We start from the raw sequence: 72,089 nt of genomic DNA, 5'->3' as shown, positions 1-72,089 counted from the left end.
AATAAAATAAGAAGTTCGTATGAGAAGTATGAGAAACAAATCATAAGTAAAATAGGTTCTCATCTATTGAAGAAGAAAGGATACTCATCATTGTAAAACTGGGATTATCTGTTTTTTTAGTGTGAACATTTTCAAGCGGTAGCCCAAAAATCCTGCAGAGCACAAGAGGTTAATGATTTGATTTGAGAGGGAATAAAAATGTACATTTGTTTATCATACAAAGTGATTGTATCACTTTAAAAGACTTTGAATATAGTGCCATATCGAAAGTCATATCATTTAATTTAACTGTGGTGTTATGTTTTTTTTTGTAAGTTAACCATGTCAGACCAACGTCACTTTTCACTTGCATATGGCAAAAAAAAAACAACTTGTGAAGACATTAAAAAAAAAAAACATCTTTTGTGTTCCACAAAAGAAATAAAGTCATATGGGTTTGGATGACAATTACCAACAAATAATTATAGAAGTTTTGGGTGAACTGTTTCTTTAACAAAGCTCATTGCAAAGCATGATAGGATTGCCTTATCAATTTAGGATACATAAAGAAATTATAAAACAAATACCTTAGAAGGCAGCATAATTTTGTTAATCTATCATTTAAAACAGTCTTCACATCAGGAATGTGCCCATAATGCCCCAACATAATCTAGATAGGCAGCTCACTAGGTTTTGAGACACATGCAAACATGTCATATTCTGCACGGAACAGAAGACACTGGGAATGCTGGAGGACTTATATTTAAACATCTCAGAAATGATGTTAGAACAGCAGAACTCTGTCAAAACAAATGTGAAATACATTGCTCGGCTTTTAAACCTACGATGTTTTGAAGGTAAAATATTTTTTTCTTTTTAATGGTTTTTAATTTGCTGCATGTAAACTTTTAAGTTCCATCAGACCTCTGGTATGTTGTTCACAAAGCAAACAAACTCTGTCAATTTGTTGTTTAGACAGTCTTCAAAAAAATTAATGCAAAAAATTAGACTCTGAGTGCATTATGTATAATTTTAGTTTGAAGCTCAATGGGTCCATTTTTATTGTATAATGTAAATAATCATTGACTTTAAACCCTACTTCCACTCCTAGTCCTACCACAAACCATTCAGTCTGTTGACACGATACGGTCAACAGAAAGTGCAAACACATTTTCCCAGTACTTGCTAGGCCAATGACAACATCATCAGCTGGCTGGCGATTACTGCTGTGGGCACATCATTGATCTCTTAGAAAGCTGGTCCATCCCGTCACTGCTTTCACATAATGGCCAAACTTTTTCCCTGGGCTCTAATCGATTCGCCGTGAGAGCATCCACTAATGTGGACTGGCCATGATGCCGAACCCCCATTAACTTTGATCTGTGCAGAGTGGATCACCTCCTGCATTCAGATTGCATTCATTGACCCAGTGCATTGCTGTGATTTAAACCAACAATCTAAACATACCACAACTCTGTGTTATTACCATTACAGCATTTCCTTAAGGACACAAATCAAAAAGACTGCCCTGGAAACAGATGCATAATTAATTTTTGTTTTGATTTGGCTTCATGAAACTGGATTCTTTAAATAATGTATGCCTTTGCAGTGTCTTTGTTAAAAGGGTTTGCTCAAAGAGCGATATGCGTTCCTTGCTCTCCTAGAGGGAAAGAATGGGAAGAACTGGTTATTGGGCGATCGATTCTCTTCAAACCGCCACTAGCGAGGAGACATTAGTCAGCTTTGGCCACCCGCCAACTAGTCTACATAACTGAGGGTCTGGCATGTTGCATTCAGGTTGAAGGATATTTTTAATCTTGTATATGCAGCCACTGTAAATCGGGGTTATTTTCATAATTAAGAGAAATTGCTGCACCACAAGATCAATAAGGGTTAAAGATATACAACCAGTGGCAATAATGAGGTATCTGAATTTGGACTCTCAGTTAGACCACATTTAGGGGAACACTAGAAACAAAGAATTACAGAATTGCAGTATTTTTACCCAGTCATTTTGTCTTTCAAAAAAGCACTTCAAAAAGACTTCTAAGCAATGAACCAAACCAGCCGGTGAATCACAACATTACAAATTCTGCCAATAAAGTTGAAAATCTGATAAAACGACAAAAGGTTTGTGACTGTGCACTTAAAGGAACTGTTCACCCAAAAATTATCATTCTCTCATCATTTACTCACCCATATGCCATCTCAAACTTGCATGACTTTCTTTGTATGACAATAACAAAGATAATTTTAATGGAGATATGTGGTATTTTAGTCCATATAATTCAAGTCAATGGGGTAAAATTATTATCAATTATTCAAATTATTTTGAATGATTATCAAAATATTTTCGTTTGTGTTCAACAGAAGAAAGAAAGACAAATTAGAAAGTTTGAGATGGCATTAGGGTGAGTAATTGATGAGAGAATTATCATATATGGGTGAATTATTTCTTTAACGTATTTCATGAGGGAATGAACTACAATCCGATGAAGCATGTGATTGAATTAAAACAAGGGAAAAATATAAAGCTATTAATATAAGTATAGCATATTAAAATATATACAAATATATAAGTAGAGTGTAAGGAGACCAAATTGGTAACATAATGGACAGTACATCATGAAAATTAGCTTTTTTTGCCATGATCCTCTGATTAGCTAATATTTTCTATTTAGGGTCATGGGTACGTAGTATAGTTCTATTAAACACCATTTTTTTATGAATGAAGTTGAAAACTGATGGCTTCAACAGAAGCATACCATCGATTAACAACCTCATAGCTCACAGTAGATATGCCTTTAAAGGTTATAAGTTATCAGTGAAAATCAATTAAGAAAATGTATAGGATTTTTACTAGGAACATGACTGTTGCGCTCTATAGAAGCAACATTTGCTATACTAATTGCTACCAGTTTCATCATTTTATCTAAGAAAACATAAAATTTACAGAGTGATGGATTATGAAAGAAAGATAGTCAGCAATGTCAGACAAATTAATTCTGTTTCTATGAATCTCTCTTGAATTTTCCTTCAGTGGCTCAGCTGAGACTTATCTGTAATTAGTTACAAATTGGACGTATCACTCATGCTCAGTTAAGACTCCTACATTTACTTTTATGTTATTGGCAGGAATCATGGTGAAAGCATCTGTCCTAGTTTAAATAATGTTATAAAGCTTTTCTATGGGTTGGAGGTGCAGGTTTCCACAGGTGGCTGAGATAGCTCAGCGATAACCGAGTGTTTGTTGAATTCATCAGCCCTCTGGGAAACGCAGTTCCTCCCAGCTGACATTCTCAAAGAGCCCCAATGTGCAATTATAAACATGCTGAAGCAGAGTTGGTTCATTTAACATTTTCATTATTTCAGGGCTGAGTTGAATTATTTGGAGAGAAATAATGAGTCAACCTAATCAAGGACTTCCGCGTTTAGCTCAACAATAATTACATAGTCAGACCCGCTGCAGAGCTGTATGATTTATGACAGGACATGATGGATATTAATGGATTTCTTAATTGATGCATATGTTTATGAAATTGGCTGGCTGGCACTGACATAACAGGCTGTCAGGTAATGCGAGCCCTCTTCAGAAACTGCCTGGGTGGCTCTGTGGAGACAAAGCTCTTTGGTGGAGTTCTGTCTCTACCAATAAAAAGGAATAAAAGAAGAAAAGAGGGGAGAAACCTAGTCTGAATTGAGGAAACCCACAGTGCTCGTGTAAAAATAATGTATTGCTGTTGCATGGATGCATTTTTTATGTTTTTCTTCTTCTTCTTTATTAAGGATGACTGGAAACAAAGACACCATCATATTAAACTTTAATAAACAAGCCCACATTTTATTTTATTGGAACTAACTGTGAGGAAAGTAGTTTAGTGAGGTTCTTACTCAGTAAGGTTGTGTCACCACTGGGAATGACTGATTTTATTCCATTTCTCTCTTGCAATATTTGCTGATTTCGGACAGAACTGATTTTTATTTATTTATTTTTTTTTTATTTGACCTATAGGTCAAATTAGTTTATTGTTCTTTCAACTCCCTTTCCTCAGTTCATAAGATCTCTATAATAACTAGAATCAGTTAGAGAATCAGAGTTAGAATCAGAGTTAGAATCAGTTAGACAGTGTGCAGTGAACTTTGTTCTTTGTTCTCTTTTCTCTTCTGTTTAGAAAATATTATATATATATATTTCTAAAAAAGAGAGAATGACTGAAAGCCGCAAACGGTGCATGTTCCCCTCTTCTCGCTCTATAGCTGAAGATGACACACATCAGTTTTTGCTGTTTGTTTGGGAGCATGCTGCTCTCGCGTGGCAGCAGGGTGGGTGCGAGCACTGCGATTTGCTTTAACAGGCAGAGTGCGTCGTGCTCGCCTCGCTTGCTTCCGGGAGTCAGCACTCTCGAAAAGAAGATCGTTTGGGGCTCTTGCATGGTTTTGGCTGAGGAGCAAGAGACGGGTTGATCCCTTTCTCTCACTCTCTCCCCAAACCCAGCTGTTTCTTCACATGATCTCGACGCTTCTCGGATCATGAGGTGGATCGCTATTCTCTTCCGCCTCGAGCTTCGTCCGCGATAAAAAATCTACGGAGGAATTGCTCGATGTTGTTATCTCGTGCGGTTGCCAGATTGTTCTGGCCACGCAAAAAGAGACCCCAAACGCTCCAAATTAGGGGATAGATTTTATCTTCCAGTCTAAGAAAGGGAACGCCTCATGGGTTCCTTCCTTCTTTGATAACCTCCATTAAGAGCTTTTTCGCTCATGGAGAACCCCTAAAAAAAAAAAATATATATATATATATATATATATATATATATATATATATATATATTTCTTCCGTGTTCACATACCCTCGACATCATTATATTCGACTATCGTGGGTGCTGAGGCACGGCGGTATTCAGTGATGCCACCGGTCGAAGAGATGCTTATGGGCTATCTCTCGCCGGGCTCGGCATCGTCACTTAGAAGCCCTCTCTCCCTCAAAGCCTTGTAGAACAACCTCCACTTTAGTGGGAAGGGCTTATCAAGCAGCAGGTCAGGCTGGTGCTGCTCTGCACACTATGCTGCTCTGCACACTATGCTGTTCCTCCCAGTTGGGTGTTTTCGCTGTTCCTGCATTTTATTCAGGACTCGAAACACTCGACAACCCCTCAACAGGAAGTGTTAAAATATAATACCCATCTCAGAGATCCTGGCAGGGGAACTTCTGCTGGATATATTATTTTCTGTGGGTCTTATAAGGGCGTCAGGATTTAATTCACTCGCCGCTTTCCGTGTTTCAACGGCATGTTCTCACTACCGTGAACCGGATTTCTTTTTATGTAAAAAAATATATAACTCAATCTCCTGGTTAAAGGGGCCATGGTATGTGTTCCCTTCCAGAGAGAGAGTTAGGTTATTACACTAAATACTTCCCGTTTCCCATGGAGGGTGAGGGGTGGCGTCTGGCTTAGATCTTAAAGCTTGAACTACCCGTGGGTGTTCAAGTCCAAGATGATGCCTGTCAAGACGGTCGTGTCTCAAGCCCTACAACTCGCTTGGCGGGTCACCATCGATCTTATGATGCACTTCTATACTTCATTTAGAAGTTCTGCCACAACATGGAAAGTTCCTGAGGTTCACTTCGGGGCTGAAGTCTTCCAGGGTCAGGTTCTTTCACTTAGCCTAGCCCTTTTACTCGCACATTCACAATGCATGATGTAGCTGGCTCCTTGCGACTCTGGGGCATCTGCATTCTGAATTATGTAGACGACTGGCTGATCCTAGCGCAGTTCCAGGAACTGGCAGTTCAGCACAGGGACATCGTCTTAGCTCATCTGTTTCTCTGGGGTTGAGGCTCAACGCCAAGAAAAGCGTCCTCTCGCCCACTCAGAACACTGTCTATCGGGGCATCGTATGGAGTTCAATCTCAATGCGGGCACAACTGTCTCCCGCTAGGATTGAGTCCGTTTAGATCACCCTGAGCAAAGTCAGGCTAGGTCAAGGTTGCACTGTTATCAGTATCAATGATTTCCAGGTCTCAGGGCACAGTGATCCCTCTGGACCTTCTGCTCATGAGACCGTTTTTGTTGTGGCCAAAAGCCAGGGGATTTCTTCCAAGGGCCAAACCCCTAGGCTAAATAGGGTTACGCGCCTCAGGCTTCGTTCCCTTTCTATGTGGTTCAGACCCCGGTTTTCTGCCTTGGGTCCCACTCTAGGTGCGTCTTGTTGTCGCAGGCTGCTAATGACAGACGCCTCCCTGATGGGCGGGGTAGCAGCCTTAAGTGGTCGTCCAGCTTAAGGGGATAGGAGGGTCGCCAGCTCGGTTGTCACAGTCACTGTCTCGGGTTGATGGCTGTATTTCTGGCCCTGAAATACCTCCTCCTGAGGCTGCCATGTCTTGGTGCGGTGGACAATGCAGCGTAGCCTCTTACATAAATCATCAAGGAGACCCACGTTCTTGTCAGCTGTATTTCTGACACGTTGGGTTCTCCTTAGGGCCCAGGGCAAGCTCCTGTCACTCAGGTCAGTTATATCCCTGGATGCCCGTATATGGGAGCAGATTTACGGTCCAGACAGAAAATACCAACGGGGGAGTTAAGAACTCCACCCTAAGGTAGTAGTTGCCCAGAGTTCGCCAGCAAGGGTTTTTGCCTCTTACTGATAGCACCACGCTGGCCAAACAGGGCTTGGTTCTCGGAGCTAATCTCTTCCCTTGACGGCTCGCCGAACAGGAAGGATCTTCTGTCTCAGGCACAGGGCAATATTTCATCCCTGCCCCAAATTGTGGAATCTTTCATGTTTGGCCCCTAAGGGTACCAACTGAGGGACACAGGGCTCTCTCCTGAGGTTATCGAGACCTTTTTAAATGCCGGGCTTTTTCCACTTGGAACAAGTTTGGGTGAGATCTTAGGGCAGAAGAGGACCTCTTTGCCTCTATGAATAGCGCAATGTCTCCTCTCCTTCTCCCTGAAATCACCCAGCCCCCTTGGGTCTGGACGTTAAAACACATATATGACCCAGAATGCGTCTGTATGCGTTTCTTTCCCCGGTTTCTCTGCTCCCGGGAGTCTTGGCAATGTTCACCAGCAAGGGTCTTGCCTCCTATTAATGGCGCTGCACTGGCTGAACAGGATATGGTTCTCGGAGTTAATATCTCTCCTCGACGGCTCGCCTTGGGCGATTCCGAACAGGTAGGACCTTCTTTCTCAGGCGCAGGGGGCATATTCATCCCCGGCCCGAATTGTGAAACCTTTCATGCTTGGCCCCTGTAGGGTACCAACTGAGGTTCATAGGGCTTTCTCCTGAAGTTATCGAGACCATTGCAAGTGCTAGGGCTCCCTCCCTTGGAACTGATCTGGGTAAATTTTACAGGGCAGAAGAGGACCTCTTCGTTTCCTTCTAATAAGTTCAAATTACAGAACCAGCTAACTGCCAGTTTGCTTCAGTTCTGGATTTTCTGTGGAAAGAACTGTCAGCGGGCACTTGCCTCACCACTGCCAGGTTCTATGTGGCTTCCACTTCGGCTTGCCACGCCTTGGTGGGCGGGGTGCCCTCTAAGAGGCATCCTTGCTAGGACCTCTTCATAGGGTAAGACCCCCCCTTTTTAAAACCTCTAGAGTCAGCGTTTGGTAGACTTCTGACTCTCAAGATGGTTTTTCATATGGCAATTACGTCTCTAAGGAGACTTGGGTACCTACAGGCTCTGTCTCTTTTGCCGGCCTGTTTTGAGTTGCCCCAGGTAGGACCAAGAGCATTCTTTGCACCCTCACCCTGACTACCTGCCCAAGGTGCCTTTCTCGACCCTTGGCCAGTCATTCTCTAAGCCTTCTGCTCCCTGCTGTTTGTAAATGCCGGAGCAGCTAAAGACTACTCAGACTTTGTCCAGTCTGTGCCCTTCAGAATTATGTCCACCGCACTTGCTAGTGGCGTAAAGTCAGGGCAGCAGTTCTTCACTTTGAAGCCGTGACCGGGTTGTCACTTTGGGTGAGGGACCTTACTGCCCGGGCCTACGAGGCATGCGGTCAAGCTTCGCCAGTAGGTTTTAGGGCGCACTCTTCCAGAGGGCTCTCCTCCTCTAAAGCCTTGGCTAGAGGTCTCCCTCTGCAGCAAGTTTGTGGTGTGGCAGGTTGGTCCTCTCCGCGCACATTCACTAAACTTTTATAGTTTGGATGTTCTTGCCACTCTTGGCTCTTACGCCCTTGAGTTGACACCGAACAAGTTTGTGGTGCGGCAGGTTGGCACTCTCCGCACACACTAATCACATTTTATGGTTTAGATGCTTTGCTACTCCAGACTCTTATATCCTTGAGCCGACATCTCAGCCCATGCCTAAACAAGTTTGTGATGCGGCAGGCTGGTCCTCTCATCAGTTTTTATGACAAGTTTGTGTTGCGATAGGGTTCTCTTCGCACACATTCATCGAACTTTATGGGTTAGATGCTTTGCTACTCTGGGCTCTTATGCCCTTGAGTCGACATCTCAACTCATGCCTGAACAAGTTTGTGATGCGGCAGGCTGGTCCTCTCCGCTCACATTCATCAGTTTTTATGACAAGTTTGTGTTGCGATAGGGTTCTCTTCGCACACATTCATCGAACTTTGTGGGTTAGATGCTTTGCTACTCTGGGCTCTTATGCCCTTGAGTCGACATCTCAGCTCATGCCTGAACAGGTTTGTGATGCGGCAGACTGGTCCTCTCTGCACACTTTCATCAAAAAATTAATGGTTTAGATGTTTATGCTACTCCGGGCTCTTATGCCCTTGAGTCGACATCTCAAGCTCATGTCTGAGACCTCTCGCGTTTTTGTGAGTACACTGCACAACCGTAGGGGTCCAGACAGCCCCAAGTGTGGCGGCGTGGGTATTGCGTTCCCCGTAGCGCTTAGCAGCGCAACATCGTAGTGAAGCCTTTTGTAAAGGGAACGTCTCGGGTTACATGTGTAACCCTTGTTCCCTGAAAAAGGCAGAACGAGATGTTGCGCTGCTTTGCCGCACTGGGACGTCCCAGGACTGCTCTTCAAAAAGAAGTATCTGACGACACCTGGTGACGTATCCATTTATAGCCTGGCCTCAGGTGCATCTAATGATTACATCAGCCGGGGCTATAAATTCCGGTCAATGTTCACTGACGTGTTCCACACATTATTCAGCTCGGCTCACAGCTAAAGCTGTTCCCCGTAGCGCTTAGCAGCGCAACATCTCGTTCAGCCTTTTTCAGGGAACAAGGGTTACACATGTAACCCGAGACATTTTTGGGATATTGGTGTGCTTTTTACAACCTGATCTCATGAAAATTATGTGACCATGGCAATATTATTGCAAACTGACATTACACGTGGTTGATTACACGTATCACTGCAGTTTTTAGGTGAAATTTCCACTGTTCCACTGTCTAAAAGTATGTTGTCCCAAACAGATTATATTTTTAAGGTAAAAGTTAATGAGTTTTAAATCAACAAAACATACCTCCCTACCCTACACCTTAAAGGGATAGTACACCCAAAAATGAAAATTCTCTCATCATTTACTCACTCTCATGCCATGCCGCTGGATTCACATGGATTAATTTTATGTTTCCTTTATGTGATTTTTGGTGCTACAAAGGTCTGTTCACTATTCACTTGCATTGTGAGGACCCACAGAGCTGAGATATTGTTCTAAAAATCTTTGTTTGTGTTCTAAGGAAAGAAAGTCATACACATCTTGGATGGCATGAGGGTGAGTAAATTCTGAGATAATTAACATTTTAGGTGAACTATCTGTTTAACCACGTGCGACCCCGTGGCTTACATGCGTGGATGTTGTATTTTGGAAAAGCTATATGCAATGCAGAATTTAAATGTATTTAAACCAACAGAATACTGTTAACAACACTCTAGACTTTCATTTAGGCATTAAACTTCTGGCACACTGAGTCACATGACACAATAACATGATGTAAATTTCCATGAAGTGCTTCTAAGGGCACAGAGCAAACAAAAGTGCTTCTGGTAAGAAGTTTTTTCATTAAAACCTGTTTGGGTGTAAAGAGTAATGCAATTTTCTTTCAACATTAACTTTCAACATTATCATATCTATGGGTCATTTTGCTTAATTTTATAATAAACTTTGTTTTATTTTATTTTGTTATCACTGTAAAATAAGGTTGTATTCATTAACATTAGTAAATGCATTCATACAGTATATGTACTATGCATTTTCACATTGAGAATCAATGGGTTCATCCTAAAGCTGAAAAATTTTGCTGTCAGAGGCTTTATATGGAGTTAGGATGAAAATAAGTTGCATTACGAGGTGTTTTGAGACCAGTGCAGAAAGGCAGCACACTGAAGGTTGTCATTCACTAAGTAGTGAGCAAGGGAGCAAAGGGAAGACCTTTAGTTCTCAATGCAGTTAAGTGCATTCACTACTAAATTCTGACTAAAAGTTCAGTTTCAGGCTGCAGATGATGTTTGGACAACTCAACATATTTGGCAGACATGGGACAATGATAATCAGTATATAGATTCAGAATTTGCCGATGAGCAATTTTATTTTAACATGGTTGGCAGTGATTGGATGATGCTGGCAATTACTTTGAATGAGAATTATTTATTCAGCTTTAGAGAATTTCATCTGTGATGACCGTGATGCCTTAAGAACTTGATGAATCAACACTCCCGGAAACATAATAAACAACTGGACTTTTTATAGCTTGGTATTATTTAAAATGTAACAACATTGTCCCACTCTCCACATATGTGCACATACATTTTTAAGAAAGCTATTTGCTTTTCAATAAAAAAAATTGTTTTGCTTATTTATTAGCTGCAACTATTTTGACATTAAAAGGGAAATGGAAAAAGCACACAGCAGTCACACTGTGTCTCTGTGGCTCGCGTCTCAGGGCGTTAAACCTAAACCTAACCAATAGTGTCATTTAACACATGTGTGAGATGAAAAACACAATTGCTGAAGCAACCACATAGTTTGTTGGTACTTCTATGACACTTTCGCCTCATGTGTCGACTCGCATGCTCTTGGTCATTTGCGTTGCACTTGTAATGGATATCAGTTGAGCTACCATGCATTCAGTCACATTCCAACAAGCTTGTAAATGTACATTATGTAAATGTAAGTAGTTGGTTTTGTAATGCAAATATTAAGATGCATTGTCTTACATGTCATGCCCTATAGTAAATGTGTTTTGATATCATAAGATAGCATTGTGTGAGGAACAGAGTGAAAAGTGATTTTGAACACTTTTTAAATTGTGATTTCTGTGAAAGGGAATAAAAGTCATCCTCCAATGTTTATTTCACCTGGAAACTGCCGTGATATGTCCAACAACCCACGTAAAAATGATTGTGCAAAAATCTATGTACATGTACATGATTCTGATTCCAGGTTCTTTTTTTACTAGTCTGTATGTATGATATGCCTGTGTGGTATTCAATCTCCTGATAGTCAGTCATGCCTAAAAATTTTCAAGTTCAATTCAGCCAGCCGGAAAGGTAAATTGTCATTGAGGTATTGGCGATGGAGTGCTCACAGCATTAGCCGAGGAAGAGAATCTGATTTAATTTCATTGTAATTCTCCTTAATGTAATTCACTACTTCCCTCAGTGAGGTAGAAGATGGGAGGAGTAGTACTGCAGCATTTGATCAAATAACTTCTTTCTAAAACTTGTGTAAAGCAACCGAAATACCAGCAGATGCCTTTAGGAGTTTATCTCCAAGATGTAAGCTTTTAGAATTCCATTTGAAAAGTTCAAGCATATTATCTAGTTTGGGATTCTCTAAAAGCACCTATTCCCTCACAGAAGTCCAGTAAAATCGTACTAGACTATTCAATTATTTACAAGCTATTATTTCACACATCATATCTATTACTGCTCGCAGTACATTGTGCGCCCCTGAGTGACGCCAATTCTGTGTAGTGCAGATATTGCTTACAAGTGATTGGCAATGATGGTATTTAAGGAGATGCATTATCAAGCAGAAAAGGATGGCAGAAGCTGCTCTGTGTGTGGCTCAGGTCTCCCACAGACCAAAACAGAGGGAGAGAGACAGAAAAGGGTGTTATGCTCTGATGGACTCCTCTACATCTGCCCTCTGGGCTTGCGGTTTCTCATTAAATGCAGACAAAGAGTCCATGTTTTTTCTTCCGTCTCCTGATGGGGGCCAGACGGAAAACGTGCTCGCCCCATCTGCGGCCCTGACTTGCAGGCCGGCCCTAAGCAAAGGAAGAGCGGAAGAAATTGAAAAGAAAAACTGCAATAACAGGATCTCATTTTACTCTGTGAGTGTCAGGCATGATGGATAGGATGGAAACACAAACACACACAGAGACACATACAGCAAATGTAGAAGCACTTTAGTTCAGGCTTAAAATCTCATCAGCCACATGGGTGCAGGTTGCTTGTTTGTAAGTGGTGTGACGGGGGTGTCGTTCACACAGAAGAACGTCAGGAAAGTTGTTTTAATAACCATCTTTCACAATTACCACCCCACTGTCTCTTTTTTTCTCCACACCTCTCATTCTCTCACTTTTTATCCCCATTTCTCCATCACTCTTTCAAATGGCTGGATGACAATTAAGGATGTTCATTGTGCTTTGTTTCTAGCTTAACTATTCATTGTTGCAAGGGCTCGGCTCTGTAACTAGGCAGCCCGGCACTTGTATTCACCACGTTGAAATGTAACATTTTATTTTAGAGCCACAGTGTCTTCTCATATCAAAATATCCCCAATAATACTTGTTGTTATTGCCTTGTACAGACAGAGAGCAGGAACTGTAATCTCGCTATTTTTATCACAGGACCACAGAACTATTGTCAGTCTCTGACTTTGTTCTTTGTAGGGATGAGCGCCGCCACGGGCAGTAATCACTCTGACAGTGCTTTAGTCTTGGAGAACCTCTGGATTTGTGATTTGGATACAACAGGATTTAACAGAAATGTATCCGGTATTTCCGTTTCAGTTCTTCAAAAGGCTCAGACGTTTATATTTGACAGACAACTGTGGACTGGCTCGCTTCCTCCTTTTTTTTTTTTTCTCTGATCTGCAAAAACATGAGTGTGTGCCAGACTTTATTCTAAGTAGTATTTGTTAAAAAAGCATATCCTATTGCCTCAACTGACACATCTTAAAGGAATATTCAGTTTAATACAAGTTAAGCTCAATCGACAGCATTTGTGGCATTATGTTGATTACCACAAAAATGTATTTTCTTAAAATTAAAAAAAAAAAAAAAGCTAAATCGAGGTGACAGTGAGGCACTTATAATGGAAGTGAATGGAGCCAATATTTTAACTTTAAAATCCTCACTTTTTCTAAACTATAGCCACAAGACTGCACAAACTGCACTCTTGTTTTTAAGTGAGAGCATGTAGGTTATGTGCTATAATTGGTTGGATGCTTAAAAACATATCATAAACATATTTGATCTTTATTTCATAATTGCTGCTGGAAATTAACTAACTCCACGATAATTTTTTTATTAAAACCGTTATAGGTATTTGCTTTATAGGTACAGTATATGCAAGAGGCAGCAATATGATTGTGCACACACACACACAAATGCTTTTGGTGATCTAAATTTTCATGTAGGTCTGAGAAAAATACATTTGGTTATCGGCGCCAGAAAGCCGGCACTGGCTCAACAAGAAACAGCCGAGCAGAAGCCAAGTCTAATTAAAAATGGGAACGCAGATGTTTTGCCTCTTCTCTTTCCTCTCTCAAACGCATCTCTTCAACATTGAAGGCTTTCATGCTGCTGACAGAGTGAGGTTAAGATAGTTTTATTTGAGATATTCCAGACACATTCAGTGATAAATGGCAATAACTCCTAAATGGCTTAGCAAATACTTTCCAAAATAGTATTACTGTAAAATGTGGAAAGCTAATAATATCCCATAAACATGTTTTCATTATTTTCACTCTATATTATGAGCATTGGCCTGCAAAAGCCGTCGCAATGTGAGTTAGTCCGGGAGGAGTTCCTCTTGGCGTAGCAGTAAGGGACTGTGGAGAAAGTACACTTTCCTTTATTTTATGTAATAGCTAGGAGTGTGAACTACATGTCCAATATTAACATTCTTTTTGTAATAGCTTTTTTTGTTGAAGGACAGAGAGATACGAAACCAGTGTCATTCCATAGAGGAGGACAATGAACAACTTTCACAACCTTTAATTTGACCCCTAGTGGTTGAATAGGGAAATGCAAACTGAAGCTTCATTTTGTAATTGCTTTTTTGTTGAAGGAGACAGAGACATGAAACCAGCGTCATTCAATAGAAGAGGACAGTGGGTAACTTTCACAATCTTTCATTTTACCCCTACTGGTTAAATAGAGAACTGCATGTCCAAAATGTTCTCACCTTTTGTAATAGCTTTTTTTGTTTAAGGAGATAGAGACACAAAACCAGTGTAATTCAAATGGTGGAAAGTGGGGAGTGGGGGTTGCGTTGTTGTCACTGTCCTTTTCTGCATATTGCGGCCCATTTCAGCATATCGTGGTGTCATGTTTCGGCCCTCTTCACCCAGTCGCGGCCCATTCGGCATAACGCTGTGGCCCGTTTCAGCTTATCGCCACCCGTTAGGCCCCGTTTAGCGGGGTTCCTGGTTCTTGGTTCCCCCTGTGGCAAGTCCTCCCCTGTTTGGTCCATCTCCTTTCATCTCTCTCCAAGAACACGACTTCCCCCAAAATTAGTGCAGTCCAGAAGATTTTCTGGAGGGTGCCTGGGATGAACAGTTCAAAGAAGACTTTATGTGCTGCACATGAGTAACTGCCATCCGCGTCGTCCCTGGTTGCAACTTTATTACATTGGAAGTCATTCAATTTCACCATTCTTTGACATACAAATTTCACCTCCTGCAGGCTGCTGTTGAGCTGATTGTAGACGGGCTGGTCCTGGCTGCTGGCAGGTGATGGACTGGTCCGGGATGACTGAAGGTCAATCTCATCCTCTTCTTCCAACTCACTCTTGGACTTAGAATGGACAGGGACATAACACTGGTTTCATGCCTCTATCTCGTTGGACAAATAAGCTATTACAAAAAGAAAGATCTTTTTGGACATGTTGTTCCCTATTCAACCACTGGGGTAAAATCAAAGGTTGTGAATGTATTCCACTGTCCTCTTCTATTGAATGGCACTGGTTTTATGTCTCTATGTCCTTCAACAAAAAAGCTATTACAAAAAGAAGGATAATTTTGGGCATGCAGTTCCCTATTCAATCAGTGTGGATAAAATGAAAGGTTGTGAAAGTTGCTCACTGTCCTCCTCTATTGAATGACCTTGTTTTCCTTCCTCTACGTACTTCAACAAAAAAGCTATAAATTTTTTTTCTTTTAATTTTGGATATGCTGTTCCCTATTAAACCAGTAGGGGTACAATACAATTTTGTGAAAGTAGCCCACTGTCCCCATCTACTGAATGACACTGGATTTGTGCCTCTACCTCCTTCAACAAAAAAGCTATTACAAAAAGAAGGTTAATTTTGGACATGGAGTTCCCTATTCAATCGGTAGGGGTAAAATTAAAGGTTGTGAAAATTGCCCACTGTCATTCTCTATTGAATGACGCTGGTTTTGTGTCTCTTTGTCCTTCAAAAACAAAGCTATTACAAAAATGATAATTTTGGACATGCAGTTCCCTATTCAACCAGAAGGGGTAAAATGAAACTTTGGGAAAGTTGCTCACTGTCCTGCTGCAATGAGTGACACTGGCTTTGTGTCTCTTATCGCCTACAACAACGAAAAAGGTAGTACAAAAAGAAGGTTTATATTGTGCATGCAGTTCACACACCAAGCTATTACAATTAAATTTGCGCTTTCTCCATGATTCCTTACTTACCGCTACACCAAGAAGAACTCTTCCCGGAGTAACTCACATTCAATGGCTTTTGCAGGAAATAATGAAAACAAGCTTGTGGAATATTATTAGCTTTCCACGTTTTACAACAATACTATTTTGGAAAGGATTTGCTAAACCATTTAGGAGTTATATGTGTGTATTGCTGAATGTGTCTGGAATATCAAAAACATAACTTTATTAACCTCGCTAATGAACTTTAGAAGTTCATTAAAGTGATATTACTGGATTTAAACTCTACACATGCACTGTAGGGCAAGATGATTGAATATTTAATGGAGAATATGACAGTTTCAAAGTCTGAACAGCGATCCATGCTAGGGCTTTTCAAACGTATGGAGATCATCACACACTGTAAAGTTGCAAACTGACAGCAAATTTACATAATGGAGCAAGATAACAGTGACGTGTACAGTCGAATTGGTATACATTTTAAAAACCAAATCCAATGATTTAAAAGTGAAATTGTTCAGCCAGACATAGACAACCAGTCAAAGGCTTGGACACACTTGACTAAATGTATTTTTCTCATGATCTAAAAAACCTTTTGGTCTAAAGCAAGGGTGTCGCTAGTCTTCAGTGTCATCCAGGGCTTAGCACACAGGAATAAGAAAAATCCTTCTTTCTCTGACTTAAAATAATGACCACCCTACCTTTCAAATAATAATTATATTAAGGACAAGGTTCAGAACTTTATATAAGCAAACGTCGTGCAGCCCCCCATCAAGATGAAGCCCTGGGCTGCCCATGTCGTCCATGCCGATATCCGCAACTTAGTTACAGTTTTGTTTATAGAGGAAAACCCAATAACAATGCTGAGCAGAACTGTTCGGATCTGTCTGGCTCTTTCTTCCTAATAAATTACATTTCCTACATAACCGCTGCAGTTTCCGGATACCAATAACTCTTTGCTGATTAGCCAAAAGACCAAGGATTTCTTTACTGTAAAGTCCTGTCCTAAAGTACGATTTAACGTCTCCCAAATCCATGTCTTGCATTAATGAAGCTGCTGGCTCGGCGTCCGTTCTATCGTTGCGATAATGACGCTCTGTTTAGCCTAATATTGAGTTTTTTTCTCTAATATTTCTAAATTATTCACACAATATACTACTTTATTCTCACGATACTAAGATTTTATTCTATTCTCAAAATGCTAAGACTTTATTCTAATAATGTTTACTTTATATATCATCTAGAACATTATTCTCAAACTATTACGACTTTAATCTCATGATGCTACAACATTATTCTCAAACTATTACGACTTTAATCTTATGATGCTACAACATTATTCCTGTAAACATATTACTACATTATTATCGAAATCTTAATTATAATTTTTTTTTTATTTAACGTGGCAATAAAATGCCATCGTGGGATCACAGAGTAAAGTTAAAAATAAATGGCATTTTATAAACGCATCTCAAACACCTGCGTTGGGTTTCATGACTGTTATTAAACATGATTCCAGGTTGTTTTTAACAAAGCAACGTTTCAAAGCTTGATAAACGGTAAGACAGTGTTTTTCCCCCCTTTTGCTCTGGTGTTCAGACGTAAGTACAAAAATTTGACAAGTTCAATGCTATTTGATTTTAAGCCATTTAAATTCAAGGCACCACAAAGAGACTATTTAAACGCAGCAGATTAAAGGCCCAAACATACTCTACACAAGAACGTGAACACAGATGCACCTTGCTATGCAAGCTTGATTTCACATGTCATTGCTTTGTAAAATGTGTCAGCGCTCAATTCATAACCCAACACAAGTATGTGCTGCATTTACAGCGTTACCACAAGGGGCGATAGAGCGGATTTTCTCCTTTCAATCATTAACTGTCATGGCAGACTAGGGCAGCAATTTGAGTTGAATCTTTTCTAAAAATATAGACTTTTTTTCCCCAGTCCATTCAAACGATCTTGTTTTTTGCTCCTTGTCTCTCCCCACTCCTCATCTATCGACTCATCTTCCACATCTGGGCTGCATCTCAAAACGTAGGCAGCTGACTTGCTGCCTAATTAGTTAATGGCTTAACTGATAGCTGTTTTGAATGAATGGAACTCTTAAGGAACTGGACTTCGAACAGTTTGAAAAGCACCTTATTTTCATCCTGCTTCCGAAGGCAGCATTTTCCTGGTTTTGGACACGGATCTATAAAATGATGGTTTCAGATGCAGCACTGATTTCATGGTAACGCCTAAAAAAATCTATTGCCCTTTTGTGGACTTAACTCCATGCACATGACATGAAAATGTGAACCAGCATGGGAGGGTGTATATACAGGCAGTCATTTTTGTTTGATTTTAATGATTTTATCATTTTAAGACCTGTGCATTGTGCTATTTATGCTTAAATAGCTGTGCTGCTATTTTGATTTGCATTTGAGGAAATTCCACCGCAATAAACATTCTTTATTCCCATGTACTGACTCTCAACAAAACCCGTATAACCGAACAAGATGACTGGCGCATGCATTAAAATCTGCTTGGGGTGTGGATTGTTAAAAACAAATGAAGATTAGAAATGAGGCTTATAGATTATATATTTAGAAACAAGGCTTGCATAATAAAACCTCAGTGCTTCTGATACCCCTCTGAGAGAAAATAGAAAGCTCCCACACGAGGCATTTGTAATGACTCAGCTGATGAACTTGAGCATGAACAGCACGTAAAAGTCAAAGTGTGAAGTGACAGTTAAAGCAGGTGGGGCTCACTGATTGGGATTTATACACATTTGAAGCCAGAATTGATTTTGTTTATGTGAAAAGCATTAGTTTCTTATTTCCATGAGACTTTGACCTATGTCTTGGAAGTCACTCAACATGCTATCATTATCGCTAGAGGGAAAGGTGATCACAGTTGAATTGATGTAAAAATGTCTGATATGGGATGGTCCTTGTCAGCAATTCAGCTGAATAAGGTTGATTTCAGGGCACATGAACTTTCAGAAGCAACATCATTTTCCATGTGCTCATGTTGAAAATGCAAAGGGCTGAGATTTAGCGCACCAGAAACTTCAAATGTTTTGCTTTATGACAATGCCCTTTGTTTTTATTGATAAAGCTGTAAATCTTCATTATTATTAAATAATTTATAGCCACATGTCCCGGCTCAAAAACAGCTTTAAATACAAAAGCATGGGGTCTAATCAAAAATCTATTCATATAGAGGGGGTCTAATCAAATATGCTGATTCATGTATAGAGCAAAATCTCATCACTCCACTGCCATTTCAGATGCGAGCTCAGCAGTGTTGCTTTCACTCTGAGTAACCCATGCCATCTGCCATGCTCAGTGTTCCCTGCTGAGAGACCATTAATTACCAGATTCACTCTGTGGGACAGTGGGATCTGAAACACTCACTTTAAACACTTAAATGCATGCCAGGAAATCACAAGTTATTTAATCTTTCACTTACATCATTCATTAAGTAGAGACTTTTAAACATACTGTTAATGTGCTAATGTCACATCCTGTAAAATGTGGTTACTGCAGTATCCAGGGTATGACTGTGTAAAAATTAACCATTATTATTTATATTACATTTTTTGGTATGTATAACTTTACAAACATAATGGCTGTCAGACTTTTAAGGCTGAAATGGCTGTTAAACACTTACAGAATAGCCTTAAAAAAGGATGTTCATTTTCACAATACTCAGATTGAGTAAAATACCTTTTCTTATTAACAGCACAAAAAGCACATACCACTTTATTAATTTATATTTTAATATTTTTTGTGCTTAATTGCAACAGGTTATTTAAATAATAATAATATTATTATATATTACTTTTGATCTATTATTTTACATCACTTTTCATTACGAAAATTAATTCTCAAAGTATTAGAGAAATGTTTCACATGATACAACTTTTTCTATTTAATTGATTATTTTAATTACAATGTTAACTTAAATCTTAACCTGTTCTTTTAATAATGATAATAATTGTTTGAATTTGTGAAGCACTTTTTATTGTGAGAAAAAAAAATCTCAAAGTGGTAAACAGCAAAAAAATGACTTGTTACTACTTATTTTTTATATAATTTATTTAAAAATGTCTACTTAAAAATTTCTACTTAAAGATTTATAATAATAATAATAATAATTTTAAATATTAACAATAGTAATTATTAATTATAATATAAATTATATATTATATGTATATTTATTGATATTATATTTATTATATTTTATATATATATATATATATATATATATATATATATATATATATATATATATATATATATATATATAACATTTCAATTTACAAAGCACTTTTCATTGTGAGAAATGCTAAATAGAAGAATTTTACTTGTTACTACTCTATTCTTTATATAATTTTTTATTTTATTTTTTAATGTTTACTTAAATTTGAGCTTTTTAGGACAAGTACTGCTGTTTGCTATGTTGTTGAACATTTGACAATTAAAACTTTGACTTGACATTGACTAATGCCGTTTTATGTGCATTCCAGATCCTCTGGCTCAACAACATTCCTGAACATGAGTTTTAATGATATCATGCAGCATGCCACTTATGTACAACATGCACCTGTAAAACAGTTATGATTCAATGGCAGCACCACTCTCTCTTTCTCTCTCTCTCTCTCTCTCTCTAAGTCTCGTTCTCTTATTAGTGTACCAGTGTTTGATTATCGTCTCTCTCTTATTAGAGTACCAGTGTTTGATTATCCTGCGAAAAAGCCACAGACTAATCCAACTCAGATGCCTTTACTCTTTGGTTTAATATCTTAATTAGAGAGAGAGAGAGAGAGAGAGAGAGAGAGAGAGAGAGAGAGAGAGACAGAGAGAGAATGGGAGCAAATTAAACTCCCATACCACTTTCTTTCTCTCTATTTTTCTTCCCGAGATGGGGCTGGAGTGCTGATGTCAGGATAGTGCTGTTTCTGTGGTAATGAGCTGTCAGCGATATGAAGCTGGGCACTCGATTTCTCACATCTCCCATCCCCCCTTTTCCAAATCAGAGCCAGAGACCAAGAGTAGTGCTTCCCTCCTTGCCTTTCTGGGAACAGTGCCCTGGGGACGGGCAGTGTCGGATACGCAGTGTAGAAGCGAGACCAAAATGGTCAGCCCCATTGCAGTCTGAGTCAGTACCATAATTAGGCCTTTAGACAACATTTCTGGAACAGAGAGAAAAAATATATATATGCCACTGAGGGAACCGCTGTCCGTTGGTCTAAAGGATTGATTTAATTCACCAGGCACTAATAAGACAAACAAGCTAACCTCAGGGCTGTTCGCAGGCCACAGTTGTACGCCACACAGATGCTATGGTTCATCACAGGGAGATCGCTCATAAAGAAGGATTACACAGAGCTTGTCGCAAACACGCTGGCAGTTAAACACGCACTATACCTCTGAGAACACCACTCTGCACTAGACTATTTTCCATTCAATGAGAGATGCTGTCCCCGAGCCGATAGTGTTAGAGACAGTGCGTGCAGAGATCACTGCCGGTTGTCAGCACCGCTGATCTCCGGAGTGGATGATCTCTGGGGCAGATGCTCAAAAAGAGGAATTCCGACTGCTGGAGTTCGTTCAGCCGAACATTACTTTACAATTTAAAATGACTCCACAATCATTTTCACCTATAAACAAATGATTATCGCAGTGCACAATGGAGGAAATGTAATTAGCTCATTATTCACATAGTAAGCAAAACATGTCACAATGCCGTGCTAGCAGTTGCTATTGTCAGGATAGATGAGTGCTCGGGCTCTCTGAGCTCTCTTTTTGGAATAGAAAAGATGAATACAGTATAGAAAAATGTGGCAATTGTGCATAATTACCAGATGCAGCGTAGACTTGTCAGCTGTACTGATATGTATGTTTTCTGGTGTTATTTGCAGTTCTCATCTCACCATACATGAGTTATATTTCCTTTGCTTAACTTTTGTCGTGAGCTCTGCAGCACTGTCCATGGTACTGGACTCTGTGTACCAATAAAACATACATTATAAAAGGAATCTTTCACCAGACATGACATTTTTGTCATCATTTACTCACCCTTATTTCTTTCCAACAAGTCAAATCAAGTAATTTTATTTGTGTCGCGCATTTCACAACACACATTGTTTCAAAGCAGCTTCACATAAAATCATGCCTTAACAGAAAATGAAACTGTAATATCTGTAAAGTCTTAGAGCCATCATTGTGTAGTTTGATTATATATGATTGTAAATTGTGTATAAATATAAATAATGAAATAATAATTGTATTTAGAACCCCAGTGAGAAAGCCGAAGGTGACTGTGGCAAGGAACACAAAACTCCATACGATGTTGGTTAATGGAGAAGGATAACCTTGGGAGAAACCAGACTCACTCTGGGGGCCAGTTCCCCTCTTGTTAAACAAAATGAATATAATTCCAATATTAGATATTTGTGTGCAGTCATGGTTTAAAATGAGTAAACTATGTAAAAGTGACGGGCCAGTGTACAAAAAAGATTTTGTATCAACTGTAAGATTAATGATGTAACAAGTAAAGGTTGGGCAAAGAGGAGGCGGGATCCAACTGAACAGTAAACATACAATTTTAATGAGAAACTCAACTTAAAACAAATGTAAACAAAAGCAGACACGTATACAACACAGCTGCGTGCGTCTCTCTCTCTCTCTCGAACCAGCGTCTCCGGCTGCCCTTTATCTCGCTTTCCTGCTGATCAGCTGATTCAGCGCCTGCCATGCTCCATCACAGCCTGGCCATGCCCTTCTCCTCGTCACACTTCTCCCCCACCCAATTCAGGCTGGGGCACCACCAGTCTGACTAACTCCCCATCATCTCCGGAGGGGAGATGCTGCCCTTCTGGACGTTTTGACAGCCTATGGTCCACCCCACCTCCTGCGAACCTAAGGGCGAGACGAGGGGAGGTGTGGGGAGAGGGAAAAGGTGAGCAGAGACACAGAGAGAGAGAGAGAGAGAGAGAGAGAGAGAGAGAGAGAGAGAGAGAGAGATAGAGAGACGAGAAAGAGAAGAACTTGCTCGCCAGCTCCCTGCTCCCAGATGTGCTGTTGCCCGGTCCTCAACGGCTCCTCCGCCCCCTGGCAGACAGAACTGCTCCTCCCCTTCTTGGCAGATGGTCGTGGTTCCTCGGGCAGCGACCCCTCCGTCCCCAGGCAGATGGCCGCGGTTGCTCCCCAGGCGGATGGCATCGGCGTATCTCTCTCTCTCGAACTAGCGTCTCTGGCTGCCCATTCTATGGCTCTCCCACTGATCAGCTGATTCAGCACTGGCCATGCTCCATCACGGCCTGGCCATGAACTACGCCTCGTCACAAATGACTAATGTCTTTGAAGTCCATCCCAGATTAACTGCAGAAATTCACATAGATGCATTGTACTTTGTTAGTTGGCTGATGACGTTTTAAGAGTGTAGTCCATCATTAGACCAAGATGATGCAGGCAGAGATCAGTGAGGTTCATCACAGTAAAACCAGCAGGTAATTTCGGTGAGATCCATCCCAAGTCCAAGGTTCAGGAAGTGGCTTATGAAGTATCTTGTGTCTTACGGTTGGAGATAGAATCAGTTCATCCTCTAAGGTCCATCATAATAGACTGAAGAGATGTCTGGCTGGCACCGGCTGCTGTTAGTCATCATCGCTTAGCAACATGTAGAAATGGAGTCCAACACTAAGCAGGAACGGATCTAGATCTGACCGGTTCAGGTAACCTTGGTACATGAATCTCAAGGTTGAGACAGGGAAACAAATAGTATAATATTAGCGTGGATACCATTACATTTATTGCAGAGTTATAGATTATGAGAAATGTTACTGGTTTTGTCAGACCTAACTAAAAGCAGCCTAATTGTGAGTTGAAAAAATGAGGTGTATGCCTGGCTGAATAGATGAGTCTTTAGTATAGACTTAAACTAAGTTAGTGCGTCTGCATCCCAAACAACGTTAGGGAGACTGTTCCATAGTTTAGGAGCCAAACAGGAAAAGGATCTGCCTTTTGTGGATTTTGATATTCTAGGAACTACAGTATTAACAGGCCAGAATTTTGCGATTGTAATGAACGTGATGGAATATAGTGTGGTAGAAGGTCACTTACTGGTACTGTGGAGCTAGACCATTCAAAGCTTTGTAACATAATTATACAATTAATATTAAATTTAACATGTAGCCAATGTATCTGATAAAATGGGGCTAATTTGATCATATTTCTTGGTTCTAGTCAGCATTTATTTATTGAACTTGCAGGACATCCTCCCAGTAATGCATTACAATAATCTAGTCTTGAGGTCATGAGAGCATGTGTAGTAACTTAGCAATATTTCTGAAGTGGAAGAATGCAGTTCTACAAACTTTGGAAATGTGATTTTCAAAGGATAGATTGGTATCAATTATAACACCTAAATTCTTCGCTGTAGAAGACATTGTAATAGTACATCCACGAGAGTCAAATTATATTTTAGTGCCTTATTTTTTTTAGGTTTTTGGTCCAATAATTAGTACCTCTGTATTGTCGTAGGACATTTCTGGCCATCCAATCATTGTTTTCATTGATACACTCTGCTAATTTGGAGAATTGTGAAATTTCACCAGGTTTCGAACAAATACAAAGTTGGCTATAGTCGGCATATCAGTGGAAACTTATTCCACGATTCCTGATAATAACTCCCAGGGAAACATATATAAGGAGAAAAGAAAAGACCCTAAAACTCATCCCTGTATCACTCCATATTTAACTTTTTTTGGATTTGACAGTTTCTCATTTACACAGACAAAGTGGTAGCAGTCTGCTAAATAGGACCAAAACCATGCTAATGCAAGTCCACAAATGCCAACATAATTCTCAAGCCTATTCAAGAGATTGTTGTGATCTATGGTGTTGAAGGCAGCACTAAGACCTAAAAGCACTAGAAGAGAAATGCAGCTGCAATAAGAGCAAGTCATTTGTAACTCTGATAAGTGCAGTCTGTGTACTGTGATGGGGCCTACATCCTAACTGAAACTGTTCATATATACTATTTCTCTTCTCTTAGCAGTTTATGCTCTTCCAAATTAGTCTGTCCAGAGCCCAGAGATTGCCTGCCCATTGCACACGGCGCACAAACCTGAGTTTGAGGTGTCTGTCCTTAGCACGAACGCACCTTGAGACCTGTTCTAGGGGAAAAATTGCCTGTAGAAACACCAGGTCAATTGATCCAATGCTGGGTGCCATGGCACCATGCCCACCTTGGGACTCGAGTCTGAAGCCAGTGCTGAAGCGGTCTCATATGCATCAACCCGAGGGGGAGAACCATACAAGGATGATGTATGATGTATTTACGCCAAGAAGCTCTTCTGCGTTAACACCTTGAATGGAAGCTGTGTAATGCTTTGTCCAAAGCACGCAGATCCAACATTGGGCGCGACCCTCCCCCTCTCGACCCGCACCATAGTGGAGAGGATGCCACTGAACCTGGGAAGGCGTCTGCTGAACTGTATCGCGTAGCTGAGGCAAATCCTCCTGATGAGCCACAGCGAGAGGCTGGAGAGCAATGGTCGGGCTGGAGAGTTCACCCGAGCCAGACCGGTCGGAGTCAGTCACCTCATCCCCGGGTTGCCCATGCCAGGGCCACCTCACTTCATGAAGAAGGAAGTTAAACCCAACTGCAACGTTCTGATGGGCATATTCTCGCCATGAGAACATAACCCTTCCACAAAAGCTGCCTCGGCATGCTGGCGCCCCAAGCACTCGAGACAGATTTCATGGCTGTCCAGAGGGGAAAGATAATGGCCAGTAGCGCAAACGCGGAAGGACATCTTAAAAAAGACACCAAGCGTTTGCGTGAGCTCTTTTGAATGAAATACAGTAAACTCTTTTGAATATACTCTTTTAGTACCCGCAGACTCAGCAGCCGAAGCGCCCAGGGGAAGCACAACACTCGACCATGTGAGGTTGACTGCTGATATGAGTTGTAAAATCCAGCAGCATAAGCGAAAGGTGAGAGGATGAACACAAGCAAGCATTCGGCTCCGAAGAAAAAATCAGAATGAGTGGTGCACAACATCTCCTTTTACACCTGTATATCCGGGGGCTGAGAGTGACATGCAAATTCCACTCGCCAATTCTCATTGGCCTTTTCTATTTTAAGCAAAGGTGACTGGGGCTCTCAAGATCGAACCCCTAGTGTCACTACATCGACACAATGTCCAGTGAGTGACAGTTCAGGGAACATCATCTTATTAAGTACATAAAAAATGTGTTATTAGATTCTCAAATATGTCAAACTTATGTGTTTATATAACTTTTATAATGATTGTATTATTATCGAGATAAACACAATTATTGATGGGCTGTGACTTTGGACATGTTTGTTTACCTTGCAATGCTGACTTCAGAGCCTGTCAACATAATATCTGTTTCATGTGAATAAAACATTACATTTGAAAGGTGATTCTTTTTCTCAAATATTTTTGCTGCTGTCATATACCAGTGTGTAGATATGCGAAGTAAACTTGTATTCTAATACCTCTGTGTTTATTTGAATGCTTGTTACATTTATTTTATCATGTGTTTCAAAAGACTGTTTGAGCTATTTTAGACATAAATGACATGCAATTAGTTAGTCTCTCCATAGCAGCGGCAGCAGTTTCTTTTCCCCTATTATACATAGTGTATGTACACTCACCTAAAGGATTATTAGGAACACCTGTTCAATTTCTCATTAATGCAATTATCTAATCAACCAATCACATGGCAGTTGCTTCAATGCATTTAGGGGTGTGGTCCTGGTCAAGACAATCTCCTGAACTCCAAACTGAATGTGAGAATGGGAAAGAAAGGTGATTTAAGCAAATTTGAGCGTGGCATGGTTGTTGGTGCCAGACGGGCCGGTCTGAGTATTTCACAATCTGCTCAGTTACTGGGATTTTCATGCACAACCATTTCTAGGGTTTACAAAGAATGCTGTGAAAAGGGAACATCCAGTATGTGGCAGTCCTGTGGGCGAAAATGCCTTGTTGATGCTAGAGGTCAGAGGAGAATGGGCCGACTGATTCAAGCTGATAGAAGAGCAACTTTGCCTGAAATAATCACTCGTTAAAACGGAGATATGCAGCAAAGCATTTGTGAAGCCACAACACGCACAACCTTGAGGCGGATGGGCTACAACAGCAGAAGACCCCACCGGGTACCACTCATCTCCACTACAAATAGGAAAAAGAGGCTACAATTTGCAAGAGCTCACCAAAATTGGACAGTTGAAGACTGGAAAAATGTTGCCTGGTCTGATGAGTCTCGATTTCTGTTGAGACATTCAGATGGAGTCAGAATTTGGCATAAACAGAATGAGAACATGGATGCATCATGCCTTGTTACTACTGTGCAGGCTGGTGGTGGTGGTGTAATGGTGTGGGGGGTGTTTTCTTGGCACACTTTTGGCCCCTTAGTGCCAATTGGGCATCGTTTAAATGCCACAGCCTACCTGAGCATTGTTTCTGACCATGTCCATCCCTTTATGGCCACATGTACCCATCTTCTGATGGCTACTTCCAGCAGGATAATGCACCATGTCACAAAGCTCGAATCATTTCAAACTGGTTTCTTGAACATGACAATGAGTTCACTGTACTAAAATGGCCCCCACAGTCACCAGATCTCAACCCAATAGAGCATCTTTGGGATGTGGTGGAACGGGAGCTTCGTGCCCTGGATGTGCATCCCACAAATCTCCATCAACTGCAAGATGCTATCCTATCAATATGGGCCAACATTTCTAAAGAATGCTTTCAGCACCTTGTTGAATCAATGCCACGTAGAATTAAGGCAGTTCTGAAGGCGAAAGGGGGTCAAACACAGTATTAGTATGGTGTTCCTAATAATCCTTTCGGTGAGTGTATATGGACAGTAAACTTTCTTCTCTGTTTGTTTGAATGCTTGTAACATAAAATAAACACATCCTATGTTTGAATAGCTGTTTTAGACAAAAATGATGTGTGCTTAACCAGTCCACTACGTAGCAGCGGCAGAAGAAAAGGAGATTTGGTGAGTTTCTCAAATTTGTCACGATTATACACAGTATGTGGATATGGACAGTAAACTTGTATCCTTCTGTGTTTGTTTAAATGCTCATAACATAAAATACAATTATTATATGGTTAAAAAGACAGTTCTAGCAGCTGTTTTGACATCAAAATGACAGTTGCTTAGCCAGTCTCTATCTATGTAGCAGCTACGCAATACTTCAGCTGATATGGTGAGTTTCTCAGTTAGTTTTGCGCTGTTATACACAGTGTGTGGATTGAGCAGTAAATGTATATTCTGTGTTAGTTTGAATGCCTGTAACATAAAATAAACATCCTGTGGTTGAAAAGATTGTTCAAGCAGCTCTTTTAGGCATGCGAGTTGCAAGCACTTAGCCTTAGCCTCTCTGTAGCAGTGGCAGCTAAACAGTGCAAAAGCATATTTGAATTTTAAAATTTGCCAGTTTATGACGTTAGACACAAACGTTCTAATCACACCAGTGTGATCATACACCCCAGTGACCACTCTAGAATGTTAAAATCAATGTGATTGTACATGCGAAAGGGTTAAGAAGAGGTTCTGAGATAACAGGGAATACCTATTTTAAGAGCGTAGTTGGTATTGGTTCAACATGCAGGTTGTGACTTTTGATGTTTCGATAAGTTGTGTTAGCACTTCCTGACCCATGACAGAGAAGGATTGAAGTTGCTTGTGAGGAATCTTTTGAGACACTGTTTTCTGGGGTGCTGTGATGCTATAATTCCAATTTTATTTCTGATGTTTTCCATTTGATCCGTAAAGAAATTCATGAAGTCATTACTCTTGTGCTGTGATGGAATATCTGGTTCAGTTGAGGCTTTGTTCTTAACCAATTTAGCCACAGTACTGAATAAACACCTAGGATTGTTGTGGTTATTTTCTATGAGTTTGCTAAAATATGCTGACCTAGCAGTTTTCAGTGCCTGTCTGTTGCTACAGACACTATCCTACCATGGACAGCGATTTTTGTATTCTTCCACCTGCGCTCCATTTTCCGAGCTGCTCTCTTAAGAGCATGAGTGTGATCATTGTACCATGGTGCTGGGCTGTTTTCTTTAATTTTCTTTAATTGAAGGGGGCGACACTATCAAGAGTGCTAGAGAAGGCTGCATTTATATTTTCTGTGATTACATTAAGTTCTTCTAAAGTTTTTGGCTTCCCGAGTATATGAGACAAATCTGGAAGATTATTAGTGAAGCTATTTTAGTGGTCGAAAGAATAGTTCTACCTGAATGATAACATGGTCTACTGTAGATTGAAAGACATTAGCTGATCGCAGCATACAAGAGATGAGGTAATGATCTGAGATGTAATCGCTCTGCGGCAGAATTTCTATAGTATCCACATCAAATCTATATGACAGAATCAAATCTAGCATATGATTATGGTGTTGAGTTGGTCCTGTCACATTTTGTGACTCCAAGAGAGTTGAGAATATTGATAAATGATAATATTAATGTGTAATTTTCATTATGGTGTGGTGGAGTGGTGGTGGTGTAGTGGGCTAAAGAGATTTCTGTTTTGTCAACTTCGGTTGAAAGAGATCTAATGTTTAATAGCCCTACCTTTATATGATGTTTATCTTAACATTTTTTATTTTATTTTCAAGTTTGACCATAATAGATTTTTTTTATAAATGGTTTAGTGAGGGGAATGTGTTTGGTAGTTCAGAGAATAGACACAGTCTCTATGTGATATCTAGGTGATACAGTCTCTATGTTTTGAAGTTTATGTGACCTGTGTGATGTCTCAAGTCAGCTTGCAGACCGATGGTTGAACCATTCTGTCTGCTTCCTTTCCTGGGCCCCAGTTAGTCATATACTATTACCATTAAGACTATGAGCCAAATTACTAGAGAGGAGGGCGGCACCTTCCCTGGAGGGATGGAGACCATCTCTCTTTAGCAGGTCAGGTCAACCACAAAAACTCTTCCAATTGTCTATAAATCCTCCAGACATCCAGCTATTCAGTGACACTAATCTACTATAAACCTTGTCACCACGATGAGCAGGGAGGGGGCCAGAGCATATTACAGTGTCTGACATAATTTTTGCAAGTTCACACACCTCTTTCAAATTATCTCTAGTGATCTCCGAATGGTGAAGCCATACGTCGGTAGTGCTGACATGAATGACAATTTTAGATAATCTACATTTAGCATTAGCTAGCACTTGTTAATTTGATCTGATGTCAGACTCCAGAGCTCCCGAAATATATTTAACAATAGTAATTGGAGTCTCTATTTCAACATTCCTTACAATAGAATATCCTGTAGCAAGGGCTCTTTCATCATGGGTGCATCACTGATTGTGGAGAATCGATTTGAAACCCTAACAGGAACTAGAGAGTAGTGTCGCTTTTCCGAGTGAGTATGCCAAGAGATGTCACCCAAATGCCCTACTGCAAGGGCTCTACAGTCAGAACCAAAGTGTGTGTGTTGCTCGTTGTAATACCAGCATCTGAAACAGTCTCTACTGGCTTCTTTTTCTCATTGACCTCCATTAGTGTTCATATGCGTGCCTCTAACTCTTTAACCTTTTCCATCAGCATGACTAATTCCTTACATTTATCACATGCAAATCCCTCTGTGCTGATGGAAGAAGCTATAGTAAACATGTGGCATGAATGCAGGAAGTGATAACATGAGCGGGTGGTTCTTGAGCAGCGAAGGTTTGAGATCGATGTGAATCATTCATGCAATTGTTTGCTGTTGTTGTGGTGGTTCTGATCAGCAGAGGTTTGAGATTGATAAAATAATCCATGTAAAACACAGAGGAAAAAAAATAGTTTATTTAATGCTAAGCATTATATTAAAATAAATAATTTTAGTTAATGCTAAGCTGGATAGCAAGCTACAAACACAGACTCGAGCAGTGTGCAGCATCAGCTAGTCAACAAGTATCTTCTTTCTGCATAACTCTTTTCTTTTCTTTATTAAATTTAATGTCATTGCCTGTTTAGACATTCGACAACAGTTGGTTGAAGTTTTGTTGTTGAAATTGGTCTGTTCATATCTAAATACAAATCACTGCTTCCAGTACCTGAAGTAGAAAACGTTGTTGAACGTATGGACACATTTGAGCTTCAGTTTCCGAATTAAATGTCCTAAAAGCGGAAAAGGTGGTGCTAAAAGCAAGTTTTATTTTTAGTGAATTATATAATACTGTCAACAGGAATGCATATTTAATTAACTCTACACTCTAACCCTAACCCAAACCCCAACTCTAAACATAACCATCAGTTATTTGAGAGCAAACATACAACCTCCGAATTGCACTCACCATTGTTTTTGTGAATATAATTACTTTCTGGTTCCAACAGTACTAGAACCCATGTCTCAGTAGTGCTAGGGAAACATGCATGCTTCAATTGATGCAAAATGTCTGATGAACGATGGTGCTTTTCAGACATTCTGTTGAATGGGGAACATTTCTTTGGGTACATGAACTTCCTGGACTAACATGCCGATTTTGAGGAACAGATTAAAATGTAAGTCATAATGCTGAAAGTGTTGCCCAAAAGCTTTCAAATTTAATTGTGTTAGCATATTCAAACTTGATCCATCGCAATTACATACGACACAGAAAAGAACCAGTGCTATCATTGATATCAAACCTGGCCTGACATGCCTTGACAAAGCAAATTTAAATTTACGTGAATGAGATTTGAGAGCAGTGGTGGAGGGCAATATTTTTGGTGAATAAAGACTTCAATTTTGTTCCTTACACACATTTATAATATGGCTTCATGACATGGAATATAGCATGCACATTGTGTGGACTACTTTTTTTAATGATTGATGACACCTGTCCCAATTCACTTCAATTGTGTGGCAAAGTGCAGCATGAACATTTTTCAAAACAACTAATTTTGTGTTATACAGAAGAAAGAAATCATGCAAGTGTGAAACAACATGAGAGTGAACCATTCCTTTAACACACAAGTTCAGATTTGGTGCTGTCCAGAGTTATGGATCCCATACAAAATTCTCTGCAATAATACCAAATCTTTCTAGTGTTTAGGTAGTGAAATTCGAACAAAACTAAGATACAAGTTTCTGGAGTTTTACAGTGTGTTGGTTTAATTATGACATGGATATTTTTCAGAATATGCATTACTCTTAATTGTTTATTTCCTCTGCTTGTCCTCAACCCTTTCTGACACGATGTTAATCCAACACAGCTCCAATTACAGAAAAAATATATTGATTTGTAGTTTGTGTGGATCCACACTGTTCCTTTCTAATAAATGTTGTGTCATTTCAGTAATTAGCCTCTGGATAATATAAATGTTGGCGTTTGGGCTTGTGTTTGGACTACCAGCGATGAGCGGTGGAAGGAACTAATTACCAGCCATGCGCCTGCGGAGTCAAAACCTCCACCCACGCACACGCATACACAAACTCTTAATCATAGTGATGCATGCATGCATACATACACACACACATGTGAAATATTATTGCTTTTCTTTCTGTATAACCATTCCTCATCCCCAGGGTTGGGAGGGTTACTTTTGAAATGTATTCCACTACAGATTACAGAATACATGCTGTAAAATGTAATTTGTAATGTACACCGTTAGATTACTCAAGGTCAGTAATGTATTCTAAATATTTTGGATTACTTCTTCAGCACTGGTAGATTTCTTCACTTGTTTTGACTATAAAATTTCTGCCAGTACAGTAAGACAAAATACATGTTAAAAATACATTCTCTGAAAAACCTAAATATCTTATGCAGTGTTGTTTCTAAAACAAGATCAATCAAATTGATATTGTTTTTAGGATTTTTCGATATTTTTACAGGAAAGCAATACAAAAATTATTATCAAGAATATGATTTTTCCCCTAATATCAAAGGTTTTATTAGAAAAAATTAAATTTTATCCAACGTTAATTTTCTTGATAAAAAAATACGATTTTGGCTGGTAACGTGCATGTAAAATGGGTAGAAATAGCATTTTAACTTAGCTTAGCATTTTAACTTCAAACGTACTTCTCTGTCTGCTTGTATGAATGTAACACATCATAAGAAAGTGTTTCACCGCTGTTCAAATGCACTTTGGATCGCATCATTTATATGTGTAAATGTTTTCCATCTGAAAGGACTAAATATTAAATGAAACAAATGACAATAAAATGCAAAGTAATCTCTTCGGTTATCAAAATATTTTTTTAATGTAACTGTATTATATTTAGCAATGATTTTAACTGTAAATGTAGTGGAATACAGTTACTTATATTTTGTATTTTAAATACGTAATCCGGTGACATGTATTTCGTTACTCCCCAACTCTGCCCATCCCCTGCTTTCTTAACACACACACATACACACACACATGCATGCACACGCAAGCACGCATGCACGCACACGCACGCACGCACACACACACACATATGCACACATATCCAAGTGCATTCAATCGCACACACTCCTACACATACATTAAAGCTTCTATGGGTTTTCTCCACTAATTGAAAACACAGGAAGGTTCAAATGCAAACAATATTTAAAGAATCTATAGTCCCCTTGTCTTTCACAGACTCGACTAAATAATACACAAATTCATATCTTCATACTCACAGTACAGGTGACACAGGCAGAGCATCAGGCTAGCCCAGCACAGAGGAAATGAGCTCAGTCCTTTAAAACCTGTGGCTCCTTACAGCTCAGAACAAGAGAGGACTAGCTCAATAATTACAAAAGCACAATGCCAAAGGGTTTTCAGGTTACGAGCTAGCGCTGCATGTGTGCTCAGACTATTTAATTAGACAGACAGATTTGTAGCTATGCATCTCCCCCCTAATGCCCCTTACTGCTGCAGCTCAACTAGCACGTATGCAACATATGCACACTTGTCTTACCCACACACACACCAACCATCAGAATACATCCTCAAATACACACATAATCCGACCTAATACAGCAGAGGTGTCCAGCCCGCACATGGAAGTAGAATATGTGGGGGACACGTCCCTTATGTCCCCCACATATTCTACTTCCATGTGCTCAGCGTGCTCACTTTAAATAAAACCTAAGTTTGTCCCCCACACTTTTTCACAGGGCAAATATGTTTATGTTGTCTGTATTATACAAAAAAATTGCAAATATGTAAGTTCAAATTTACTGTTCAATCTCTTAAGAGATGGGACAGCTGCTCAACCATGCACTGTATAAGCTCATCATCTAGCGTTGTTTCCATGGTGACCACGTCAGTCACACGGGCTGGATCACAGACTCAATGTAGCAAAATACTTTCCACTCATGTTTTTATTGTGACATCAAGCAATGTAAGTTGTCATTTGGTCATCTGTTCATATTTTGATTTTGATCTATGATATTATTATGGGATGATAGCTCGAATCTGAAAACGGAAGCAGCTTTTTTAATTACGCACACAATCGTAACTCGCGCCTACATGCAAATTTATTCACGCTTTTCATCCAACACTGGATCACATTGGGTGACAACTGTTCCAGAGAAAACCAGTTAATTTGTCCTATTTGATGATTGTGTGAGCTACGCACGACAATAATGGCAAGCACAAGGAAAGTTGGGTAAAAATTGTTCAATCTAAGCTTACAAGTCTTCACTAAATGATCAGTAGATATATTATGCATTATATAGTAGGGATTCTTTGACATCAGATTTTGACTGGGAAGAAGAGCTGAAAATTTAAATTACGCACACAATCGTAATTTAATCTTTTTGGGTTTGAGATGTCTTATAAAATGTAACGTTATCCACTCAGGAAAATTACTTTTTTCTGCCCCACAAAGAGTAACAACACCAACACTGAAACTGAGAGAAATGGCTTCAAACTTTTTGGATTTATTCCCAGCCAGTCAAGGGCCCCTGGGCACTGGCCCCATTGTCCTGGTCGGTAATCTATCCCTGATTATAAAAAGTACCCCTTTTACTTGATAAGTTGTAAGAAATCTAAAACTTTCAGGTAAATTAATTGAATAAATTACAAGAGCTCCTTTTTAATTTGGCCCAATATTAGTTATTAAAGCAGCATAAAGTTAAAGACTTTAAATAAAAATATATTTCTTATACATTTCACGTCCAGTGCAAAACATTCTGTCCCCCTCACTTTTGAAATGATGGCTATGCCCCTGGGCCCACGGGTCAACTACGGCTCTCCGACTGCAATGATGCGGCATGTGAGAGACTTTAGAAATAGATCAGATTTAGGCCCGCTATGGGGAAATAATATGCAAATTCATATTCGGGGTACTGGATGTCGCTATCACATGCAGCCGCTATTCACAGAGCATCGTCTCCGCTAGTGCATTCTGTTTCGTCATCAGCTTCATCCACTGGCAGGGTTCAACAGTAGTTTGGAGTACTCTTTATTTCCAAGGATGAAGCGCCCTGCAGAAAGAATGATGCATATATTAAAGGCTTTACTCTGTGTCCCATTCACACACACTCACACTCATACACCAATGACGGCAGAGCTGGAGTTATGTGGGCCTGGAATCGAACCGCCAACCCTGCGATTAGTGGCCGACCCGCTCTACCACCCGAGCCGCTCTACCACACAGCTGCCCCCGATGATGTCATACTGTAGAAGAGAGGGCTTAAAACACTTGCACATCTGTGCCCGATGCACGCGCTAACCTTGCACATGCACGTCTACAAATTAAAATGAAGCATGATAAATTTGATCAAATTAAAATCGTATTTGTAATGCAAGTAACAACAGAACAGAAGTTATAAATGTATAGGTATAAAGAGTAATTCCTTGCATCACTTCATAAAGTGATCAAATGTTGCAGATCTATACAGTGGCATGCACAGACCTCAGCAGGGACAGGGGTGAAAGGATAAATAAGGATAAATATTTTTTTTTAAAGAGAACCACATTGTGGCAGGGCGGAGGGCGGGGCCGGGTCGTGATCCTACGCACCCGGTCAAGTATTAGGCTAATTATGCCTCAGTGAGGGTTAAATGCTGACTGCAGGGGACCGTGCGGGAGAGAGAGAATTTCCAGAAAGCACGACAGACGGGAGAGTGCGTCTCGATCGTGCTCTATAAATTATATATATATATATATATATATATATATATATATATATATATACACCTTTGTGGGAAGTGTAATTGTGATCGACGGTCACATCGATTCTGTGTGTGAGAAAGCACGAGCAACAAAAAGGTCTGAACATGAACCTGCCTCATTGTCTCCTGACTCCTCCATCGCTCCAATCAAACCAGTTCACAGTGGTGCCAAGAACCCGGGTTTGGAGGAGAGCGCCGCTATAGAGTCTTCACCGCTGGCCGAAGTCATCAACGCCCTCACCAACATCCAGCAGACTCAACACCATGCCCTCTTGGAGGTTCGCCAGGAGCAAGAACAACGCTTCCAAGCCTTGCTCCAGGCACAAGCCGAGGACCGGCAAGTGCTTCGGAGCCTGATCGCCAGGGAGGGGGCTGGTGCTGCATCCTCCTCGGATCCCATCCCACCGCTTTCCCTCGCGAAAATGGGGCCAAGCGATAATCCGGAGGCCTTCCTCGACCTGTTCGAGAAGACGGCGGAGGTATGGAGGTGGCCTCCCGATCAGTGGGCGGCCTGCCACACACATATATATACTTAACTAATTCTTTGCTTTTTTGAGTATTTAAGTTTTTCTGTATTATAAACATAATTCTTTCAAATTTGTAAACCTTTTTCAGAAATGGTCTTTGATAATCCCATGTTTTTGACATGTGTCATAGTAAAACCATGGTATTTTTTTAAGTACGTTTGAGTACTATGAGAGTATCATGAAATATTAATATATCCATTCAATCAATAATACCATGGTATTTTTCTAATAGTGATATGTCTATTAGTTTAAACAAAAAACAAACTGGGTTTGCCTGAATCAGAAAGCTTCTTATGTTAATGGCAGTATTCTATAAAAGACATATTACATTTCTATCACTGAAAACGATGCTACTGCTCCCATTATAATTAATAAAGCTGTCTACACTGCAGGTGTGCCATGTGTTGTCAGAAATTCGGTAGCAATCGAATATTTATCTATTGATGAACTTACAACACAATTGTGGTGATGTGGGCGTGGTCATGTGTCTTAGAGAATAAAGCCTGACCTGAAGCGTCTCACTGCTCCCTGCCTCCTCATTTCCATACCAAACCCTGATGTGGTGTCACACTGTCCTTCTCTCTCTCTCCCACAAACAGACACACGACCATGCCCCCATCACCACAACAATACATAGAGTGGACATTTTATCTGACCTGTGTTGGTTTGCATTTATAGTTCTGAGTAGGTGTGTCTGCGTCATTCTGTGAGTACACAGCCAAAATGCTAACTATATGTTTCATAAATGAACAAAAGCAAAGCAAGCAATGTAATTTCTAGATTCTAAAGTATTTATTAATTTATTGTAGCATTAAAAACTAGTTTAAAGTATGTGAACATGTTGAATTATAGGCTACATATTATGTATTATGCATGTTGCCGGCATTGCAGACAGGAAATAAATGAGGAAATTACTGTATGATTGCTCTTGAATTCCTTAAATAATGATACATAAACATGTTTTGTCATACTTTTGACGTTCTGTGCCACTCGAAAGCTCGTTCCACACGAAAGCAAGAAAACGTATGTGCTTTCCACAACACGTAAGGCTATCCTTATGAGGAATCTCCATAGACATAATTATTGTTATACTGTACAAACTATAGATTCTATACCCTAACCCTACCCCTAAACCTAACCCTCATAAAAAAAAATTGTTTTATATTTGTACATTTAAAAAAAAAAAAAAACATTGTTTAGTACGTTTTTTTTTAAGCGATTTGAAATCTAGGGACACAAGAAATGTCCTAATAAACCACATATATAGCATAAGTCCCTTGCAATTACCAGTTTGTAACCTAAAACAATGTTCTCGTAAACCTCCCAACACCCCAACCCCCCCCCCCCCACACACACACACATATGCTCACACACACAAGCAAGCACACACACACATGCTCACACACACACACACACACACACATATATCCTATCGCAACCTTATTTCTACTAAATCCACAGTCAGTTCAGTGTAGTAGAGCTCCATTAGAGATGTTTGGTGTCAAAAGTGCAGGTTGCATTTATGGCAGATAAAACAAATTCAGACTGTGGAAAACAAGATCTATTAATAAACAGAGGTTTTCAGGTTTTTAAGTGTAATCTGTATTTTACTGACCTTTACAAACTCTTAAACTCTGAAAAAAAATCATTTTTTTCATTTCACTAATGTGGATCTTTTCTGAAACTAATAGGACACAAGCATCAGTCACCTCTGTGGTGGAAAATGTTTTCCCACACAGTCACTTATTTACTCCCCCTTACAGAAACATACACTTGGAATGTATACAAACAGACAATCAGGCAGATATTTGGATTAATTGCACAGCTTTTGCAGGGGAAACATAAATATAACAACTTTTTCTAGTGCACATCAACATTTTATGTTCTCTTTAGATTAACATTTTGAAATGGATCAAATCTAATATCTGGGTCAAAAATGACCCAGTGTCTCGTTTTTTATATTTTTTAAATGATAAGAGAGATTGCATCACTACCCCAATAATGCATGTGTGGGTTGTATATGACACCTGTATGCTATGGTATTCAATGCATTTAACACTGGTTTACAATGTTAAATACCATGTTTATGTTTATATTTATGTGTAGTATGCAAGCATAGAAAGTTGTTATTCAGCAGATGCTTTTATCCAAAATACTTGACATTCTGCCTACTACAGGGACAGTTCCCATTGTGCAACCTAAGGTTAGATGTTCATGGCAAGGGAACAATGGTATTAGTGCGTTTGAACTTGCAACTTTTCTTTTTTCAGTTTGTCTTGTAGTGAGAATCACACTGGCACAATTGAAAAGAACTCAGCCTCACACAGGACAGCAAAGTATGTGATGATTTTTGATCACACGTCACTTAAGGTGTTTGTGTGTGCGATTATTAATATCAGATCCTCCATCCATAATGCCCTCCCTCCATCCTCAGAGCACCGGCTAAGGAGATTCACCTTAACAGTAAAATAAATTATCCAAATGGATTATTCAATAAATAAAAAATACGTAAATTGGAAGGAGCTGGTCATCTGAATCATCTGAAGCATTCGAGAGCAGCTTTAGAGCTCTTCTGTATGATCAACACAAGGAACACACAGTTGTAATAAAATTTGTTTTATTTACAAAAAGATAAACAAGTATAACAAATAGGGGCTGGGTATCGAGTTTGATACATTTTAGGCACTGACCGAATTGCCTCTAAACTATCTAGTATAAAAAACATTCTTGTTGTTCAGTACCAAATTTTGATACCTAAGGTTTTAATCTCGTCAACGTCAGTGATGAGCATGTAGCATGCTAGATGTGCCCAAATCTAAAAGTGCCAGTGATTGGCTGTGTTTAAGCATCAAGGAAAAACACTAGTTGACGCCAGTTATGCCCAGTGATGCGGCTCAAATGTGAGGCTGTAGTGTGTGCATCCCAACCCCCATAGATGTAAAAGATGTGGAAAAGGTCAAAAGTGTGGCTACATTTCACCAGGCTCAATGCCAACAGCGCACGATGCAATATTTGCGACAAGATAATTGCTGCCAAGAATGGCAACACGACAAATCTAATGAAGCACTTGACAGTGCACGGAATAAACTTAAGAGCAGAAAGTTTCGCCGTCTTTGACTGCATGAAGACCGAGCCGGTGCAGTCATCCTCTCAGCGTCCTCCTGCCACAGAGCTTCTTTCAACATGCCAAGAACCCGGGTTTGGAGGAGAGCGCCGCTATAGAGTCTTCACCGCTGGCCGAAGTCATCAACGCCCTCACCAACATCCAGCAGACTCAACACCATGCCCTCTTGGAAGTTCGCCAGGAGCAAGAACAACGCTTCCAAGCCTTGCTCCAGGCATGGCTACGTATACCACCTTGAAGGTATACGTAGCCACTATAGCAGCACACCACAACACAGTGATCATCGAGATCCTGAGAGGCGCTAGGAGGTTGAATCCCGCCAGACACTTCAATGCCTTGAAGTGATGTCTGTTCACTAAGCGGTGTTCTTCCCGAAGTCTGATTGGTACCTTCTTCCCTGCTCTAGAGGTTGGAGGGACAGCTGTCCCTTTCCACCTTGAAGGTATACGTAGCCACTATAGCAGCACACCACAACACAGTGATCATCAAGTTCCTGAGAGGCGCTAGGAGGTTGAATCCCGCCAGACCGTGCCTCATTCCCTCATGGCCCCCTTTGAGCCTTTGGAGTCAGCTAAGCTTGAGGCACTCTCTTTAAAGACTGTCCTCCTGACTGCACTCACTTCCATCAAGACAGTAGATGACCTGCAAGTGTTCTCTGTCAGCAAAACGTGCCTGGAGTTTGGTCCGGGCTACTCTCAAGTGATCTTGAGACCCCGACCGGGCTATGTGCCCAAGTTTCCGATGACCCCATTCAGGGTCCCAGAAGGAGGCAGACCCAGCCTTGACGTTGCTGTGTCCAGTGCTTGCTTTACGCATGTATTTGGATTGAACGCAGAGCTTCAGAGTCTCTGAGCAGCTCTTTGTCTGCTTTGGTGGACGGCAGAAAGGAAGCACTATCTCCAAGCAGAGGATCGCCCACTGGATAATTGACGCCATAGCTATGGCATATCACGCCCAGCACGTGCCTCCCACAGGGCTTGAGCCCATTCTACTAGGAGTGTGGCAGCCTCCTGGGCCCTGAACAGTTCTCTAACAGATATTTGCAGAGCAGCAGGCTGGGCAACAACCAACACTTTTGCGAGGTTCTGCGATCTCCAGGTTGTGCCGGTTTCATCCTGTGTCTTGGCAGGAACGAACAGGACAGTTGACCGGGTGTATCGCTTACGCATAGCACCTTTTATCTCAACTGAGCTAAAGATGTCTGCCTGTTGACTCCCAGTAGTATTCAGAAAATTTGTTCCCTGAATGACTTCCTACTAGCCCTGTGTCAGACGAGTATGCGGAGAAACTCGTTGCTGGCTCAGTACACATGCTAACTAAGCCCTGTACTGGGGTAGGTGCTCCGCATGTGCTGGTTCCCCGTAGTGAACCCCTTGTGACAGATAGGGAACATCCTGGTTATTCTGTAACCTCCGTTCCTTGATGGAGGGAACAAGACGTTGTGTTCCTCCTGCCACAATGCTGGACTACCCGCTGAAATGGCCAGGACCTTCTCTCTTGGCTCCTCAGCACAAACCTGAATGCAAATACCACCCGCCAATTGGCCTTTTATCAAAGATCAGTGGTGCCTCTTTCTCCCAAGGGTGACCCCAAGTGTCACTTCATCGACACAACGTCTCGATCCCTCCATCAGGGAACGGAAGTTACGGAAGTAACCAGGACGATAGCAATATTGGGTAATATAGCAATACATACAACATAAGGTTGCCATTTTACACATTTGTAGATAAGTTTATTGTAAAACACATTTCATCCTAGTCCATTGTACTTATATGTGTTTGTGTTGGTAGAGTTGTTGAGACGTTTGGTCAGTTACCAAGGTATATTTATAAAGAAAAAGCATCTAGATTTCGCCTAGGTCTTTTTTGACCCACATATGCATTTTAGTGTGGTGAAATTGCATATGCATTTTAGGGTTAATTTCATTTGGTAAAACAATGGAATGGGCTGTAAATGTTTCACAACATATTGGAGTGCCACAATGATTTTAGCAAACAGGACAATTTACAAGGCCTGTGCCCCTATAAACAGGGCCATTTGTTTCTATTGACATATTCTAGCCTTTATGTTTACTTCTATTGTTGTGCCATACCAACAAACCACCTGTTTTTTTACCACAGTATTAGGCTGACATTGTTACAAGACACAAAATCATCTAATTTCCCATCTTGCCAGCCAGCCATTCGTAACGTAGAGATCATGAATATTGACAGGAGATACAGGACTTGTGTCCGGCTGCTCATTTCACCACATCAGGCCACATTGCAAATCTAATTCATTTTCCACCCTGGACCACCATCTCACAAAACTGCCAACTGTGATGGATTGAGTCAGAAATGCATTTTTCCTCATGTTCCAGAAAATCTTGCAACATTACAAATTGAGGAGTGTCCTGAAGTGGTTTTACAGAGCACTGATTTGTTTCTGTCCAACATTTGGATCACATAATTTTGCTGTGTCATTGGTTTACAGTTATCTTCCTTGAGAACTGAGCTTTGTTATTGCCATAGTAACACAAGAATGCACATTAGTATGTTAAACCAAACCTCACATTGGCAATGCACTGGCTCGTATCTGCATATGCATTTGGGTAAAATGCTGTAATTTTTCTGGCCTGAGATGGCGTGGACTGCAACAATGTGTTCATTGACTGTTCATTGACTGATGCATATTTCACAACAAAAAAAAAATAAAAAAATTCTGGAAGCTAAAATCAGACTGTCTGACCTCACGCAACTTCTTGGAGTAAGGGCACACAGGTACAAAAGGATTGTTTTATCAGTCTGCCTGGAAACAAAGTCATGCTTAAAAGGTCCTTTTTCTGGATGTAATAATACCTGGATTTGCCAGAGTTAGCCAGGTTAGTGGCAACAAATCTTTGAAAGATATTCTGAGTTTAGTTTTGTTCAAATAATTTACATTAGCAGCAAGTTAATTATATTTCCACATCACTACTGTATATTCAGATGTATATTTGAGTTGTATCTGTGAAATAATTAGGATGTTTTTACTGAAAGTATGATTAGTCTATGCATGTTATGCCATTTTCCAGGTTTTTCTTCTTTTTTTTTTTTTTTTAACTGTTTGCGAAGAACGAAACACCATTATTTTTTTACACTGGTCTATAAAACAAAAAATCTCTAAAAGGCATGTAAAAACAACCCACAAATTTGACTTGACTAATGCAATTTATGTGCACCTCCTCTTCTCTGGCTCCATAACATACAGTAATAATAAAAAGTCTCGGTTACGTATGTGTGACGAGGAGGAGGACGTAGCTGGGCTGTGATGATGCAATCATCAGAATCAGCTGATCAGCGGAAGAGTAAGTTAAGGGGCAGCCGGAGACACCGGTTTGAGAGAGAGAGACACGCACGTGGCCGTGTTGCATGTGTGTCTGTTTTTTGGATCAATTCAAATGTGTTTTCCTTGGCCTGCGGCACTACCAATACGTGGTTGCACAAGGAGCCTCAAACACATGGGTTCTGGTCCAATGAAAACCATGAAAAACAATGATGAGTTCAATTCAGAGGTTGCATTTTACCTCTAATATACAATTTTTAATTTTGACTGACTCCACTTTCGACTTACTGTCGCCAAATTCACAGTGAGTTCAGTCTGAGTAGTCAAAGGTCTGCTACATGACACTTGTCGTGGGCAGGTGTTGAGGGACAGTAGATAAATGCTCAGGCAATTCAGGTTAGGCACTGATTCCTGCAATCCCTTGCAAGCAAGTTTACACAGCGCTTAGTTAGCTAATTTCCCCATTTCCAGCTTCTGTTTTGTTTTTGCTGACCAAACAAATCTGAGCCCGTAGAGAGCGAGAGGCAATCAGCAGGCGGGTCGACAGCCTTGATCGATTATTGGCCTTGTGCGCTGGCCGGGTGATTATATATCATTTGTATGTATTGTGTTTACTTTCTTAAGTGTAGGCTTTGCTAATCAAAGGCGCTCTGCTGAAACAAAAAGCAGATGCTGGTCAGGAGCCATCTACTCCTTTCCCATGAGTCACTGCTTTCCCTGACTAGATCGGGCATGATGCCTAAACATTAGACTGATAAAACCCTGACAGCTCAGGCCTTGGTTTGAGTGTCAGGACTGCAGCAGAGGCAATTTCATTAACTTTGCTTCTATCAGTCATTAGCAATATCAAAAGAGTGTGAAGTGTGTTTGGGTGCTGAGAAGTGTGCTGTTATCGATTGTGAGACAATATAGCCTGAAATCTCTGTGGCCGCTTATGCAGAGAGATTGTATCAGATATTTTGAGTGAATATGGAGGATGGTTATGCTCAAGATATCAGTATCATGATACATATTGAATTGTGTCATTGAAGATAGATGTATAGTATCATGATGTCTGCTTTAAAGTGTTTTCCATTAAACAGACAATACATTTGCCATTTTTCTAAGACATTATTTAGAGCCAGGAAACCGTGACGTTCATGCTTGCTAATGGCTTTCACTCACTCCCTTAATGCAATTCAGCACCAGCGCAAACTCAATTTAAGTCCAGTCAGCTTGGTTAATCTCTCCAATTGTTTTTTTTTTTATTAAATATAATGATACCTGTGCAAGGTAATGACCGCAATCCAGAAAGGTCCCCATATTGCTAGCACTAATGTACTGTAAACTCTCTCTCTGGACACCATCTAAGATTTATACTGGCCTGAGTGTGTAGGTGAGCCCCATGCGCTTGAGTACTCTTCATTAATGTGAGAAAATGTAGTGCTGGCAGGGTCCAACACTCCTCGGTCCATCCATGCATGTTAAAAGTGCAGGAGTGTTTCTTTGTGGCTAAAGTGTGCTGCATTGTTATTGTATGCTAATCCAATAGACAAGGTCCTTAAGTGTGCTTTTTAAACGTCCTGCGTTTTAAACGTTTTAAATCGTTTGTATTAAGTATTGTTAAAAAAGACAAAAATGGATGTACTGCTTGCCTGTTTTAATATAATGCTGATTCATTTTTAGGTAAGCTGAAAGTATACATTACTTGTCTGTTCCCAATGGAGCGTGCGAGGTGAGCAGTTTGTGATTAATGGTTGGTCTTGCCCACACAAAAGCACTAACCTGAAAACCAGATCCCCGAAACAAATTTTTTTTAATAAAAATGCTTTGGCGCCTGAGAGAAATTAGGGGGCCAATCTGAGTGGGCACTTGAGCTTTCAGTTCCACTGAAGTAGCACACCTGCTCACTGGGGCCTTGATGCGAGACAATGTTCTTGCTTGTGGTTATGAAGAAACGTGCTGTAGCATTAAACTGCTGTCTTATACACTACCTTTCTTGATTTCCATTCGAGATGGACTGAAAAGCCCATCTCCTAGTCCTGTTATTGAGTGGAAGACTGTCGGCGCGTGACGCCAGGGCCGGTCTTTTATAAAGAGTGGAGAGATTAGACTGTTTTCAAATGTGAAGGTTTGCTGAGCCGGTAACCAGTCAGAATGATAAACACATCTATTATGCAAGTGAGGTGCATGAATGGATGCTTTTATATGTTTAGACAAGGCTCATTTGGGTATTTGTGATACAGTATCACCCTTACATTACAACACTCATGTTACAGTGTAATTGCATGAATACATACAAAGTCAAACTAATACAAACATGCACTTAAAATGTTGTGGGGCTGCTTACAATTACTTTTGTTTCTTTGTTATTGATATTGCAGTTGTTATTCGAATTAATCATGATGCACTCAATTAGTTTTACTTTGCATTGGGATGTTTTTTTTGTTTTTTTTTATTATGTCAAAAACTTGATTCTATTGTTTATGATAAAACAAAGTCACAGCTCTCAAATTATGTCAATGTTATAATGAAATTCAAACTATAAAGGTTTTTTCTTTTCTTTTTTAAATGTAGTGTGTCAAATCACTACAGCTGCTGTCAATTTAAAAGTGAATGCTGCATGGTGTTTCTCTGATCAGCATTCCTCGTTTACTTCAGGGAAATTATCGAGTGTTCATAGTTAGCTTGAAAGCATAGTGCTAAAATTTAAAATACCACTGAAAAGTGGATACAACAACTTTACATTTAGAGTATTTTAGTGGTGGATGTGAGATCTCCGTTTGCATGTGCGACTTCCTTGTGGATGCAGGAACTCCACCTATAGCTCTGAGGTGTAGGTGTGTGTGTGTTTGTGCTGTTCTGTGTGCAGGTGCATGGCTAAGTGTAAAGTTGAGCCATTACTGATGTTATAGACATCGAAGGAATTCATATGCACATTAGATAGACAGACAGACAGACAGATAGATAGATAGAGATGGACAGACAGATCGATCGGAACATTATCTAATCATATTTACATATACTATTTGCAACATGGACACTGTAATGCAAAGTGCTATCTAATTCTGTCCCTGAAATATAATGTTTTTACATTTACTACATGTCATAGTGCAAAAATGATCTCCCTTTGTGCTATTTAACTAATCTAAAGAGACACCATCAAAAGCCTTGCTAATGTAAGACGAAGGGTGGCCAGTCAAGATGTCTTTTATTGTTAGGGATTGTTTCCAAGGTTATTACCATCTATCTTGTCTGTCTGTTGGTGCGGCCATCCTTATGAGGACACTCTATAGACATAATGATTTTTATGCTGTACGAATGATAGATTCTATCCCCTAAACCTAACACAACCCCTAAACCTCACAAAAAGCAGCATTTTGAATTTTCAAAAAAACTTAATTTAGTATGTTTCTTAAGCAATTTGAATTATGGGGACACTAGAAATGTCCTTATAAACCACATTAATAGCATAATACCCTCGTAATTACCAGTTTGTAACCTAAAAAAATGTCCTTGTAAACCACCCAAGTGCACACGCACACACACACACACACACACACACACACACACACACACACACACAGTGACATCGATGGTTTTTAATTATTCCATACTTTAGCTTTCATGACAGGTATTTTTAGACATAAAAAGTGCAACTGACTGTCCTTGTATTAGTCACATCTGTTGTTGTTTTTATGTATGTATTAATAATACATTTACTATCTTGGTCAAACTTTCTCCATCATTTACTTATAGTCCTGAATTAGGATTGTGTCTATTTATTGAACTCTGTGACTTGTGGCAGTACACTAGCAAAGGTTCCAGAAACTGCAGTTCCAGTCTTCAGAGGATATGCAAAGTTCTGTATGCCTATAAAGTTATAAAAACATAAAAGGGTTTATGTTTAAGATGCTGTCAATACAATGATACCCATGTACATTAAATACCACACGTACAAATACAGGTGAAACTCGAAAAATTAGAATATCGTGCAAAAGTTCATTAATTTCAGTAATTCAACTTAAAAGGTGAAACTAATATATTATATAGACTCATTACAAGCAAAGTAAGATATTTCAAGCCTTTATTTGATATAATTTTGATGATTATGGCTTACAGCTTATGAAAACCCCAAATTCAGAATCTCAGAAAATTAGAATATTGTGAAAAGGTTCAGTATTGTAGGCTCAAAGTGTCACACTCTAATCAGCTAAACACCTGCAAAGGGTTCCTGAGCCTTTAAATGGTCTCTCAGTCTGGTTCAGTTGAATTCACAATCATGGGGAAGACTGCTGACCTGACAGTTGTGCAGAAAACCATCATTGACACCCTCCACAAGGAGGGAAAGCCTCAAAAGGTAATTGCAAAAGAAGTTGGATGTTCTCAAAGTGCTGTATCAAAGCACATTAATAGAAAGTTAAGTGGAAGGGAAAAGTGTGGAAGAAAAAGGTGCACAAGCAACAGGGATGACCGTAGCCTGGAGAGGATTGTCAGGAAAAGGCCATTCAAAAGTGTGGGGGAGCTTCACAAGGAGTGGACTGAGGCTGGAGTTACTGCATCAAGAGCCACCACACACAGACGGGTCCTGGACATGGGCTTCAAATGTCAAACGTCTTACCTGGGCTAAAGAAAAAAGTAACTGGTCTGTTGCTCAGTGGTCCAAAGTCCTCTTTTCTGATGAGAGCAAATTTTGCATCTCATTTGGAAACCAAGGTCCCAGAGTCTGGAGGAAGAATGGAGAGGCACACAATCCAAGATGCTTGAAGTCCAGTGTGAAGTTTCCACAGTCTGTGTTGGTTTGGGGAGCCATGTCATCGGCTGGTGTTGGTCCACTGTGCTTTATTAAGTCCAGAGTCAACGCAGCCGTCTACCGGGACATTTTAGAGCACTTCATGCTTCCTTCAGCAGACAAGCTTTATGGAGATGCTGACTTCATTTTCCAGCAGGACTTGGCACCTGCCCACACTGCCAAAAGTACCAAAACCTGGTTCAATGACCATGGTATTACTGTGCTTGATTGGCCAGCAAACTCGCCTGACCTGAACCCCATAGAGAATCTTTGGGGCATTGCCAAGAGAAAGATGAGAGACATGAGACCAAACAATGCAGAAGAGCTGAAGGCCGCTATTGAAGCATCTTGGTCTTCCATAACACCTCAGCAGTGCCACAGGCTGATAGCATCCATGCCACGCTGCATTGAGGCAGTAATTAATGCAAAAGGGGCCCAAACCAAGTACTGAGTACATATGCATGATTATATTTTTCAGAGGGCCGACATTTCTGTATTTAAAATCCTTTTTTTTTATTGATTTCAAGTAATATTCTAATTTTCTGAGATTCTGAATTTGGGGTTTTCATAAGCTGTAAGCCATAATCATCCAAATTATATCAAATAAAGGCTTGAAATATCTTACTTTGCTTGTAATGAGTCTATATAATATATTAGTTTCACCTTTTAAGTTGAATTACTGAAATTAATGAACTTTTGCACATTATTCTAATTTTTCGAGTTTCACCTGTAAGTATGATATCACGGTGCTCCATCCATCAGTCTGTGTGATTGCACAGTGTCAATTAATGGATATCATTAAAAAATCAATTCGACTGGGCAGCAAATGGTACATGGTGCAAGTTCAAAGCCAGATCACTTCACAGGATGTTACGGCCACACACTGTGACTAAGAAACTTCTGAAAAATTGAGGACATCCAGCATGGATTTAGCACAGGTGAAGGTGATTGATGTTTGAGCTTGAGAAATCCAAAGTTTTGTTTCATGTGTGTCTCTTCAGTGCATTGAATAAGCATTATGCAATATTCATAACATGCGTATGGATTACACCACAATAAGGGAGTGGAAAGGTGATGTCTGTGCCAATGGGCCACCCCTGTGGGAGGCCACGCAAGCCATATATCGTAGCACTACATATGAGACTTTGTTGACAATCCTGTCAGCTGTGACCATGGAGTCAGGACTTGGGGTTTTTAATGCGATTCACTTGTCTGATTAAGACAGGGACTTCCAATTCAGCATCTAAACAACTCAATCTATAATTCTCCACACATCTCCATTTGTTTCCCCAAGGTCTCTCGACTTTCTCTCTCTCAAAACCCAATCAATTTAATCCATCAGTGCAGCTCATCAACGCAGACAAGCAGGCGTACAAACTGAAAGTGTCTCATCTTTAATATTCCTCTGATAGCGCTTCAGTCAGTAACAGCTCACCCACTCATCTTGTGTACCCCAAAATCCCAGAGGAACTGACAAAATAGACATGCCAAATACCCTCCCAGTTACATTTTCAGAGCTCTTTATTAATTCATATCACTTTTTATTCATATGGGCAAAATCTAGAACATTGATTTTTCACTTGGGGTATATCCTAAGAGGGAGGCTGATATATTTCGTTGTATTTTTTTCTGACCAAGGGTATAATTACATCATTATTATGCATTTGGATCTTAGAAGATTCATGGCCGAGCTATCGCGTGCTTGGACATGCTCCAGAAATACCCTGCGTAAAAATGATAAAACGCCAATTGCATTCAAAATGAACTTATTTTGGGGAGAAAGCACATGTTTCTCTATCAGTAGCAGAACAAACCCAATCACACCATCAATTTGGCTGGCTATAAAAGCAGGTTATGTTGCTTTATTGAGCATCCAAATCTGTTCGCTGCTGCTAGAGTAAAAGGAGTCGATAGATGCCAAAGGGAAGCTGTTGGGAATAGATACAGGGAAGGCAAAACATCTGGCCTCTGGTTTTATTTAGAACCTGTTCACCTCTGGGATTATTTTTTAGTTCAGGTGGTGAGGGATTTCGCCTCCTTGTGGACCAACTGACAACAGTGAAGCAGCACCTGCATGTATGTGTATTGAGTGAGATTAATAGAGCAAATGCTCACTTTTTGTTTGAGTTCCTGCTTTATAGATGCAGTGCTGTACAAATAGAGCAGCACAAACAGATATGTTAAAGAATTTTTTTTACCTAACCTGGGACGGGATTACAGTGAAGCATTTACAATGGAAGTGAATGGGGCCAATCCGAAACCATTAAAATACTCATCGTTTTAAATTTATAGCCAGAAGAAATTAACAATATGCATGTTAACATGATTTTAGTTTGATAAAATTGCTTAATAACCTTTTCTGTGTAATGTTTTAATTTTACAACTTCATTGCCATGGCGAAGTAAAGCCAAAAACCGGTTATCCTGGTAAATGTAAACAACTTCACAGCTTAAATAATACAAACGTTTAAATAGAGGAATGAACGGAAGTGCTTTTATAAAATTATAAACTTCACATATCTGCATTTAAACCCTCCAAAAATTGGCCCCATTCACTCACATTGTAAGTGCCTCACTGTAACCTAGTGTTACGTTCCTGTGTTGTCTGCCCTCTGTTCTCTGTTTCACTATCACGTTGATTTCACGTTTCCTTGTTGTCTGCTCCGTGTTTTCCTTTTCACCCGTCACCGATCCCGCTCCATGTCACGTTTTCCCTGTTGTCCGCCCTGAGTTTCACTGTCCGTGTGTTAAACTACATTTCCCACAATTCCCGGCCTCCCCCACTGCCTGCACTCATCATTGTTTTCACCTGTGTCTCGTTCAGTCTCCACTTTGTCTGTATTTAAACCTTGGTTCTTTGTTTACTCTCTGTCGGTCGTTGTTTGGTAATGTTTCGTTTCTTGCATGTCATCAAGCCTGGTCCGTGTTCCCTACCCGAGTTCAGAGTTTGTTGAGTTTGTTTCATCGTGTTTATTTCTGTCTCGTTGTGTATCAGTTTCCTGTTTTCCCCTCGTGGACTTTTCTTTGTGTTTACCTTTTGTTTCTTATTTGTTTATTCTTAATAAAATACCGCGTTTGGATCCGCACCTCTGTCTGTCCTGTCCTGCTTCCACACCCAGAATAACAGAACGACCGACCCACCAATGGATCCAGCGGTCCAGCAGGCTAACTACTGGCTGCTCAGCCTGAGGCAAGAAGGCCGACCTATAGAGGACCACGTCCGCGACTTCATGGAACTGGCGAGTGTCGCGGACTTCCCTGAATCCTCCCTTGTGGCCTTCTTCAGGGGTAATCTGGACGGTACGCTTAAGGAGCGGTTACCACCGGCGACACGCGGTTGGACACTCCTGAAATTCGTGGAGGAGACCGTGCTGGTCTGTGGCTTGCCATTCACTGTGGGTGTGACTGAGGAGGACCCAACCTCTCCACCCACTGTGGTGACTCCCCAGTCGTCCGTAGCGTCTCCTGTCATGCCTGCCCCACCTGCCAGCGAGCCAACCCCCATGCCTGTCGTTCCCCATGAGCCTGCACGGTCCACTTCGTCTGCCCGGAGGAGGAAGAGAAGACGGGCTTCCGCCTCCCGGCCCACGCCTGCCCCGGTCTGCGAGCTTGAGCCCACGCCTGCCCCGGTCTGCGAGCCTGCGCCCACGCCTTCCACGGTGAGCGAGGCCTGTAGCCTCGACCGTCCCTGAGCCAGCGCCTGTAGCCTCGACCGTCCCTGAGCCAGCGCCTGTAGCCTCGACCGTCCCTGAGCCAGCGCCTGTAGCCTCGACCGTCCCTGAGCCAGCGCCTGTAGCCTCGACCGTCCCTGAGCCAGCGCCAGTAGCCTCGACCGTCCAAGAGCCAGCGCCAGTAGCCATGATCGTCCAAGAGCCAGCGCCAGTAGCCATGACCGTCCAAGAGCCAGCGCCAGTAGCCATGACCGTCCAAGAGCCAGCGCCAGTAGCCATGACCGCCCAAGAGCCAGTGCCAGTAGCCATGACCGCCCAAGAGCCAGCGCCAGTAGCCATGACCGTCCAAGAGCCAGCGCCAGTAGCCATGACCGCCCAAGAGCCAGTGCCAGTAGCCATGACCGCCCAAGAGCCAGTGCCAGTAGCCACGACCGTCCAAGAGCTAGCGCCAGTAGCCTTGACCGTCCAAAGGCCAACGCCTGTGGTCGCGCCCGTCCAAGAGTCAGCTCCTCTCGAGCTTCCCAGTGCTCCACCTTCCGAGCTTTCCAGAGCTCCGCCTTCCGATCTTCCTAGTACTCTGCTTTCTGAGCCTTCCGAGCTTTCCAGAGCTCCGCCTTCTGAGCTTCCTAGAGCTCCGCCTTCCGAGCCTCCCGAGCTTTCCAGAGCTCCGCCTTCCGAGCTTCTTAGAGCTCCTCCTTCTGAGCTTTCCAGAGCTCCGCCTTCCGAGCTTTCCAGAGCTCCACCTTCCGAGCTTTCCAGAGCTCCGCCTTCCGAGCTTTCCAGAGCTCCGCCTTCCGAGCTTCCTAGAGCTCCGCCTTCCGAGCCTCCCGAGCTTTCCAGAGCTCCGCCTCCCGAGCTTTCCAGAGCTCCGCGTCCCGAGCTTTCCAGAGCTCCGCGTACCGAGCTTTCCAGAGCTCCGCCTTCTGAGCTTTCCAGGGCTCCGCCTCCCGAGTTTCTCGAGTCTTCCAGGGCTCCTCCTCCCGAGCCTCCCAGGGCTCCGCCTCCCAAGTCTCTCAAGTCTTCCAGGGCTCCTCCTCCCGAGCCTCCCAGGGCTCCACCTCTCAAGCCTCTCGAGCCTTCCAGGGCTCCACCTCTCGAGCCTTCCAGGGCTCCGCTCCTCAAGTCACTCAAGCCTTCCAGGGCTCCACCTCTCGAGTTGCTCGAGCCTCCCAGGGCTCCGCCCCTCAAGTCACTCGAGTCTTCTAGGGCTCCGCCCCTCAAGTCACTCGAGTCTTCTAGGGCTCCGCCCCTCAAGCCTCTCGAGCCTTCCAGGGCTCCACCTCTCAAGCCTCTCAAGCCTTCCAGGGCTCCACCTCCCGATCCTCCTATGGCTCTGCTCCCAGAGACTCCAGAGCTTCCTACGGCTCTGCCTCTCGAGCCTCCCACAGCTCCGCCTCTCGAGCATCCTACGGCTCCACCTCTCGAGCCTCCTACGGCTCCTCTCCCAGAGACCCCTGAGCCTCCTACAGCTCTGCCCCAGAGCCTCCTACGGCTCCGCCTCCAGAGCCTCCTACAGCTCTGCTCCCAGAGACTCCAGAGCCTTCTAGAGCTCAGCCCCTCGAGCCTTCTACGGCTCCGCCTCTCGAGCCTCCTATGGCTCCGCCTCCTACGGCTCCGACCCCTGAGCCTCCTACGGCTCCGTCTCCTGAGCCTCCCTTGGCTCCGCCTCCAGAGCCTTCCAGGCCTCCGCCTCTAGAGCTGCCTACGGTGCCACCGCCCTCAGCTCCACCTCCTGAGCTTCCAGAGCTTCCCTCAGCTCTGCCTCCTGAGCCTTCCTCGGCTCCACCTCCTGAGCCTTCCTCGGCTCCGCCTCCTGGGCCTGCCTCGGCCCGGCCTCCGGGGCCTCACTCGGCTTCGTCTCCCGAGCCTCCCTCGGCTCCACCTCCTGAACCTCCCTCGACTTCGTCTCCCGAGCCTCCCTCGGCTCCACCTCCTGAACCTCCCTTGACTCCGCCTCCTGAGCCATCCTCGGCTCTGCCTCCCGAGCCTCCCTCGGCTTTGCCTCCCGAGCCTCCCTCGGCTCCGCCTCAGAGGTCCTCCTTGGCTCCGCCTCACGCGGCTCCGCCGGCCTCCCCAGTGGCCACTCCTCCTCCCAGGCCCCCTGAACCGGCCCTTGCCTTATGGCCAGCCCCCGGGCCATCTAAACCTGTCCCTGCCCGGTCAACACCTCCAAGACCACCTAAACCTGTCCCTGCCCGGTCGATACCTCCCTGGCCTCCTAAACCTGTCCCTTTGTCCCCCCAGGGACTGCCTAATTGGCCCCGGGGACTGTCTCATTTCCCTTTGTGCCCCCGTGGACTGCCTAATTGCCCCTTGTGCCCCCATGGACTGTCTCATTTCCCTTTGTGCCCCCATGGACTGCCTAATTGCCCCTTGTGCCCCCGTGGACTGCCTAATTGCCCCTTGTGCCCCCATGGTCTGTCTCAGTGTCCCTTGTGCCTTTTTGGTCTGTCTCTGTGCCCCTTGTGCTCCCTTTTCTCTGTCTGTGTTCCCCCGGGTCTACCCCTCACTCCTTGGGTCTTTTGTTTCTGTTCTTCTGTGGGGGTTTTCTTTTTGCTTTAGGACCGTCTGGAATCCGGTCCTTTTAGGGGGGGTTATGTTACGTTCCTGTGTTGTCTGCCCTCTGTTCTCTGTTTCACTATCACGTTGATTTCACGTTTCCTTGTTGTCCGCTCCGTGTTTTCCTTTTCACCCATCACCGATCCCGCTCCATGTCACGTTTTCCCTGTTGTCCGCCCTGAGTCTCACTGTCCGTGTGTTAAACTACATTTCCCACAATTCCCGGCCTCCCCCACTGCCTGCACTCATCATTGTTTTCACCTGTGTCTCGTTCAGTCTCCACTTTGTCTGTATTTAAACCTTGGTTCTTTGTTTACTCTCTGTCGGTCGTTGTTTGGTAATGTTTCATTTCTTGCATGTCGTCAAGCCTGGTCCGTGTTCCCTACCTGAGTTCAGAGTTTGTTGAGTTTGTTACATCGTGTTTATTTCTGTCTCCTTGTGTATCAGTTTCCTGTTTTCCCCTCGTGGACTTTTGTTTGTGTTTACCTTTTGTTTCTTATTTGTTTATTCTTATTAAAATACCGCGTTTGTATCCGCACCTCTGTCTGTCCTGTCCCGCTTCCACACCCAGCATAACACCTAGATTTGTTTTTAGGTTTTTGTTTTTAGAGGGACAAGTTATAATCAACATAATGCCTCAAATGCTGCTGACTGAGTTTAACTCATATTGAACCTGGAATATTCATTTAAGTAGTCTTTTTGTGAATCCAACTTTTTCTTCTGAAGCCTTGTGATCACTATGTGTCACATAAAGAACAAAACTGAAGTTGTCATTTACTCTCAAATCCAATCAGATCACTAAATCAAATATGGTAGCCATGTCAAAAAAAGCAGATCACTAACCTTATCAAACCTGGAGTGATTAAGGTGAGTAAATATTGACTATGAATACCTTAAATGATAACTTTTTTGGTGTAACCGAATATAGATAGGTTGAATCAATCATATTAATATTAATTATTTGTGACTAGAGTGCAGAGTCTCTGGCACGTTTCAGGTGTTTAGCTGCTATCAATGTGCAAATTTACACCAAATCTCACCATTTCTGTTCTACCCACTCCCAGCAATTGTTACATCTCTACCCAAAGACCACTACAAAACCTATCCCATCTGAAACACACTCACTGGCTAGTAACCCTGTCCTGCTCCAAGGTCAAGTGGAGCAAACCACAGATTGTGGGATTCTGGCATTGGGGGGGGGGGGCATGACCATTGGGAGGACACTTAACCTAGGGAGATGCAAAATCGATTTGGTTTCACTTATCGGAGTCTGGTAAGAGATGAGTTGGGGGGTATCCATAACAGATTCAGAACAACCCTCCTGCTGAGAAACTCACCTCAATTTCCACAGAGCCGTGCTCCTGCTCTGCTTAACCAGAAGTGAGCACCAGTTTTTTATTTTTAAGAAGGAGGAAAGGCAGCAGGCCTCTACTGGGGTTGGCGGGAGGTTTTATTGCAAGCAGCTACGGGTGATGACATCGGCCCATGTGATTGAGAGTGAGTAATCATGGGTGTCATGCCCGCTCTCAATAAAACCTGCGCGCACAAAGCAAGCGTCTTTTTGAATGACATTTTCTTACAATCTGCCATATGAATTCCGGGAAGCCTATAATAGCTTTTTATTTTTGTGCTGGATGCTTGTAAGCACTAAGTGTGTCTGAATCAACAGGCCTTTCCACCTTCATACGTTTTCTATTCATATATGAAAGAGAAATCAATCTTCAAACCATATAAATACATTCATTAGACAGGAACAGTGTGGATTTAGACAAGATGATTTGTTTTGCTCGGCGAGAAAACTGAGTCATTGTAGAGGGGCGTAAATGTTAAACCCTAAGCCACTGAGCCATTTTGACCAGGTCAAATGTTGAGTGTTGGGACTAATGATTTCCTTCTACACCACATCGAGGGCTGTCACTCAGCCCCACTCTAATGCAGACATAATCATAGCGAGGTGATGAGGAACTTTTCATGTTTAATTAATAATGCTAATGAAACTTAATTAGCACGGCTAATGAAAAATGCATTCAAATGAGAGATGAGCTTTATCCTTAAATAACAAGCCTCCTGCACTGGATTTTGTGTCCTATTACATGCTAATTAGACTGCACTGGGGACTGTTAATTTAACAAGCCCACATCATTTTAATCTTCTCCGTAGTGGAGGGGGGCAGGACTATGTGTGAGAGAGAGTATGTCTACGAACGAGTGCAAGTACAAATGAGTGGAAAGGAAGACAGTACCACAGCCAGACTTATGTCCAACAATCTGTGAGGTTGATAAATTTTTTTATGTTAAAATACTGTCATCTGTCCCAACTTAATATGCAAAGACAATCTGACAAGCCCAGAATGACAACACTGACTCAACTAATGGTGTGAGTTTGGGGTTGGACAACTCCAAATCTTGGTCACCCTCTTTCGGATGAGACATTAAACCAAAGTTCTGACTATCTGTGGTCATTAAAAATGCTAATTCCCAAATTCCCCTATTGGACCTTATCAATCATGGCCTCCTAATAATCCACATCCATTAATTGGCTGTATCACTCTACTCTCTCCTCTCCACCAACAGCTGCTGTGTGGTGAGCGTACTGGTGCACTATGGTGGCTGTCGCATCATAGGGCACCTTATCTAAACTTAACCAATCAGCAGAGTGTGTAAACATGATAGGTAGATGTTGTGTGTGACAGAAGCAAGTAATTGTCGCCGTATTAGATGGAAACGATGTCCAGTGACGTCATTGGCTGTAGTGAAAGTCAGAGGAATTCAAACAAGTGTATTCGCACGATATCATACAAATTAGCCAAATTTAGAAATGTCGATTTCGCCTTCAGAGTGTGTTGCATATTGTATACAAGAAGTCATACGTCAAATGAGTGGGATGTCTGAACACGCAGTCAATTTGTGGACACTTTACTATTCTGTAAGGCCACAGGAGCTGAGGAGCAGTTCGATTTCAAATGCTGAATTTAAACAAATGGCTAGAACCTTAAATCAGGCATCTCTTTTTTATGTTTTATTGCTATCGATACCCAGAAACGTGTTCCTAATGGTTAAATTGTACTTCACTAGAGTAAATTATGTTTGTGGTTGTTGTTAGGGGCTGATCACACCAAATGCATTTTTGTGTCGAATGGGTTTTTCAATGTTTCATTTTTATGTAAACATACACTAGACTGACGTCTTTGAATGTTGCATAAATTTTTGCTGTTTCTTTCAGTGTCTTGAGTGAGTGGCACATTTTTAGACACTGTGTCAGGTGTAATGATGGGAAGTAGGAGAAGGTAGACAGGGTTGTGGATCCAAATGCGGGTTTATTAACAAACTGAATAAAATAAACAAACACATGAACAAAAGAACAGTCCTCGATGGGAAAATACAACTAAAGCACGGACGAACATAAAGACGCTACACGGGTTGGGGAAACATCCACGAAGGGGAGAACGAACACGAATTAACATCCAGGGAATAAGAAGACCAAGGGTGAACATCAGGGAACGGGAACAGCGAACGTGAAACGACATAAACATTCAACAACCGACAAAAGAACGGGAAAACAAGCGGGTTAAAATAGACCGGACTCGGTGATAACAAAATCACGAACAGGTGCGGACAATTACGCTGTGACAGCGGTGATTAGGAGTGAGGACGAAGGGAAGTGTAGTTCTAACAGAGACAGTGAAACACAGGTGGGCAACAAGGAAGACATGACAGGGAGCGGACAACAAAGAAGAGTGACATGGGACGCGACTGGCAAGAGTGAAACGGAAAACGCGGGGCGGACCACAATGAAAGGTAACATAAACGTGACAGTGAAAACAGAGAACACAGGGATCGTAACGGAAAACGCGGGGCGGACCACAATGAAAGGTGACATAAACGTGACAGTGAAAACAGAGAACACAGGGATCGTAATATAGCCCCCCCTCAAAAGGACCGGATTCCAGACGGTCTAAACAAACTTACAAACAAAAAACACAAAATGTTCCAGGCGAGGGGGCCTAGAAGAGGGGGAGAAAAGACAGACAAGGGACACAGGAACAGATCACGGAGGCACAAGGGACACAGAGAAAGGCTAAGGAAGCACAAGGGGCAATTAGGCAGTCCACGGGGGAAAAAAGGGAAATGAGACAGTTCACGGGGCCCTTAGGCAGTCCATGGGGGTACAAGGGGCAGACAGGCAGACTCTGGGGGTGTGTGAAGGGAACCGGGTCAGGTGGCCTGGGGGGCGTCCACCGGGTAGGGACAGGTTGAGGAGGCCAGGGAGGTATTGACCGGGCGAGGACAGGTTTAGGTGGTCTGGGAGGCGGCCACAATAGAGAGCCGTGGGAGGCTCAAGAGGCAGAGCCGAGGAAGGCTCAGGAGGCAGAGCTCTAGAAGGCTCTGGAGGTGGAGCCGAGGGAGGTGGTGCCGCAGGAGGTTTCAGATGCGAAGACCTGGTAGGCTCTGGGATCACTGGGGGCAGAGCCGTAGGAGGCTCGGGAGGCGGAGCCGTAGGAGGCTCGGGAGGCAGAGCCGTAGAAGGCTCAGAAGGCTCTGGGGGTAGAGCCGTAGGAGGCTCGGGAGGCGGGGCCGTGTAATGCTCTAGAGGCGGAGCTCTAGAAGGCTCTGGAGTCTCTGGGGGCGGAGCCGAAGGAGGTTCGGGAGGTGGAGCCGAAGGAGGCTCGGGAGGCGGAGCCGGGGGAGGCTCAGGAGGCGGACCTGAAGGAGGATCTGGAGGCGGAGCCGGGGGAGATGGCGCCGTAGGCGGCTCTAGAGGCGGAGGCCTGGAAGGCTCTGGAGGTGGAGCCGAGGGAGGTGGCGCCATAGGAGGTTTCAGAGGCGAAGCCCTAGAAGGCTCTGGAGTCTCTGGAAGCAGAGCCGTAGGCAGCTCGTGAGGTTCTGGGAGAGGAGCCGCAGCCGTAGGAGGCTCGAGGGGCGGAGCCCTGGGTGGCTCGAGAGGTTCGGAAGTCGGAGGCCAGGAAGGCTCGGGAGGCTTGAAAGGCGGAGCCCGGGAAGGCTCGAGAGGTTTGAGAGGCAGAGCCCTGGAAGACTCGAGTGACTTGAGGGGCGGAGCCCTGGGAGACTCGAGTGACTTGAGGGGCGGAGCCCTGGGAGGCTCTAGAGGAGCCCTTGGAGGCTCAAGAGGCTTGATAGGCGGAGCCCTGGAAGGCTTGAGAGGCTTGAAAGGCGGAGCCCTGGGTGGCTCGGGAGAAAGAGCCCTGGAAGACTTGAGAGACCTGAGAGGCACTGGCTCTTGGACGGTCCTGGCAACTGGCGTTGGCCCTGGGACGGTCATGGCTACTGGCGCTGGCTCTTGGACGGTCATGGCTGCTGGCGCTGGCTCTTGGACGGTCATGGCTGCTGGCGCTGGCCCTTGGACGGTCATGGCTACTGGCGTAGGCTCTGGGACGGTCATGGCTACTGGCGCTGGCTCTTGGATGGTCATGGCTACTGGCGTAGGCTCTGGGACAGTCATGGCTGCTGGCGCTGGCTCTTGGACGGTCGAGGCTACAGGCGCTGGCTCTTGGATGGTCGAGGCTACAGGCGCTGGCTCTTGGACGGTAGAGGCTACAGGCACTGGCTCAGGGACGGTCGAGGCTACAGGCGCTGGCTCAGGGACGGTTGAGGCTACAGGCGCTGGCTCAGGGACTGTCGAGGCTACAGGCGCTGGCTCAGGGACGGTCGAGGCTACGGGTGCTGGCTCAGGGACGGTCGAGGCTACAGGCGCTGGCTCAGGGACGGTAGGGGCTGCAGGCGCTGGCTCGCTGACTGTGGCAGGCGTAGGCGCTGGCTCGCTGACCGTGGCAGGCATAGGCGCCGGCTCGCTGACCGTGGCAGGCGTAGGCGCTGGCTCACTCACTGTGACAGGCGTGGGCCGGGAGGCGGAAGCCTGTCTTCTCTTCCTCCTCCGGGCAGATGAAGTGGAAAGGCAGGCGTGAAGGGACCAAGGCAGGCGTGAAGGGACGAACCACGGGCGAATGGAGGGTTACCACTGTGGGAGGAGTGGCAGGGTTCTCCTCGATGACGCCCACAGTGAACGGCGAAGCGCAGACCAGCAGAGTCTCCTCAATGAACTCGCGGAGCGTCCAGCCACGCGTCGTCGGTGGTAACCGCTCCTGGAGCGCACCATTCAGGTTGGCCTGGAAAAACGCCACCAGGGCGGAGTCAGGGAAGTCGGTGGCACTCGCAATCGCGAGGAAATCGCGGATGTGGTCCTCCACCGGACGGTTTCCCTGCATAAGGCTGAGCAGACGGCAGCTTGCTTGTAAAACCGCTGGATCCATTGTTTTGTTTCGGTTGTTCTGTAATGATGGGAAGTAGGAGAAGGTAGACAGGGTTGTGGATCCAAATGTGGGTTTATTAACAAACTGAATAAAATAAACAAACACATGAACAAAAGAACAGTCCTCGATGGGAAAATACAACTAAAGCACGGACGAACATAAAGACGCTACATGGGTTGGGGAAACATCCACGAAGGGGAGAACGAACACGAATTAACATCCAGGGAATAAGAAGACCAAGAGTGAACATCAGGGAACGGGAACAGCGAACGTGAAACGACATAAACATTCAACAACGGACAAAGGAACGGGAAAACAAGCGGGTTAAAATAGACCGGACTCGGTGATAACAAAATCACGAACAGGTGCGGACAATTACGCTGTGACAGCGGTGATGAGGAGTGAGGACAAAGGGAAGTGTAGTTCTAACAGAGACAGTGAAACACAGGCGGGCAACAAGGAAGACATGACAGGGAGCGTGTTCGGTGACACGGAAAACACGGGACGGACAACAAAGAAGAGTGACATGGGACGCGACTGGCGAGAGTGAAACGGAAAACGCGGGGCGGACCACAATGAAAGGTAACATAAACGTGACAGTGAAAACAGAGAACACAGGGATCGTAACGGAAAACGCGGGGCGGACCACAATGAAAGGTGACATAAACGTGACAGTGAAAACAGAGAACACAGGGATCGTAACATACAGGTTAAAAAGAACTTCAAATCTTAAAAACGCACATCTGCGTTCTGTTCTATTTATTGCGTTGTGTCTATCTTTTTAAGCGCAAGACTGCTTTACCGCTTAGTATGTCATAGGTCTGAGAACACATTCGGGTCAAATGAGATGTATTGTATGTCCAGTAATGTATATACAATATTCTAAATACTTACATAGATGAAGAACATACATACCTTCTGAACTTGAAGTAAGTTCATCATATTCAATACGTACTCTGAATGTACACTTAATTTTTCAGTTTTGCTTGTTGCCACTAGTGGCACAGAAATTCCTCACTTCACCTTTAAACATGTTTTTTATTTCCATCCTTTCCAACTTTTTTTCTCCACATAATCTGTCTGTGTAAACAGAGCATCTTTACCTTGTTCCTTTCAAATTTGACTAATTTCCTTTTCCCTGACGTGCCTAGCTATTGCGAGTTGGTACAAATCTGGTGGCAGCATGGCAGTTCACAGTTTATTCCTCCACGGAAGAATGTGGTAGACTGTCACACTGTGTCTGTCCTTCTCTCTGCTTCCCAAAAAGTGCAGCGACAGCCCAGCTCATCCGTGGAAAATGTTGTTACGCCCCGCAGGGAAGGACTTGTGATTGGGTGCCTGTTTGCATGATCCCCCCTTGAGCCCTGATTCTATCTCTGTATAGAGCCATAAGCTAGATCTGCATGTTTAGATACACATGACTCCAAGGTTTCTGCTTTCCCTAGAATTAATGCAGCTTATCACTTTAGCATAAGTGTGTTGTTGATATTATTTAAAGCTTCCTTCACCTGAATGATAATTAGACTTGTCACATGGTATGGAGTTTGCACCACTCGTGGTGTGATTTGTGCATATAGTGTGAAGTGTGTTGTCAGCTACTATAGCGTGTTTGTTTGAGTATCCCAATCAGCCCGGCATAGCAACATTGGCTCAACAAATTGTGTCAGTTTGGAGCAGGACTATCTGTTATTTCGAACAATGGAAGATCTGGAGAGGAGTGTTCTGGAGACCTGTTTGAAAACCAACCTGGTCTCATAGAAACCTTAATTTTTGCTAAATGATTTTTACCAAGTTCATTGCACGAATCGCAGCACTAGAGGTGCAATATATATATATTAGGGCTGTCAATCGATTACATTTTTTTAATCGAATTAATTACATGGTGTCCCGATTAATTAATCGCGATTAATCGCATTTAATCACATATACAAATATTTGCTGAGAATGCCCTTCACATAACTCAATATATAATGATTATACATATTTATATCAATATATAATTATACATAGTTATCTTTAAATATTTAAAAATTATATATATATATATTCAGATAATTAAAATGTATTACATTCCTGTAGCAGAAGAGTTAATCATTGATAAGATCAGTTGGATATTTATTATGAAGGCTTGTTTATGGACCCAGTCAATTTACACCTGCGTCAGACATGCTTGTGTAGCGTCTCAGGTGTGTTGCGTCATAAACTTAAAATGTTTAGGTCACTGTGTCAAGTTAAATATAGTTTAATACTCAATCTTTAAACACATCTCGAGATCCCTTAGATCGCATTTGCACTCCTTCAAGTGTTTTGAACGCAAGAACGTGACGCATGTTTGTGTTGTTCTGCCTACTGAAGTGTTTTCTTCACTGTATAAACTGTGTGTTGCTCATACAGCTGAAATTTAAATTACTGCCCTCTGGAGTAAACAGGTGGTACTACAAGCTTGCATTTCTCAGGATTCTTTCTTATTATGGTCCGGGGGCATGCGATTAATTGCGTAAATGTTTTTAACTTGTTATTTTTTTTTTTATTATCGCACTGAATTAACGCGTTAATTAAAAACTGGTTTTGATAGTTTATAGTCTGGAACATTTTTTAGAACATTCTAAGAGTCACTCAGCTGAGAACAGGGTAAGGCTAATTTAAGTTTGTGTAAAGACAAGGCAAATATATCCTTACAATATAATTTTTGTAATTCATTTGGTTGAATTGCTTTTTTCGTTTTTAATTATTACAGGGAATTTTACCGGCATTTTTTCTAAAGTAAGTTAAACAATAATTTTATAGAATTGGAATGTGTTAGTGTTCCAATAAAGCATACTGATGCTTTTCTCCTTGTATTGTGTATCTACTTTTAATATAAAACGTCTTTGTGCATAGAAATGATATGTTTTTATGTATTGTGGGTTAATTCCATGACTGCTGTCTATTATTTTGAATGGTGTGGAAAAGAAACTTTAATAAATATACGGATGGCTACCACGATTAAATTAATCACAATGAGTGTGTAGTATATGTGGGTATACTAGTGAATGTCATGTGACTGGGGGGCATAATATTTACCTCCAAGGCTTCTTCTCCCATAGTGTGAAGCAGATTTGCGATCTTTATATTCTCATCTTTGTCATTCGATCCTGTTGCCGTCATGTACAGCACAAATCGCTGCTCCCATCGGTGCCAGTTCTCACTGATATTACCCGTTAGCAGGAGGGGTGACGGGGGTTTGAACTGCTCCATGTTTATCTTCTTTGTGCTCTCATTCACGTGGTGCACTTCTGTATTTTTTCTATTTGCTGGTGAAGAAGCCTTGGGAGGTATATAACATGCCCCCCAGTCACATGACATTCACTAGTATACCTACATATACTACAGAGTGGCCATTAATTTGTTCTCCATGCACTTGTAGATGACAGGAGCATGAGAGATATTTGTGTTGGCACGCCTGGAAGTGTCATGACGCAGATGTGTTTGCAGCATCGGATCTGTGCAGGTATGCCATTAAGACAAATCCATAACAGTGTGAGTAATGCTTCACTTACAATAAAGTGTGTATGCTGTATAACACGTTTGGCTGCAGTTTTCCAGTGAAATGTCCAGCTGGAGGTGCCAAAAGCAGGTAAAATAGTGTCATATTCAGATGTAGTTTTAAGGTGAATTTAATAAATAAAACATACCTCCCTTACCTGAAAATGTTGTCTAAACCTAACCAATAGTGTTTAATATATATATATATATATATATATATATATATATATATATATATATATATATATATATATATATATATATATATTAAACACTATTGGTGTTATATATATATATATAAAACATCCTTACCTAATCGTGCCTTAAACCATTAGACTTAACTGAAACTAAAACCAAAATGACATTTCCTAAACAAATTAGAATTTTTTTTTTTTTCAGTTAAAACTTTCCAAAAAACTAAACTGAAACTATCATGCATTGCTTCAAAACTAACTTAAACAAAATAGAAATGATCATAAAAATAAATTCAGTTTTAAATATTTTGACTTGTGTATATTACAAAATAATTTTTGTTTCTTTTAACATCTTCATCTGTTGCTTTGCAAACATGTCATCTACTGGCCACGAGTTTCATGTGTGTGTGCCCACATTCCTTTATGTGCTCAATGTTTCAAAATAAATGGATTAGTTTGTTGAATTACATCATCCATTGCTGTTCAAAAAATAAAGGGATACATATCTCCACATTTGAAAATCCTTCTTGGTTGTTTTTACCATGCTGCTTGTCAGCCTAGCTACAGACTGCAGACCTATGTGCAATCCAGACTGCATAGGGAATAGTTGAATATAAGTCACATTACACAAAGTTGTCCCCTGCCAAGTAATTTAATCATCTGTGTTAACTGAAATAGAAATAAAAATGAAAACTAAAATATATTGATAGACTAAAATAAAAACTAAACCTTAAATCAATTGAACAACTAAAACTAAACTAAAACTAACAAACACAGTTGATACAATATCAGAAACTAAACTAAATAATCATTTGAAATTAAAACTTAATTAAATCCCCAAAACGATAACAATCTTGACCTAAACCTAACCAATAGTGTTTTAAAATGCAGAAGTAAAATGAAAAGCACATTTTCTGAAGCAACCACATCATTATGTGTCAGTTCTGTGCCACGTGTCAGCTTGAGTTTATGGCTGAACTTGAACCGTGGTCCTCCGACTCAGTCTAACGCCCTATCAGGTGAGCTGCTGCACAAGCAAATCAACTTGGAAAAAGTGTATACATCTTGGTGGGTCTGTAATACAAGTGTTAAAATTAGGGCTGTCGATTTAATGTGTTAATTCAGTGCGATTAATTTTACAAAGTGAAAAAAATTTACGCAATTAATCGCATGCCCCTGGACCATAATAAAGAAGAATCCTGAGAAATGCAAGCTTGTAGTATCACCTGTTCACTCCAGAGGGCAGTAAGTGAAATTTCAGCTTTACACAGTCTATACAGTGAAGAAAACACTACAGTAGGCAGAACGACACAAACATGCGTCACGTTCTTGTGTTCAAAACACTTGAAGGAGCGCAAATCCAAACTAAGGGATCTCGAGATGTGTTTAAAGATTGAATATAAAACTATATTTAAATTGACACAGTGACCTAAACATTTTAAGTTTATGACGCAACACACCCGAGACGCTACACAAGCATGTCTGACATAGGTGTAAATTGACTGGGTCCTTAAACAAGCCTTCATAATAAATCTCCAACTGATTGACAAATTCACTTGTGAAATGGATTGCTGTGAACTGTGTGCCAATGTTTGAGTTATGATCAATAATATGGTAGTAAACAATACATTGTATTCTAAAGCCGCTTTTTGTATTGTCTTATCAATGATTAACTCTTCTGCCACAAGAATGTAATGCATTTAAATTATCTGAGTATATATAAATATCATTTTTTATAATTATATATTGATATAAATATGTATAATCATTATATATTGAATTATTGTTATACGAGGGACTTTGTCAGCAAATATTTGTATATGCGATTAATCACGATTAAGTAATCGCGACACGATGTAATTAATTCGATTAAATATTTTTATCGATTGATAGCCCTAGATTCAACACATGGTTCGAAAGTGTCATAGAAGCACCTTAAATTTACAAGGTTGCTTCAGCAATTGCATTTTTCATCTCATTTGTTTGTAGGACATTATCAGTTAGGTTTAGGTCAGGGAGGTAGGTTGATTTAAAACTCGATGTAGCTTTAAACTTAAAACCTCATCTATATGGGAGAAACATTTAATTGCTCTTAGCGCCTCATAGTGGTAGTGAATATTTCACTTCAAAACTGCTGCAATACAGGAATGAACCCACGTAATGTGATTTTGCTAAAATGGTCCCACAGTCAAGTAATTTACATGAGATCAGGCTCTTGAAAACAGTGACTGTTTTTTCAGTTCTCGTTGGTGACACTATAGACAGTACTGTAGCTTCCTTCACTTGACTAATAATTAGACTTTCTTTTGCACAATATACCATTTGCACAACTTGTGGTATGTCTAAATGTGCAAAGCGTGTTTGTTGTGTATGTTATGTTGTGTTGTACATATTGTAGCATGTGTGTATGCTCATGCATGTTTGGGTGTGTGTGAAAGAAAAGGAGGGTGAGAGAGAGAGAGAGAGAGAGAGAGAGAGAGAGCATGTCTTGTTTGCACTCCCTTACATGGACAGCAAGTCTGGCAGAGGCCAGCGGGGGTTTGTGTGTTGCCATAGTAATATGAGGCAGGCTTGAAAGAGCAGTGCGTTTTGCCCAACAGGACATGTCTTAAATGGACCAAAGGAACACATGTGAATCGCTATTACTCTCTCTCGCTCTCCCTCGCTCTTTCAGAATTCATTGTCTTTATTTGTAGACTGTTCAGCTGCATGCAACATTTCTGCCAGCCTCTCTGGTTAATGTGCCTAAAATAATATACTTGTTTTTTCTTTCTTCATTTAATTTGATTTGTATTAATTTGATTTGTGAATATATATATATATATATATATATATATATATATATATATATATATATATATATATATACATATATATATATATATAGCTCAAGTCCTAATCAATGTGATGGACATTTCAACAAATGTTTCCAACATTTATCATGTTAATGCAGGTTCTCTGCTAAACTTTGTTAATATTTGACTTTAGCATAGTAGCGACATCAAAGCAAAAATGCATGCATATAATTAAGGCTAATTAGCTTTAAACCAAACAAGATTAGTTTTGTTTCTGCTTAAAGATCTTAAAGATTAAAAATGGTAACCTTAGGTCATGGCAATGGTAACTTCAAATGGTAACATCTAAATAAACAGTTTTTATTCAAGTGAAAACATTTATTTAATATGAACATTGAACCATCATTACGTTAGGTCACACCAACAAATAATTTTTAATGAGTCACATCTGGTACAAATAGCTCCTAAAAGAATTAACTGCACATTTTTAGAGTAGTTTTGGGGCGAATTCCAAACGGAAGTGAGCACCCCTATGCCCTACTCCCTCTGAAGGGCTGAGCCCTGGAAGTGGGACCTCTGGAGGGAACAGGGAACTCGCATCTCATGTATGGCCGTTTGGAACACCCTTGATGAAGGGAGTAATGAAAGACATACATCACTTCCACTTTATCTTCTCCTGAAATGTTACCATGACGATGCAGCACAGCTGTTCTAACAACTGGAATCTCTTATTTATTGCTGTTAATTTGTTGCAAAAAAATAGATAAGTGCATGGGTGGTCTTAATAATAAATAAATATTAATAAACCACATGGTTTAGACAAGCCTACAGGGAAAACAAATGGACCTTGTTTTCGAAGTATCTTTCCGCTTATGGCTGCCTACTATCTGATATATGAGGACGAATGTAAACTGTGGAGAAGTATCCATTATAAAAGGGCTCTAGTGCTTGCCCGAGCATTTGAACAGGTAATATATTTTGATTGACAATCTTGCTTTATGATATATACCGAAAGCACACCACCCAGGGTCACGTGATCATAAACATTAAAATTACTTCCTCAAAGTGACCATCACATGTACCCTTCGTTAACGGCCTTGTGGAAGGGCTCTTTGTAGAGTGTTTGAGTTGCTCGCTTTCATTTGAAACAACCCTTTGTGTGGGGTCCACGCTGTTTGAAATTCGCCCTTGGTCAGATTGGCTTCTATACAGAAAATGTGCGTTAGGCTATCAGGCTATCCATCACGTGAAATCACTCCACATACTGCAGGCAGACTTCTTAGAAATAAAATAGATGTTTTGTACTTGTCACAATATCCACCAGGTGTCGCATGAAATACTTGAGGAAGAGCTCATGCCCTCATGTCTAGTTAGGGACGCCTGCTGTGTCTTTTGTGGGTGCCTCATAAAGTATATCATGTGCATTTTAATTTATTACCTTGTTAGAAAATTCGCTCTGATAAGAAACTGCAAAGGTGACTGAAAGTGAGACTGATTCTAATAGTGTGTGTCCAATGTGTGGGCTGCTATATGCGTTTATTGCAGGGAGGCTACGAGTTCCTTGAAACATTGCATTAGGTTATTTTAAAAGATTATACAATTTCAGTGTGTTGAGCAAATGCATTGTTGTTTCGAAATCATGTCTAATATGGATATGCTTTATTAAATGTGCAGTAGGTAAAACTTTCATGTAATATTCGCCTTTTTTTGCCAATCTGTGAAAGGCTTGTAAAGCAATAAAAAAATGAGCCCTTCCTGGACATCTTAGGTTGCTTATTAAAGCCCGTAGGGTGATTTTCATGCAAAGGGAGTGGGTCGGTTTTGCCAGGAAAATCCAAAGGATGTGACGTTTATGCACACTCCCGAGAGCCTTACCTCAGTGCTTCTCTTCCGCTATTCAACAGCGAAAATTAATTGCAACACTAGGTAATGTTATCTTCGAGATTGATTCCAGGAAACGGCTGACTCCCAGCACAACACTGACTACTACACAAACTCTGAGTAAGCCAAGAAAACAATTTATCTACTGACTCCCGTCTGGCGATGGTCGAGCGAAAGCTAGAGTGAACATCGGCAGGGCATTTGATTCCTGGAAGGACTGGGGATCAAAACCGACCCTGGATTGGCATTCTTCTTTATGGGTTTTGGACTGGTAAGCTTACATAACTGCAAAGCATGTGAAATATAGTGCCATAAGGATTGATCTGTTTACATTTTGCTAACTTGATCTTGCCTGCAAACGCTGACAAATTGCAAGCTACCTTACTTCTTAACTTTCAAATAATTTAAACTATCTTCTCTTTCTACTAAAAGTCTGGTATACAGGATAAATTTAAGCATATACACTAGTTTCTTAATCGTAGTACAACATATGACATACAAAACATACAATAGAGCAACATAACAGTGCAGTGCAACAGTAAACTGTCTGGTATAGTTTGGTAGTATGTAGCTGTATGTGTGTATCAGTATGCTATGTTAGTTGATAAGTAGTTTTAGTTTAGTCTAAGTTTTAGTTAAGTTTGTAGTAAAACAGTCATAACGGTGTAATTTTAATTATGCTACCTCATCTGTCAGCATGATGCCGGTGATTGTTTTGGCCGATGCTCGCTCGCATCCTATGGAGTGTGTGCATACCCGCGAGCAAAAGGTAGCTGGCTGCAGTTCACTTAATGGCCACAGGTGTCATTAATAACAAGAGTTTCTGATTCTTAAATACTGCACCTTTAAATTCATTTGTGAATGCTTGTCTTATTTCATAAATTTCTGATGCATAAACCTTAGCTTAAATAAAAAAAAATTATTTAACTGCACATGGCCAAGTATTCATCATTACTGCCTATTATGTCAATATTATGTTACCAAACAGTTTTTAAATAAACCACCTTTTTTGCTAGTATAAATCCAGTTAACTTGGCTGTTATACATTAAGCTCTGGGGTTTTAGGCCACAGTGTATGTGTAAAATTCAGACATGGTTATTTCTGCCATGTGCAGTCATATAGCCTACTGTACATGAAAATAATATTGCATGCCATATTTTTTTATTCCCTATTCACAAATGGTTTATTTAAATCTCAATCAGCATATGTGATTACACCCCTTTGATTATACTTGGATACCCTTTGATTATCCTTGGATACTGCTACTGCTGGTGATTGACCTTTGCCTGTTTACCTGTTTTCATTATTATTAATAAAGCTGCACATGGATCTCAACTTCAATGACTCATCATTACACACATGGTTCAAACATGGTCCACACAAACTGGTGAGACGTAACTTAATTTGTTTAGACTACTTGTTACCATTACAAAACTGTGTAGAGAAAAAAATGCTGCAAAATTAAACAACTTCTCAAGATATGGCCAAAAGTTAATTTTACTGAAGTAAAAGTAAAAATTCTCATAAAAGTTCATTTTCATCTCACAAAAGTTAATAAATGGCTTTTATTGAAATTATTTTTTAGTTTATCTTCAGTTTATCAATGTATTTTAATTAGATCAGATAATGTTGATAGAAGGGGATTTTTTAATTTATCAAATGATTGAATTAAAACTAAATTCTTTATTTTATAATGAAAATAGAGCCTGTAACACGTTCAAGCTCAGAGATGGAAGGGAGGCGATGGAGATCAGTGATTCAGTCAAGTAAGGCTCTTTATTTCTCTGCCTTCAACACTCTGCGTACACTGTTCTTGGTAATTTATCAGTTTAATCAGATCAGTGTAACACAAACTTTGTCAACATAAACTTCTCTGAGTCTTCTGCTTCACAATAACATAAAACCCTCAATAAGACACACCACTCATGTCGTTCTCTCTCTAGTTCTGTTGGTGGCGTGGCCGTTTATATGCCGCTCTCCCATGCTTACTGGAATTAGAGTCAGGTGTTAAGATATAATTTAGCTCAGGTGCAAGCAGCCTTAAAATCTGAATTCAGGCCAATTAGTCCCCAAAATAAGCAGATGGGTGAGGCGGGAACTAACTGCGGCCTCTACTCTGTTTTGTTCCTCAAAATTTCATCAGCAGGGTCACCATAGTTTATTTGTGAATATCCCCATGCACACACTTCATCTTCACTGTTTTAGCTGTGCCCAATGCCTCGTGTTGAACCAAGCCTTGGTGGACCGTGGTTTGATTACAACCTGTGTCAACCAATGCTTGGTGAGTACACCCCTTGATCCTTACACCGGTAAGGTACGTTCCAGCCCGGTCGGGGGCAGCCTGCAGGGTGTCCGGGATCTGGACCACTGTCCCCAGCTCAATCACAGGGCATTGATCCCAGAAGTGCCCCGGATCCCCACAACCCCAGTAGGCTAGTCCAGACGCCATGCCCACACCTGCACGGAAACTGGCCTTGGAGCCGGATCTCCTCGCCTCTGCGGGGCAGGGATGGGCTCTGGGGAGTGACCAGAATGAGAGGGAAGGGGGGAACACATGGGGGAGGGGGGGAGCGAGAGAGAGAGAGGGGATGGCTCTTCTGCCCTCGGGTACACCACCATATGGTCCTCCAGGAGTTGGACAGCTTACTCCAGCAATGCCAGGCAGTGGCACTGGACGCAGTACAGCGTTCCTTTTGGCAGATGAACGGTGTAATGGGAGTGCTCGATCAGTACCACCTGGTCGAGCACTTCCACAACATCGTGGTTTCCCGCCAGCAGCCATTTCCGGCATGCATCTCAGAAACGTTGGGAGAAGGCAAATGGGCGGTCGGTCTTCCCCAGCTTCAAAGACCGGAAGAGCTGGCGCTACTGTTCCGGACTATGACCCACCCGCTCCAGGATGGCCTTCTTCAGATCATCAAAGGCCAGTAGGTTAGCCGCTGGCAATTGTTGGGCAGCAAGCTGGGCTTCCCCAGACAACAACGGAAGGAGCCTGGCCGCCCGCTGGTCACGAGGCCAGCCCCAGATCTCGGCGGTCCGCTCAAAAAGATCGAGGAATCTTCCGGCACCATTTTCAAGAGCATGGGTGGGGGAAGGGGGCAGTAGTTGTCCGGGGTCATGGCTGGGGCCCTCTCCTGGCCGAGGAGGCTACGGATCATCCACTCTCCAGGCATCATGTCCTCTGATTAGCTCGAAGGATCTCAAAGAACCAGTGATCCTGGTCTTGGTGCAACTCAAGCAGGGATTGTTGGTGGCTCTGATGTAAGCTGGCGAGGGACTGGAGGATCACGGCCATCTGGGAGGACTCCATGGGGCGTACCAGCGACACCAGCATAAAATGTTCAAGCTCGGAGATGGAATGGAGGAGACGGAGAGCAGTGATGCAGTCAAGTTGACTCTTTATTTCTCTGCATTCAACTTTTCTCAGTTTAATCAGATCAGTATAACACAAACTTTGTCAATTGAGTCTTCAGCTTCACAACTGGTACTTAGTCAACATAAACTTCTGAGTCTTCAGCTTCATGATAACATAAAACCCTCAATTTGACACGCCACTCACTGGTCACTCGTGTTGT

Source organism: Xyrauchen texanus, chromosome 43, assembly GCF_025860055.1.
Source record: "Xyrauchen texanus isolate HMW12.3.18 chromosome 43, RBS_HiC_50CHRs, whole genome shotgun sequence".
Taxonomy (NCBI): domain Eukaryota; kingdom Metazoa; phylum Chordata; class Actinopteri; order Cypriniformes; family Catostomidae; genus Xyrauchen; species Xyrauchen texanus.
The sequence above is the reverse complement of the archived record's forward strand: the minus strand, read 5'-3'. Positions refer to the sequence as shown.